This window comes from Mytilus galloprovincialis, chromosome 8, assembly GCF_965363235.1.
Source record: "Mytilus galloprovincialis chromosome 8, xbMytGall1.hap1.1, whole genome shotgun sequence".
Classification (NCBI taxonomy): Eukaryota; Metazoa; Mollusca; class Bivalvia; order Mytilida; family Mytilidae; genus Mytilus; species Mytilus galloprovincialis.
The window spans coordinates 91,859,025-91,931,113 of NC_134845.1; the positions used below are offsets into that span (position 1 = coordinate 91,859,025).

Consider the following 72,089-nt stretch of genomic DNA (forward strand, 5'->3'; position numbering starts at 1 on the left):
ATTATAATTACATTATAAACCGATTTTGTTAGTCATGTTTACACACATGCTCCTGACGCAACTCTGCAAAAAAATAGTTCATTTTACAAAATTTCCCGTCGCGATCACTCTCCCTTTTCTTTAACTAATGACAAAGTATGATGTTATATTTGCCGAATAGACTTTCGGTAACATAAGAAAATATTTGTTAAAAATGCGTTATTTGTTAAAAATCCACATACACGGATTTAAATAATAACCATAATGCATACTATGGCTCTTCAACTATTTCCGATCGGTTCTTGTACATCCGTGGCTTTTAAATGTTCGGCCTTTAGTGTTCTATATCAAGGTTAATCCAGAAAAGCGTTTCGGAAGCTTGAAATTTAAAACGTGTTGATTTCATTTAAATTTCAGAATTTTTTTAGGCCGTAATGAGGTTAAAAAGAAGGACTCCCTAATACATTTTAACAAAATAGAAAAGATCAGAGTGTTTGGTATAACTTCTCGTCGCAGATATTTCATACATATTCAAGATGAAAACATACACCTGATATGATACTTTTGAGATCGACTCACCTAGTGCAATTACGACAGGAACATACCCAGTACTGTTATACAATAACATTGTGTATAGGGAAATGCTTTAGCAATGTATATAGTGTAATGCTTTTAATTAACTGGTGTAAAATTAATGATATAGAAGAAAGTACCAAAGGCGACCTTATGAGAATGTATCATGTTCGATGCTTTAAAAATTTACCTAATAAAATTTTATAAGAATTTACTCAGTGTAATGCACGGCGATTATTCATAATGTGCTACACGGGTTTACCTATAGTGTAATGCCGTACGAATATTGTCTCTGCATAATGCAAATGCATAACTTCTTTATATTTATATAATATAAAAAAAAATAAGGAGATGTGGTATGACTTTCAATGAGACAACTATCCGCCACTGGTTAAATCAAGTCGATGTAAGCAAACACTATAAACAACCATACTGTTTTCAACAATTGAAGGAAAAAACATATTTGTGTAGGCCACAAAAGACTCAGCTGACAAAATCAACCGCCTTATATAAAAATATTTACAGAAAACAAATACCATGTTGCGAAGTAACAGAATTAAACCAAAGTGAATTACAACCAGCGCGATGCTTTCACTTAGTTCATGATCATAATTGAAAAGCCTGTGGTTTACTAGTCTTATAATCTAAGACTTTGGAGTTCATATCATTTACATTCAACTTTTTTTTATCGATTATTTTTTTTTTTTGGGGGGGGGGGGGGTTCAACATTGAAATTAAAAAAGAAATATTCGATAGAAAACGTTGAATGTAGATGGTATGAACTCCAAAGTTTTATATTATAAGACTAGTAATCCACAGGCTTCTCAATTCTTGTATGATGAGGAACTAGGTAAAAGTTTAGAGCTGACGTCCGAGTGCGAGATCCTCATGGATAATCATCGAAATCGTTAAACACCCCTTGCAGTAAACTTTGGTTAAATAAATAAATTTAAATCCCGACTACCCAAAATTCAGAAATAGAATTCCCGGATCCCGAAAGGATCAATCCCGAAATCCCGAGCTTAAAAACACCCGATTCTGGAGTTCCGATAAAGGTCCTACCCCCATCGTAATTTACTATATTATATTCATTCATAATCTTGAATTGAGACTTGTTACTTAAAAATTACATTCTCTAATTTTGAATGATGCACACAGGCACAATAAAAGAAAACAGATTTCGCTATATATCTCTTCGAAATTGGAATTTGAGAAAGAAGAAATGACATGTTATATTTTATCTTACATGTGTACTTTCAATTTCAATTTGGTTCTAAATTTAGATTTAGTTTTCCCATAAATTGTGGACGGAATAGAAGACACCTGTTTATTTTCTAAAAATGTAGAAAAAGTTGAAAACTGGGAGTTGAATGGCATAATTTTTACTTATTCTCAGATAAATGTTAGAGTGAGACAACTTTTAAGTTACTGAGTAATTTTTTGGGCCTAATTGGTTATTTTTTGTTATTGTTTTCCGTCTTTGTTCTTCCGACTTGTATGTGTTTTAGTGCACTAGTGGTCAAATTATTCTCTTGGTATCGTCTTATTTCTTATATGAATATAAATCATGTCCTTAAATTTTTAATTGCACAAAATCCGAACATGTCAACGTCTTTTTAATTCAACAATTAAATTCACACGTCTTTCATTAATTCTTTGTAACCCATTATAAAACTTTACGTTGAGTACTGCGTTTTTTGTTCAAGACTACAGCTTTTTAAAACGATATAGTTGGGTCAATTCAGGTTTCATTTTAATTAATTTGAAATCAATAAAAGTAAAATTGTTACATGTTTATTTGTTTATTTGTGTATAATTTTGTTGTGATGCGTTTTTTCTTTCTATTGATATCATAAACACGAAATGCTTTCTCCTACGCGTCTACAACAAAAAAAAACAGTGTTTTAAGTCAGACTGAACACAGAACAACGTACAGAATGCTCTGATTTCTAATGGATTATTTAGATAATTTCTATGAGGTTTTACGACAGCACATGCGTGCTTGTTGGATTCATTATAGACCGCAAAAGGTAGTTTCTCTTTCGTGTGTTCTTTCTTGGAGTAAGAGAGATAACTTGCGTAACTAACAACGAACGTTTTAATCCCGTATTCCGCTAGAGGCGTGTAATTACGTACACTTCGCCTTAAACTGTACTTATATCAATGTTTTTGTTAAAGATGTGGAAACTACGCCAAATGAAGTCCACAACCAGAGTGACCACTTTTCTTAATCATTTTCAGATTCAGTGCTATCATAGCATCTTCATCTAGTTTTCGTTACATAGGGAGTTATGAAAAAAAGAATATGTGACGCTTTTGACGGAGAACAACTAATGTAAGGTTACAATCTAAATGTCATAGTACAACATTTACAGCAAGCATACACATATACAAACCAAAACACGGTCAAAACACGAAAAATAAATATGATATACAGCAGCAAACCACAACCACTGAAATAAAAGACCCTAACTAAGTGCAAACACATACAGAATGAAAAGGGTTAATAAATGAAGACGTGACATGATTGCAAATGAGACAACTGTCGACAAGAGACCAAAATGGCACAGACATTAACAACTATAGGTCACCGTACGGCCTTCAACAATGAGCAAAGCCCATACCTCATAGTCAGCTATAAAAGGCGCGTCTGGCGGAAATATAAAAATTTAATCCTGGTATCAATGATTGGTTTAGTTGCAACCACTAGGTCGATGCCACTGCTTATGGAGATTTATTTCCTGAGGGTATCACCAGCCCAGTAGTCAGCACTTCTTCGTTGACTTGAGTTATCATTGATATGTTCATAATTAGAGATTAACTGTTAAGAAAACTTTAAAATTTTTGAAACACTAAGGATTTTCTACCTCAATATTACCCTTAATAGCTGTATTTGACAAAACTTTTAGAAATTTTGATCATCAATGCTCTTCAACTTCCTTTATAACTTTTTTGGAGTCGCCCGTCACTTATGAGTCTGGTATCTATGAATAGTATATATGACAATGTAAAACAATCCAAACGAGAAAACGAACGGCCTCATTTATTAAACATGTTTTCGAGCATCATCTATTTGCTAAAACGTGGAACACTTTCGTGTTTGCGTAATAGCGGTACATAAGAACAAATTATAAAACATAGTTGAAAAGGCTATACTCATCATATTTAAACAATGGAGACAAGAACATAGCATAACATAAAACTAAAATATACGCAATACCGATTTGTCATACAGAAACGTTACTCATGATTAATAACCATATTTCGTAGGTACCAACACTGTTTTATTTCCGTATTCCTTGTTGAAAGCTGATATAACTCTTCATAACACACTTTTCAGATTGGATTTTGTTATAAAAACTATGAATATGACTGAGGTATTTTTATATGCATTTTTATCGCAGCTTTCATAAAAATATCAGAAATTAAGTAGATCTGTGAAATTGTATACAGATTTTGTTTGACACTCAATGAGTTTTCTAAATTTAACGCTTACGAGAAGATAACTGTCCTCATAAAAACCTGCTATTTATATAACTTCTTTGAACTAAATCAAGGTTATCGTTAAATTTTCAAGTTCGGCAATATTATTTCTTTTAAAAAAACAGTGTGTTTAATGACAAAAAAAAAATATTGTGCAAAAATTCTTTTGATGTGACATATGCAAAGGCTTTAACAATATAGAACAAGCTATGTAGTATGTCATTTCTCTCAAAAAATGTATTGTTTTCTTACATTTAAAACAAATAACTTTTTGGCTGGAAATTTGACGCTAGTTCGGCCAATAAACATTTATGATGTATATCATCTAAAGTTCGGCAAATATGTTAATCTTAAATATTAATTTCAAAAGAAAAGTCATGTGATCTTCATTGTTTCATTCCAAGTATTGACATGTATTCATTGTTTTAATATTAAAATTCAACAAGATAAGATTGAATGTCTTTTTGAGGAGCAATTTAAATTTGTCAATGTTTTAATTGTTAAAACACATCCTTGTCAAACGTTATACATGAAGTATGACTCAGACTGTATTCATTAAACTCACATACGAAATATCAAAATCAATTCGCAGAATCAAAAGATCGTCGTACAGGCTGTGTTCATTAAATCATGTGTGCTTAGGTCTCAAAGAATATTGTATACGTAGCAAAACCTTAAACAGATAATTTGAATAGTCTCAAAAATACTCGTTTTTAAGCCTTGTTTAGCAAATACTATAATTGTGAAATGAAAATCATAATAGAGCATACTGTTTTTTTTTAAATATTATACATGTGGACTCTATTATCAGTAGCTGACTGTGATCTATATATATATATTCAAAGTAAAGGTGTGCAATGGCAATAGATAGTACAAGTCTGTATAAGGATGTGTTAACTCATTCTTGTAGTTAATGGTCGAATACATTTATTATAAGCCCTAGGTTTAATATCAGATAAAGATAAATTTATTGATCAGAAACTGAGCCATTAGCTTATCATATTCATCTATATACATGGAAAAAAGTATTGCAAATTGAAATGGAAATTTAAGAAAACACTCTTTATTTTTTTGTGATATAATTTGGTAAAATAGAACTGGTTAGACATTATTTAAGTATCACCTGAGTTTAATCAATAATAATCGACTCGATAAGTTCTTATCTGTACAAAAACACTTTATTTTGTTATTAAAATTGTGGTTATATAAATCATTTTTTTCAAACATTTTTTGTTCGTTTAAACGTCAATGTTATCATAAACTATGTTTCAATAATATTATACAAATATTTTATTATATTTCATCCACAAAAAGAAGCTGATTTTTCAATTTTTAAAAAATCAAGGTGTTGCAATACTTTTTTTCCATGTGTATAGTTTTTGTTATATAGGGAAATTTAAGCAAAATTAACAATGTGTGAAATTTTCAACTGAGACCAACTGACGTAGAAGTTACCAACTACATCAATGTTATAACTGCAACCAAAACCCATCCTTTGCAATAGTTAGACAAAGCATAGGCATAATACATGCAAAATTATTTAAGCAAAAAACAAACGGTTAATATACAAGGGAAAAAATCAATAGAAAGAAAGAGGAAAATGCAACACAAACAAAATACACAGCAACACACGACAACCATAAAATTTCAGGTCATATCATATACTGCATACAGAAGTAGGGTTATGATTTGATTTCGAGCATCCTTTATGTCTAATATGTGACAATTACTCAATAACAAAATAAATAGAAGAAATTATAAAGCATAGTGTCAATAGTGGAGTGACAAATCAGGAAAAGTCGCTTAGTTAAGGAGTTTAATGAACCGAAATACCTCACCGTTGAAAATGTACATAAAAATAGAGTTAATATTATACTTTCATTTTAGCCCTGTCGTAGAGTTTTCCCACGGTACAGTTTTTTGTAAAATTGCAATAAAGTGTGACTTTCCGTTTATTTTCTTTTTCATTTTCAAAAACGGGAACGTTTATAACTAATTCCCGAATGAAGATATCATCACAAAAGTTGTTTTCAGATGAAAGAGTAATGTATCAGCTTTATTTTGATTTCAAACGTTCTGATTATATGAACATATAAATTAAGTGAATTCGACGATTTTCAAATGTTTATGTCATTTTTTACAATGTTACCGTCTGACAAAGTATAAAACATTTCTTATATATATCACCAGTGGTACATTTTCACAAAATATAGTATAATAATCAATATGCAAGAAGTTTTAATACCTAAAATTTCGAAAAAGCATGCAAATTACGTTTTCGGTCCATTTTATAATACTCATCATATAGCAGTTTTACTATTCGATTTCCAGCTCAATAAGTCTTGTTGCTTTCCCTTTTCTTATTTTCCTCTGACTTGTGATTTGCTGTGGTTTTACAGAAAATAAAACTCTATTTTCATATTTAATAAGACATAATTATATCAATGTCTGTGTCTAGTTTTAATTTGACTGAGTATACTGATTTCACGTGTTAGTGTTTTTAGGTGTTTTATTCCTTGTTGATTTTGTTGAATAAACTAATTTTTAACCACATCGGTAAACCCCCGAAATAATCCGGAAAATAATGGACACGAGTTTGCTCACTCAGTTCTAAAAAAAAAGAGTAGGCTTCAGAGTAATTGGGAATTATGCGTTATTTGCTAAATATCTACTAATGAAAATTTTTTAAATGCAACAGAAACAGGAAAAACTATTCTTTAAGACGCAATAGATGTAAGACAGGTTACATGGTTGAGGGTTGGACCTATGCGGTCGTATACTTCTGCGCTTGGAGAACAAGATAATTATATATATAAGACCAATAGTGTAGTATTCATAATAGTGTAGTATTCATTCCTATGGAAATAATATTCCAGAATTTTGTTTTCCTTTTGGAACTTATATTATGAAGGAATTTCCATTCCGTGACATGTTTATCGCCGCCTTTATGATGAATTTGAGTCAACGAAAGTGATTCCATTAGAACAAATAAAATATCATAGGTCGTGTTATAAAGCCTATACAAGTAGAAAAAACTTGAAAAAAATTCAAATAGGAAAAGATCAATGATCAACATCCAGTGCAAACCATACTGTGTTTGAATCGACTTGCGTTAAAACACACTCAACGTTATTACTATTAGACTGGTCCAAATGTTTATTCTGTAGACAAAAGTCTTACAAGCGAGATAAGCAATTACGGCGATTCAAGTCTTTTGAACGAGCTGATAATATATATTAAATGCCGCAAAAGACAAGTATCCAATTGTAAGATTACTTTCTATGAAGAACTTCAAGGACAAAGCACTGTATCATTCAACATGCATCGCTAACTATATGCTGAACTGGAAAAGGGAACCTGTTGATGATGCTTCAAATGAGTCGGAGCATGACATTGCTTTCAAGAACCAGTAGTTTAAAAGCGGAATAAAAAATGATAAATAAAAAAGATGAAGAACAGTTTTGTAAATGATTCCATACATCAAGAAGATCAGACCCTACATGATGCGGCAAAAAATTTGAGACGCAGTTTACAATCGTTCAAAATTTTGGCTGAAGTTTCTATTCCTCCGGCTTTGCAATTCATACATACCACTTTTATAAACTTTCTTGCCAGATTAATAGATGACAACTATTTTCATATGGAGAAGGATTACAATTCATTCCCAGGTGATACAGTACGAAAATGTATTGCTTTTGTCGAGTTTGTGATATCTCGGCATAAACACTTTACATTCACATGGCTTTTGTGCGTCTTACACTGAGGTTAGACAATTTCTGACTTATTCAGCAAACCATGAAATTATAAGATTCCAAAATTGAACATTCTGTTACGGCCAGAAATTACCGTTTAAATTGTAGCCAATAAAAGACACAAATCAATACTAAAATTTAACAATATTTATCATACAAAAGTTTACAAGAAGTATTACACAATATTACTGTCAACTTAACTGTCTAAATATGAGTCCAATCTTTTATCTTTATCTGTATCCGGATATCTTTCGGAATCCAATCTGAATATTACGTTCACTACTACGGTCACAGTCCAGTATGATGTTGTTTGTAGAATTAAAGTGTCAATCCAAATGTGGAGAATACTAATGTCTATCGATGTCTAAGTCTAAGTGTGTTTAACTTTAGTGTCTATATATAAATAGTTGTCACGGAAAATTCTAGAAGACTCTAAGAATGGAATGTCCTAGAAAGTTACAACGGAAGTTTTTGGTAAGATGTAGAAGTTTATATAATGCATCTTTTATTAGAATCATTCTGGAAAGTTCCAATCATTCTGTAATTGTTCCAGTGATTTCTAAACTGCAAAGTTCTAAGATTATTCTGTAAACAACTATTAGGCCACATAAATGTATACAATAATTACAATATCATAACAATACATCCCCAATGACATATGTCCTAAAATTTCAGATAGAGACTTCATTCAAGAAGGATCTGATAATGTGGATATCAATGCAGAAACTATTAATGATAAAAACACATTCCATTCTATGGCTCGCGCAGCTTTTCAAGTTGTGAATAATCCGACTTTTCAGACAGACTTAGCTAACGTTAAAATAACCCGAGTTCAAGAAAGATCCCTTGCTGTTGATGAAAAGACTTCTGCTCCCATGTCATGGTTGTCTTTCTTTAAGCCCAAAGAAAGATGCGGCCCACCTGGATGTACTGAGCCATACAGCCAAATTAAATCATGTACAGCCAAAAGTCTGACGTGTCTGATATGGCTTGGGTATTGCTCCGATCACTTACACGCGACATTGTTGAAATACCTTGGTTTCAAAATGATAAAAAAAAATAATAATACTTTTTGGGACAGGCATCAACAGAAGACTTTCCGACCGAAAAGCAGTTCATGTCGTCGTTGCATATCCCCTAATCATAGACGCAAAACCTGCTAACATGGCGACAGTGTATACGACAATGCTGAAATGCCTAGAAATGTCAAAGGTCGCAGGTCAGAATAAGCCAGTACAGACATTCGACCAACAGCTTTATGCCATAGCCCAACAATTAAAGTGGTATATGCCTTAGATTTTTCACCCGCACGTTGTGTGATTAGGTGGATTCCACATGGTTTCGTGTTATATTTCAGCAATATACTAAATATGGGCATCAGCTGGGATTCGGGATTGATTATTCAATTCAGGTGCATATTCAGGATGTACTGTAGATCAGATTCTCCAAGGCAAGCAGTTTAATCGCGGAGTTAGAACTTACACATTAGCGTATGAAACAGTGATGGCACGATGGTTCAAGAAATTTTGTCAATGGTGTTCAAGCCAACGAAAAAATGCTAACATAGACAAAAAGTGCTGGCAAACAAAGTTTTCTTGTCATGATACATTCAGTGACCTTAATACAAACGTAGTAGATCTCTCTGAATGTATGTTTGTTTTTTCTTCAAATCATCGGACGTGAATAATAATATCAAATGTTACTGATATCATACACAAATATCTTCATTTTTATCCAAATGTCTGTGAATCGGTATTCTAGATATATATTGTGCTTTAAAATAGTTAAAGTCAAAAGTCTACTACTTTTTTGTATTGTTTTATAAAAAGGGGGACGCACATCGTCATGCATTTTCAAATGGTATTACTCTTGCACTGGTTGACCTATTATCATAAATAAAACTTCCTATGCTATCGTATCTATGCTGACATTTATTCATCAAGACTATTTTAATAGTTTCAACATTATTTTTGATTTAAAAAAAGTAATGATGAATTTCATCATTTTTTCATTGAATCATGGACCGGGTGTAAACTTTACAGTACTAACTTCTCCTTTATTCCTTATGTTATCTTAACAAAACTTTCCCCAAAATATCTTTATATATTGTAATACATTATTGCAAAGCTAAATATTAAATATGAATATTTTTTATCGATATTTTTTGTAAATAAAGATAAACTTTATTATTTTCTTCCATGTTGGCTGTGGAGGTTAACAGCACTAATCTTTGTCAATCTGGCATAAATATTACAAGCTGAATTTGTACAGCATCCCCAGTGCTTGCTTCCATTGCATTTTTTTCTCAGTTATCATGAGGGACTACGGAGAAATTGTCCAAAATGTCAAAAAGTTTCGATTTTTTAAAATCCCCCCTTTTTACCTTTGATCGCATTTATCACAAATCTGCACCAGTTGGCATTATACGACATGCCTTAATCGAAGGGTATTATATTTATCTTCAAATTAAGACCAAAATTAGCCGTGAGGTATTTCGGTCCATTAAATGTACCTTACTTGTCACCGTACTACAAAGGTAAGATTCAATAAACTTAAAGTATAAAAGACAAAAAAAAAAAAACACCCTCAATTACAAGGAGAAACGTCAAGGAACAAAATATCGATATGAGAGTCGTCGAGTCGTCATACAGACATGTGTTGATTTAAATGTATTTCTTATGTAAGACGTACTCATAGCGATATCTTATCCGAACTTTTTTTACACAGTTGTAAGATTTATAAGTATAAGGCATGTTACAGAATTTATCATTTAATGGTTATGACTGATATCTAAAGCATGCATGGTTATTACAGGTGTCATGAAAATTCTAGAGATCAAGTTATTATGTCAATGTATTCACCGATTACACTTAGGGAAATGTCTAAGAAAATGCTTCAGAGAAGACTGTACTTAAATGCACTGGCTATTCATATGATTACTTGAAAAAAAATAGTAACCGAAAATATATTCAAGTTCGGCAATATATTTATTATGCCAAAAAAAAGTGTGTTTAGTGATAAAAAGTATTGTACGCACTTAAATTTGATGTAAAGCCTGTAATAATATCGAAAAACCGATTTAGAACTTTTTTTTTCTGTCAAATATTGCATTGCTTGTTTACATTTTAAGCTGTTTACTTTTTGGCGTAAAATTTGACACTAGTTTCATGAGTTTGGCTACTGAATTTTACATTGTACATCATATAAAGTTTTGGCAAGTTTATAAATCTTTAGCGACCATTCCAGAATTTAACGTCATCTGCTCAACATTGTTTCATATCACGTATTGACATGTAATCATTGTTCTGATATTTATATGTCAGGCTATCTGATTGGACAACCTTTTTAGGACCAGTTCCAACAGGGTTCAAAGTTTTGATTTTTAAAACATATCATTGACAAACGCACAAATTAACAGTTTTCACTAAAATTACATATGATATATAAAAATCAATACTATGTTGAGTTACAATATATTTCTACTGGCTGTGTTTAATCACTTATGTGTAGTTACAATTCAAAGTAAATGTTATCTGAACAAGACCTAAAAAATGAAAAGTATTAACAATTATCGTTCTTAAACACTGTAATTGTCAAATGAAGATCACCAATACCCATTTTGTCTTATTTTCATTTCAATTCCATTATGTCTAGCTAAATCTGATCAATCAACATTCAAATTAAAAGCTGCACTTGCAAGAGATATCGCATGCCAGTTTAATGTTGTGTATACTTGTTATTTCATTTGATTCCTATCGGGGCCTTTAATAGCTGACTATGCGGTATGGGCTTTGCTCGTTGTTGAAGGCCGTACGGTGACCTTTAGTTGTTTTAATATCTGTGTCATTTTGGTCTTTTGTGGATAGTTGTCTCATTGGCAATCATATTACATCTTCTTTTTATATGAATACATTCAACACTTAGACATGTTAGATGAAAGTGTTATTTTCAAACATAAAAAAAACCATTCGACTGAAGTTAAACGAAGCACGTTATCGAATTAAACAACCAGAAAGGAAGACATAATACATGTTTTCCTTTCTGGTTGTTTTATTTTCCCGTTTGAATGGTTTTACACTAGTAATTGTGGGGCACTTAATAGCTTGTTGTTCGGTGTGAGCCAAGGCTACATGTTAATATTAATCCAAAATACAAGGACATGTATCAAGTTAATTAAACATGGAAGGTAAAACAGTAATACAAAGATGATGCTTAGTAACACCGAACCGCTTAGGCAACAAGTAGAAATTTAAATATCTCTGTCTACTGTATTTTGATATTTATTTAAATAATTAAAGTCTGCAGAAATAGCGTGAATGTCAATTGCGTTTTGCAAATATTCATCATCATCACCATTATTATTATTCTCCTTCACCTTCGTCATCTAGAAACTGTTTGTATTTACATGTATTTAAATACTATATACATCGGATAATTTAATGTAAAACAGTTGAACACTAAAACCTCCATGTACAAGACAAAGTGTCATCCAATTATATGTATACCACACTATTGTGCGAAGCAGGTACAACATATATATGTCCGTTTCCTTGGGTTATACTACATAAAAGTTTAAATATACATAGAGAAACACATTGTCTAACATATAGCCCAAGTTTAAAGCTAACAAGATTCCTCTTTCATATTTTGTACAGTTAAAACGTTAGTTTTACGTGCAGATCATCATAAAATATAATTATATTTATAAGGACAATTTAAGTTTCTCCATGTGCGTACGGGTCATGTACGTAGAAAATGGTTTGAAAAATCAATTTCGTGCAGGCTCATGCAACATTCACAACATAAGGTAAGAATATATTCCTACATTTAACAGATTTTTTGAAAGTGGTACCTCTAAAATCGAAGAATGATAAATGTTTGTTGGTTTTTAATCTGTTATGATGGATTGCATCGCACATTTAACCTGTAGGTTTTGTTATATGTGCTAAATATTTGGCTGTAAAAGCAGGAATCAACTATTAGCTGTGTTATTGGTTTTTTTTTTATATATAACAAAAATGACATTCCATTGTCTTAGTCCAATGTTTACAATAATGGTGTCTTCCAATCTTAACAGATGTGTTTTTCTGACATAATGTAACAGTATGCAGCTTGTGAAATGTGCATAATATTTTCTTATTCCAGACCACATATAACAGTTTCTTTAGTATTACTGAATTTTGCTACGTTAGTTTGTAGTTGGTATGTTCCTGTTAGTTTCCGTCAGTGATTGATAAGTATTTTCACCTCAGTGACTGATGACCCAAAATATTGCTAAATTTGATGTGGTTTTCCAATTTCCATATGTTCCAATCAGAGGTGTTTTATCGTTGATTTATTAGCTGATTACTCTTGATAAGTTTTTGACCAGTAGTTATTAATTGCTGCCATATGTTAATGTTTCCACTGAAAATTAATTCATTAGATTAAGTAGGTTTTATTGTTTTACAGTTTTGCATACTACTGATATATTTCTATTGTACATTTTGTAACTATAACAAAATGATAACATGTAAAAACGAAAATCAAGGACATCCCCTTCCATTAGGGGTTAAGTATCATACCATCATAAAGTATACGAGAGGAACATAGCCCGTGGTATGCCAACAACTGGTTTTGGAATAAGCATTATTATGTTCAATGAAAAGACTCTATGAAAGAAAGACAGTCAAACTCATCGATCGAAAATAAATTGACAACGCCATGGCTAAAAAATGAAAAGACAAATTGGGTTAATCAATATATATAGTATTACAACATAATGTCATCTTTAATGACCTGCCAACAGTATCATAACTATATTATTTCTGAGTAAGTTTTTTGAAAAGTTGCTTAAATTTCAGGTGAATGCCGGCACATTTGTGCTTTATTGCCACAAAAGATTGGATGTGAAATACCTAAAACAAAAGGTCGTGTTCACATCAAACGCCCTGCACTGAACATATTTGCAATTAGTCTAGAGTAGTGTATAAATCAAATCTATTCACATTAATACACCTTGTTTAATCGCTTGCAAACTATATGTCATTTAAATGCTCATTACATAGAATTGAATTCAAATTTATCGGACAACTTAGCTAGCAGTTATGAAAGCCATTTTGATGATTTTCTGATCTTTTAAGCTACAAGGATATCTTAATTACGCAATTTAAACGTAGGCTGTAGCAGCCTGTTTACAGAGGAAAAAGAAGGATTAAAATGTTTTAGATATAGCAGCAACAAAGGATTACTGTTTTTTTTTTTTTTTCGTTTTTGTTGGTTTCCAATGATATTTCTGCTCCAAGAAGTATATTGGAGAGACAAATGAGTGCAACTAGTGGGAACAATTGAATATGTTGCTTTTCTTTAGGTATTTTCATTAGTTTTCTATTTTTTGTCTTCTGTACTATTATTTGTCTGTTTGTCTTAATATTTTTAGCCATGGCATTGTCAGTTTATTTTCAGTCTATGAGTTTGACTGTCCCTCTGGTATATTTTGTCCCTCTTTCAGGGGAAACATTCAATTTCTTGTGCAAGGAACTAGACATACATATTGAGGAAAGAAACACGAACTTCAGAAAATACACAACTGTTAAGAAAAGAACTGTATGGCGACTAGCCACAAATGCTGAATATAGAACAATCTCACAACTGTTTGTTTTTGGGTGGTCGACGTGTTGCTCATTTACAAATGAAACTTGTAGAGTTATAACAGACCATTTAATGGCGAAGTATATACGTATACCTACAGGTTGTATTTCTATAAATACTGACAATGCAATTTCCTATAGGAATTCCTTTTACAGCTAAAACTGTACCATTTTTATCATGAACTTTTGAAAAAAACTTATCCTAGAATTGAAAGTACATATGCACGACAATTTTTCTTAAAGGTCAAAATATAGGGCTGTGCGGCATATTTTCAACGTTTATATGCCCTACACTTTACAGAGTCTAAACTAACACTAATTTTCCTACCTACCCCTACTTCGAATGAAGGGTTACCATAAATTTCAATGTAAACAATATGCACATGTATATTTACTGGTAACATTCCCAAGTTATGTATCTATGAGATGGAACACAGATAACATAACTGGGAACCAGTATGTAAACAACATTTATTTCTATGAATATTCTATATATCTCCAAAAGAGGCGTGGTTTGAGAAGCAGTTGTATTTACAAAGTGCAATCTACATGTCAAAGACTAAAACATGTAAAAGAGAATATAAGAGATTGTTGACGAATCAACGGTTTTCCGCAAGTTGGCGGGACTATATATGAAACCCATATTCCAATAGTTGCACCACGTGATAATCCGGTTGATTATTACAACAGAAAAGGGTGGTATTCAATGGTATGTCAAGTAGTTGTAGATGAAAATTATTGCTTTACCAACGTCTATATCTAATGGCCAGGTCGAGTGCATAATGCGCGCATATTCAGTAATTCAGACATTTATCGGCAAGGAAAAAACTGAAATACCAGTATTTTTATTGGGTGCTGCTGCATATCCTTTGCAATCTTGGCTAGTGAGACCCTTTCTCATTTTGGAAATTTAACTTATGAACAAATAACTTTTAATTATAAGCATTAAAGTACACGTATGGTTGAAGAAGGATCGTTTGTTAGATTCCTGAAAAGACGTGATGTTGCTACTGTACGTGTGCCTTTTGATGTTTGTTCTTCTTGTACATTACGTTACATTTTTAAGTGCATGGTGATGGTTTACATGAGCAGTGGCTAAATGGCGTTGTTGTTAGAGTTCAGTCTGAGATTCTGTTTATCTTAAAATGAGGAATGGCTAATTCAATTACTAGCAATAATGTCAAAGAAGTCTTCGATCGTTGTATTCTTAAATACACAGTTCCATGTAACTGTATAGATGTCTCACTAGAAATGTTTTACATATATCATTGGGGGTCTTTTATATCTGACTATGCGTTATTGGTTGATGTCAAACTTAAAATATTTACACGCCATTTTTTCTTCATAATATCCAGCTTTCAAAGAATTTTTCGAATTAGCAGCATGTATGTCGTACCGCTAAATTGTAATTAGATTTTCTATTAAAAAATCATTCTGTATTGCAAATCATGACAGAGCGTTAGTAAATACTTTCCTCTCAGTTAAATATTAACAGTTTACAACCCATCAATGTTTTTTTAGTATCAGATTTAGATACCGACGGCAATTCCACTAATTACAAAGAGAAATGCAGATGCTATCGTTTGTTAGCGTGGCGATGATACTTATACGGATAAATCCCTACCATCCCCCGCAATAAATGCATTCAGAATAAAAGAAAGATTAAAAGTATAACAAACCTTTATAGAAAAGCGACATTCGATGTGCATCAACTGCCGTAACGGTTGTCAAAGTTTTTCTTTGATATCAATACTTTCCAAAATGTGACAATACAAATTATTGAAATAGCTAAACTGTTTTGATATCTAAATATTCAGTTATATGATAAAAGAGGGACGGACGATACCAGAGGAACAGCCAAACTCATCAATCGAGAACAAACTGACAACGCCATGCTAAAAATGAAAAGAACAAACAGACAAACAATAGTACACATGACACAACAATAGAAAACTAAAAAATTAAACTATTAGAACAATAAATCTCTTTATTCTGTTTGTTTGTACGATTATTTAGTATGTTTTTCTCATTGTTGCAGACCGCGGAAGGTGTCAGACATAAAATCTGGTGATCGTTATCTCATTGACAATCATTCCGCATCTCCTTATATTTTCTCAATCCATTACATTAAATAAAAACTATAAGAGTACAGACTGCATGTAATGAAGAAACATATTTGACATTTGAAAGTTCATGAACTTGACTGCAACACAATTGATAGGCTTACATTCGAAAAGAAAACCATATAAGAAAATTCATTATTTAGGGTTATGATAGTTATCTTGGTGCTGGATTGTACTTTATATTTTCCTGAAATGAGATTCGTATTAGTGCTACCAGACTGTTTACAATTGTGACGTCGCATATTCACTGACACAAGTATCGTTTTGTCTAACTCAGCAATAATTCGTTTTTCCAAATATTTTTTTTCAGTTTTGCGCTCATTATTTACTGAAATCAGACTGTGTTACATTTGTCAGTTAGGACCTTTAATAACTGACTGTGTGTTATGGGTTTTGCACATTGTTAAATCCGTACGATGATCTATAATTGTTATCCTCTGTATTATGTGGTCTCTGGTTGGGAGTTGCGAGTTGACTCATTGACGATTATACTACATCTCCCTATTTGAACATTGTCACTGGCAATTGATTGGTTTCATACGTTTATAATATATATAAAAAAGCAGATGTGGTGCGATTGACAATGAGACAACTATCCACAGGAGTCAACAATGACACAGACTTAAACAACTGTAGGACAACGTACGACCTTCAACAATGAGTAAAGCCCATACCGTATAGTCATCTATACAAGGCCCCGATATGAAAATATGTAAAACAATTCAAACGAGAAAACTAAATGTTAAGATTTAACAACAACAGAACGTATATAGTGCACGTCGTTACATATATGTTAGATTTCAATTACATCAGACTTAGAATAGTTAGTGCGTTTATAAGTGTGTAGAATAGGAAATCAATTTCTTAATGAATATGAAACGAAAATAACGAAAAAACTATAAAATGCTCTATACTATACGATACAATTTTCTATTTTCTTGATAGGGCTTCCATTTTGCTAGGACGCTGTGTTACCAAGCGGTACGTCTAGAACCCGCCCAGGACCGTTTGCGTGGACTCGGGACATACACAGTGCATTCAGAACATGTAATAGATGTTTTAGTGAGCGTTGAGGGTATATATTTGATAGACAATTTGGTATTTCATCTTATACTTTTTGTCCAAATGAAATCAACTCAATATTGAAGAAGTTATTGAGGTTTTAATCGGCAAGTGCCGTTATTGGGATATGCCATGCATGACCGATGATGATGGCAATAACCACAACTATCCTTTGCAAATAAATAAAAAAAAGCTTCCTATGGAAAACAAAAATAGTAAAGATTTAATGTTTTAGCTAAATATGTTCAACATACGTTTAGGTTTTTTTGTAACAGTTGCAGCCAGTTGAAATTTAAAAAAGTTGCACACATGGCTTGTCTTGTCAATAGTCCTGAAAGTTCCATTCAATTATTAAACTTTAAACAATTAATGGGTCTGTTTCCTTGCCAACAGTGGCCTCCTTTGGAATACAAACCCTGTTTCAAGTCCTATAATATAAAACTTCGAAGGTAAAGTTTACCATTTATTAAATTACAGTGTAAAGTGCGGTTTATTTTTTTTCTTGGGAGAGGGGGGGGGGGGGGGGGGGTCCGTAAAGGCGCGGAATCATGATTCATGTAGACGAATGTAGGCATTTGGCGTTTTGGGGTTTTGATTGATAATTCTCGGCTTTCGTTTAAATGATGTCAAGACAGTGCGTTTCAAAGTTGATATAAAACATGAACCTGTAAACATTTATTACTAAAGATAATTAGAGAACACATATTAATCAATACATTAATTAAATTCCGTTTGTTTGTTTTAGAATGAGGATAAAAGGGTTCATTTGAATTTTCTTTTCTGCTGGATTAATGTGCCTTTCATGAAGCTTAAGGTGGACGCTTCAAAGTTAAAAAGGAGGTAACATCAGTTGGAACTGTTTAACGGGGGCGTGGCTTATTAGTTGACGGAGGTTAACCGGCTCTTACAATAACTTGAATGACTGCAATGTAATCTTTTTGACTAGTAATAAGGTAGTTTAAAAAGAATTGAAAAAGATAGAAAACCGTTTTTAAATTTTGTTTATAAGTTTCAATATTCCAGTAATCTAATTAAAGATGGTTAATACCTATTTGGCCGTTTAAGCTAAATTATGGTTACTTGTTTAGTAATACACTTGTTTTATAATTTGGAAAACGGAGGAAAACATGTATCAGTTTCTTTTGCATTTTTAGAATGAGGATAAAAGGGTTCCTTTGAATTTATGGACAAACTTATTAATGAGACACCTTTGTTTACTTTTGCCAATTTAGACATATTATAGTCAACAACTAGGTCAAGGTAGCAATTTTGCTCTTTGCATGCCATAATTTAAAAGCTGTTTTTTTAACCAATCATGTCTTAATGGATCTGTTTATAAAAACCAAGCTAGTCTTCGTACTTGCTAAACACTACAGTGTGTTTCGTTTCTTATAATCTGATGTTGATTGCAGACATTTGTGAAAGGGGGACGAACGATACAAGAGGGAGAGTCAAACTCGTAGTTTGAAATTAAACTGACAACGCCATGGCTAAAAATGAAAAGACTAGCAAACAAATAATAGTACAGAAGACACAACATATAAAATTAAATACTAAGCAACACAAACCCTACTAAAACTGGGGGTGATATTAGATGCTTCCGAATGGTAAGCAGATCTTGCTCCGCATGTGACACCCATTGTTTTGCTCATGTTATTTCAAATCCGGTAAACAGTCTAATTTGGTAGGTCACATTCGTGAAAAGGGAAGGAGATTGTAGTAACGACATAAGGAACATATCCGATATCATCTGTGAAACGGTAATTCCATAATAGCCAACTAAATCGTGATGGCGTCCGTAAAATTTTCGAAGGGATGATTTCAACTTCACCATTTGGAACTCTTGGTCCAATAGCTTCCTTGTGAGAAGCAATCCTCTGTCAATGAAATAGGAAATACAAGCTTGAAATTATCGTATCAATAGGGGGATATATACTCCGTATGCAGGCGCTTCTGAAATGTTGCTACCTAGAAATGGAAAGTTCACAATTGGGAAGCTGAATCATCTCTTTTGTTGTGAAGTTTTGTTTTCAACCCACCCTCATTGTCAATTTCTATGTGTAAGTCAAGATATGAGGCAGACTTAACTGTATTTTTAGTATCCTTTATATCAATTTCGATGTGATGGATTCGTTCAACATAGTCACCAACGTTTTTGTAATATTTAGTGAGAGAACATCATCTTTATAGTGGAACGTAAAGTTGAAGGATATTGCTAACTTCTTATCGTGTTAACCATCTTAACATTATTCAATAAATAAGTAACCTAGACACTAAAAAAATGTTTTATTCAGTTTAAATATTTAAAAAAATGAAACTGGAGAACAATTAGTATTTTGTTATTCAAGAAACACATGTATAGATTGGATTTATAGAAAGAACACATATCAATCAAGTTATTTTGTAGAAAATCAAAGGCTCATATATATTGCAATGGATTTTTGTTTTTTCAGCCAATGGATTTTGTTCTTGACATTTTCAGCCCGTAAAATGCAATTGTCAGTTAAATGTGATTGCTTTTTGAAAAATTCCACGAGCGGATTCTATAATTACATCTCGTGCGGTACTTGCCACTTTTACTGCTAAATCGCGAAAAAAATCCTTTGATTTATTGACGAGGGTTTTCTCAACCCACCTGTAATCTATGCCGTTAGCATCAAAGCGAATAACCAACTTGTTATAACACTCGCCATTCTGTACAACAATGGGTATATCTCCATCGTCTATATAAATGAAGACCTCCAAATCATTTATGTTCGACACGATGTCGTGGATCTTTGTTCGTAGTTCTCCTAATCCATTTTTTTCAAATTCCAGTAAGACAGCCTTGTGGTCCGTCAAAATTGTGTGAATAATCTTATGGTTGCAGTGTCCCTTGTATTCCCTCTGAAAATGTAAATCAAATTCATGTAATCTTTTGTACTAATACTTTTTTGAAATCAAATATGAAAACATAGAAATAACACATGTGCAATCCAAACATTTGCTTTCAAATATCACTCTGAATAGATAAACTTATTTATTTTTTTGTTTTAAAAAGTTTTGTTCATCATACACATTAATATTTACTTAGTGTCCATACATAAATACCCAATATAGCATTTGTAAAGAACAGAAGCCCATCATTGTTTATTCTGTATTGTAAAAAAGGTGAATAGCATGGAAAACAATGTCAAAGTAGTGGTCTAGGTGAAAAACTTTGAAATAATCGCCTTCTAGGATAGACTCTTGATTTTAAAAATCTGAAATAGGTAACAGATACAACAGAACAAGGAAGACGAGCATATCATTTTTTTGTACTGAAACGATAAGAAATTAAAATGGAAATGTATTCTTCTGGATAAACTAATATATGGTCTTGAATTTAAACTTGAGTATAGTATTTTAAAATTACCATAGTTCGGTTCTTAAATTGATCTATAAAATCAGCCTAATTACCAAGTTTATAAATATCTTCATTCTTGTTTATTCTAAGGCAACAAAGTCGGCAGTTTTTGAATATATATTTTAGAAACTGATGTTTTTTTAGCATTTTTGAATATATAAGTTTGAGGGAATATAATTCTACATAGCATTTATATTTATTTATATAAATAAAGAAGCAAGAACATCAAACTGGCTGCACTGACGATCAAGTAATCAGTAGACTTGACAATATATTTGCTGCATTTTTGGGGTAAAAAGTATTAGACTTCCACTTTTTGAATTAACATTTGGGTTCAGTATTTTATTACATGACTCTTATACTCACCGGAGCGTCAGACATTTTGTATTTTAATCTGCAAAAAAGAAAGTAAAACAATAAGATTATACGAAAAAATTCAGCACTAATGTGTTGATTTTTACAATGAAAAATATGGATTATTTGGGGGAAATTCATTTTCTAAATTTGTAAATATAAATCTATGTTTACAAGTACTAGCATGACGGACCTCTTCTAATATATTTAAGATGTATTTTACTGTGGTTATTTCTGGATTCATATGCCTGTATAATTCAGGAATGTTTTTCCCTTTTTAGTTTTGTTCTTTTTTCTGTTTTTTTTTTTTAGTTCATTTAATGTTTTTGAGTTAAGTGTGATGTGTCCATTTGACTAAACTATTGTACATTATTGTTTATGATTCAGCTGTAGCCAACCTTTCTGTGAGGGATATTCGCCCATGGGTAGCCTGGGCTGCTTTTGTGCTGTTAAGCTATTTTGTTGCGCTATTATATTTTTGACACATCCCCCTTACCTTTTTCAATTCAAAACTGCATTACATAACTGAATAAAATGTACGCCTAAAACGTGTCTACGAAATATTAATTATTAAGAAAAAAATAAATGATTTTTTAGTTCGAATCCTGCCCCTGTCAAAACCATTTCATATTGAAATATTTTTGTAAAATTGTGAAAATCACTCTAATTCAAACATAATTTTTTATGAAACTGAATATATCAAGATTTTCAATTTCATGAGTAACAACATATTTGTTACATTTGGAGGACGTGTTTTGCTACAAACTATCGACATTTCGACTGAAACCAACTGCACTGTTTTACTTCTTGTCTTATTTCTTTAATAATTTAATTAGGCTGACCTTATACATATGACTTAACCAATTCGTCTTGTAAACATGTTAAAGTTTGAGCATTTGTACACAGATGTATTTAATCAAGAGTTGTATAAACCCACCAATATTTATGTCTTCCCTTCACAAAAGGAATGATATAGAATAAAGTTAACCAAAAATAATCTTCAAAAATAATCACAGAACTTACTGTTAGGCTAATGTTTCTGTCAGAATCTATTTCAGTCTGATTTGTCTATCTGATTATCTGTATCTGATTTGAAACAAGGGAACATGTTCTTTATAATGTGGCACACAAAGCACCTTGGGAGTAAGCATTAAAGTAGTACCAGTTTTTTATTGGCTTTTATTTCTCATATCATATTGAAATAAATCACGTGTTTAATGTTCATTAATCGTTTAGTGGGCGTGTTTAAAACACAAGTGAATTAAGCTAATATAATTGTTTCCTGCTTGTGTATATCATCCAATTTATTCATGTTTATATTGGACATATAACGGATCGTACCGAGTCAGGTATGCATTTCTATATGACATTATTTGATGAATGCAGATAACTAATGTGAATTTTTATTTAAAAAATTACATGTATAAAGCATTCTAAAAAAGTAATTTTAGAAATTCCAACAAAATATGCATCTTGTTGGATAAAAACAACTTATATTGATGAACAAAAGTACTTTTACGAAATAAAGAATCTTGATTTTCATTAACACGACGAAATAATCTCCGCTTACAAGTTTAACCCCGCCATATTATTTATGTATGTGCCTGTCCCAAGTCAAGAGCCTGTAATTCAGTCGTTGTTGTTTGTTTATGTGTTACATATTTGTTTTTCGTTCATTTTTTTTTATAAATAAACTCATCATAGATACCAGGACTAAATTTAGTATATACGCCAGACGCGCGTTTCGTCTACAAAAGACTCATCAGTGACGCTCGAATCCAAAAGAGTAAAAAAGGCCAAATAAGGCCGTTAATTTTCTCGTTTGAATTGTTTTACATTGTCTTATCGGGCCTTTTATAGCTGACTATTCGGTATGGGCTTTGCTCATTGTTGAGGGCCGTACGGAGACCTATATTTGTTAATGTCTGTGTCATTTTGGTCTCTTGTTTATTAATAGGCAAATGACGACACGTTAATTTTAATTTTCTGAAATTGTATAAGCATATGCATTAACAACTTATTTGGAAAACATAATAATATATTCATTTAATTCTTAGATTTTAAATAATAACAATAAAAACAAAATATAACAACTATCCAACAATGGAATAAAACTTTAAGTCTCAACACAACCTTTTCATATATTGATCAGATATGATTGAGAGAGAAAACAACATGAGTGCACAAAGTTCAGATAAGTGCATTTCTTACCTTTACAAGCAGAGATTTTGATAAACTTTAAGCAGACAAACATTTTTAAAAGTTCGGAGGAAAGGTCTGTTCCATACCAGACGTCTGCACAAGTCTACTCCCGACATAAAATTTGGACAGGTTTGTGTTTGTCAGATTACCGTACTTGATACTGTTAATATTATACCTAAGCTTTAATCATGTAAGAAAAAAAATCGTTTTGTCATTTTTTTTTCAGTTACCAATTTACTATACTCCTTACTGACTCTGATACATATTATACTGATTAAACGTTTTCTTTTTCTTTTATATTCGTGTATAAAATACTTGAGCACTATCATTAATTTGCAAAAGAATATATATTAACATCTGTTTTTATATATATATGTAATAAACTAATTAGCTTTTATTTTAGGGACCCAAAAGAATTGAAGGCTATTGAAAAGAAAATGAATACCGGGGTATGTGTAACCAGATACAGGAAAGTTTAAACACACACAACGTGACGTTGATTCATGTTAAATGATAATAAACGTGTATATATATGTCCGTTTTAATATTAATGTATTTATTTATATATAAATAGACTCCTTGAACAATATCAAAAGATATATATATATATATACAATGTATGTGTGTAGATGATATTGCAAAAGAAAAGAAAATGCACCAGCAAACAATGAAAGAAAACAAAATCAATTACCGTCACAAATCACGAACTTTTAAAAAGGTTTTATATAACAACATTTTTTTTATTTATTTATTTGCTATTTCAAATATTATCAGTTTTTCTTATAGTTTGAATTCATTCTCAAGTTATTATTTCACATTTTTTTTTTAATTTGAAAAACCAGAGACCATCAACATTTGTCGAGCAATAAATTCATGTTACAACCAGACAATAACAATATTGAAACAAGTTGCTTTCTTTAAAAAAAGAAATGCAATCGTAAACCCAAATGCTTGTTTGGCATTATATATATATTAGATAATTGTTTAATAAAGATGTATTGTCTTATCTTACTTTTGTTGTGCATAAGAATTAGAAACTGACATTGCCTGTTTAGTGGTTTAAATAATGTAATACCGGCTTCACACATCAACGTATAGATCCGACGTACGTCGGCCGAGGTAAAAAAAATCATGCACGCTACCAAAACGCTAGTAATTTTGATGCATTCAACCTGTCAATCATATCTGTATCGTGTGCACAACGAGCTTAAAGCGTGTATTGGGTGTGCGTAAAGCGTACCTTAGCGTTTCTCCTGGTCTTCCTACATTCCCAACTGCAGGTCTGTCTATATGTGAATGTTTGTCAATAAGTCTGTCACATTCGCCCGTCTGTTTACATGTTTACCAGTCCGTCTATGTCCACTGGTTCGTCTACATGTTCACTAGCTTTGAAATAGCTTTCGGTAAGTGCGATTATTTCAGTGATTTGTGTCTATTGTTTTTATGTAAGTGATTATTGTGCACCGTACCCATAATTTTAGGGACGCGAATTGCAACTGATATTTTACAGTTTTTCTTGCGATGTGTTGTCCTTAAGGTTCGGTTCTTTTGGGAGGGTTGGGTTTATGACCACCACATTGTTTATGTGCCAATGTCCATTCTAAAGCCAGGAACATGTAGTACAGTGGTTGTTGTTCATAATTCATGTCGGTCAAGTTGTTTTCGTAAATTATTTTGTTATCAATAAGGCTGTTTAGTTTTGTTTGATTTTTGTTTTTAAATCTTAATGGTCGGGGCATTTAATAGCCGACTAAATAGTAGTTTTTTTTTCATTTTTGGAGGCCGCTCGGTGGCCTTTAAAGACTTACTACCACGTCATTGTAACTCTGGTTGGTATTTGTATCATTAGTGCTGGACCATGGTCGATCCTATATGCACCTTTGAGGCAGGCGGGATATTTTTGTAGATCTTGTACAGCTCAAACTAATGTGAGTAGTTCCTGTACTTCTATGTCTAGTTCCATGTTGCATGGTTAGAGAGGGTGTAATATCTTCTGTAGGTTTGATGAAGTTTCACCCGTATCGGACTTCTTTTCCTAAATGAAAGCTTTAAGGCGACGAGTATTTTTGTATGCAATGTGCCCTTAACGTGTCTAAAACTTATCTGTAGCGTTTTCAACGCTCGTGTAGCGTGTATATTATGTGCGTGCAGATTACAGGTACATGTATATACGTTTGACAAACGCTAGAGCTGAATGATTTTTTTTATGTTCCATTAAAATTTTCCTGAAGTAAAAGCGTTCACCAAGCGTATATCTTTGCATTTCGACGTACTTCAAACTTATGGAACGCGTGTTGAAACGCTTGCGTAAAGTTCCTCTGGTGAGCAACTAAGTTACGCATACGATCGATGATACGGACTTTGTTAATTTTCTTTTTTGACTGATTGTTTTACATTGTCATTTCGGGGCCTTTTATAGCCGACTATGCGGTACGTGCTTTGCCTGTTGTTGAAGGCCGTACGGTGACCCATAGTTTGTATTTCTGTGTTATTTTGGTTTCTTGCAGATAGTTGTCTCATTGACACCAAACCCGATATCTTCTTTTTTTATATTCGATATCTTATCGCCGACCTGGTTAAGTCTGCTAAAAATGCATGCATGATTCATTTTTAGGTTATCAGTCGTAATTAAAGTGGCACATTTAATTCGTTGTTTCATTGCTTGAAGTATCATTTCTTACATCTGCATGGTCAAATGTGTATTTTTTTAAAATAAATTTAGATTTCAGTCACGGTTATTTTTTCTCCCTTCATATTGAATATCTATACTTATCAGTCGCATTTTAATGACGAAAAGGATTCAGAGGTTATTAAAAAAAGTAAATAATGTTGCAATATTTAAACAAAGAAAATAACTTTAAATTTGCAATATTAATGAAAATAAATACGGACATAACTTTCATAATAATTTTAACGTTATTTTCAATAAACGATTTTTTTTTAAATCCTCGTTTTTACACCTATTTGAGGCACGTATTTATGACTATATTTCCATATTTCCATGTCCTTGGTCTATCCTAGACGTAAAATTTCAAAAAGTGCTAATACTTTTTTTAAAGATATTATTTTTAATTGTTCTCGTTCAAAATATTTTATTTTTTCATATTCAATATCTATTTAATTTTATTTTTAATAACCATTTTTTTTTTTTTATTAAAGTTGCAATATTTAACAAAAAAAAATAACTGTAATTTAATCATATGCAAGAAAGACTTCCCTTTAATTTCAGTATAAAAAAATAAATAGCTTGCTTTTTACAACATGTACATCTTCACTAGTGACTAAACGTAAAATCTAAAATAAAATGCTACTAAAACTCTTTCTAAAGATTTTATTTTTAATTATTCTCGTTCAGAATATAAAGCGCATTGTTTACATGAAATCTTATCTCATATCTAAACACAGCTGGTTACATCGTTTGACTAATTAAAATACTACGCATGTAGGTTAATATTAGCAGCTTGTAATCGTGTGCAAGAAAATATTATATCATAATAAATTTCAGATCATACGTAAAATATCTCTATAGCAACTTAAGATGCTAATGCATATTCAACAGATTTGTAAGCTATTGCGCATGCATTTGAAAGGTGGTCATAGCTATTGCGCATGTATTTGAAAGGTGGTCATAGAAAGACCAGAAGTGTTCCGACTAACATCCGGTGTTCCGAAAGACTACATCACTCGTCCAATATATACTGCGTAAACCCTCAGGGGTTTACGCAATAAAACGTGTCCATAAATGAGTTTCTCTGTAGTTTATCTGACGTATATATAAAACTTAGTCCTGGTATCTATAATGAGTTTATTTACAACCACTGGGTCGATGCCACTGCTGATGGAGATTTATTTCCCCGAGGGCATCACAAGCCCAGTTGTCAGCACTGTTTGTGCTGACATGAATTATCATTGATATTGTTATATTTATCAATTAACTGTTTACACAATTTTGAATTTTTTGAAATACTAAGGCTTTTCTACCTCAGGCATAGATTACCTTCTCTGTATTTGGCAAAACTTTTAGGAATTTTGGTCCTCAATAGTCTTCAACTTCGTACTTTATTTGGCCTTTTTAACTTTTTTGGATTCGAGCGTTACTGATGAGTCTTTTGTAGACGAAACGCGTATATATACAATTTAGTCCTGTTATCTATGATGATTTTATTTATATGTAGCTAAATACATTAAGCTTTAGATTTTTAATGGTTCGATGTGTAACAACAGAATTATAATATAACTTAAATCTTTTAAAGGACGTGAGCAAAACCACTAGAGTAGACAAAGTAGAAGAGATAAACAAGAGGTCATTGGCCAAACTTATCATCAAATATTGTGGAAATGAAGGAAACATGACTGAAGAACGAAACACGTCACTTAGGAAACTTCTTCAAGAAATTATACGTTTCTTAGATACTGAAAACAATTGGAGATGGAAAAATGCTGAAATTAATGTATACGATAACGAGTACAACTCATTTACAATCATCAGTGGAAATGGAGACAACAAATATATTGTACAATTCAAAGGGCAGACAGAAAATGTTGAAATTATCAATATAGAAAGACCATACAGTTGTGTTCTTCTATAACTGAAATTGAAATATTTTTTGTGACATAAAATGTTACTGATTGCATATAGTTTGATAAACTATTTTCACTTAAAAGATTGTTTTGTAAAATTATCAGTCCCATCAAATAGAAACTTTTATACATACAAGCAATTCGTAAGTGTTGTGGAACTAAACCGAGGAAATATCTGTAAAGCATTGAATTTAATTCTTTTAAATGTTACTACTATCTTCATTAAATCATTTGTCTGCTGCTTCAACTATCAAACATATACATGTACAGCTTTCTGTCAACAAACACCAAAATACAGTACATCGATGTATTCAACCTTTTCGAATATATAGTGCTTGAACAAGATTTACTTTAATTTGATGCCAAATAGGCGGATCGAAAGTCATTTTGAAAAGAAAACTTAATCATGTTAATGTGCAACATTCATATGGCCTTTCAAAGAAATTAAAAGATGTTTCTTTTTTTTACAGGCATGTTTTAGTGATAATGTTGGTTATACATAGAGATGTGTGCATATGTTGTTACATTTGGAAAGTTTATGGGTGTTTCAGTACTTTAACGCATTTAATAATGATTTTCTATGGGACTTTATACATAACTGATTAAAAGTCTTTCATTTTTTTTCATAAACAAAATCGATGGAAACACTAAATTCTTTGAATGTTTTGATTTTGACAAGACGCTATTTTGTGAAAAGATTTTAAACTGGTCCTTCGATTAATTTCCTTGTAATGCATTCCAAAATAGTAAACCAGTAAACTGGAAGTAAACTTATTTTTCTTAGTATAAGCATCCTTTAATTAGGAGCACCTCCTTATGAAGTTAAACCTGAACTTAAAAAAAAATATCCAATATATGTACACGTTACAGTATATATGCATCAAAGATAATAGTGCCATGAATGGCAAATTTACAGGGACCTTAAATAAAAATAGAGGCGGGAAATTTAAAAACTTAAAATGTTTTGAAACAGTACACTTTTATTGATTGCTGTCTTGAGCTCTGATTCCATCAACAACTGTTAGTCCATACTTTGCCAATGCAATATAACCATGCATTTCCTTTCTTTGATTCTTAGCATAATGTATGTGTCCTTTTGTTAATCTTTTGCATGTTCCAGGTGCCCTTTTCCATTGGAGTTACCATTCCCACTGTGTGATAGGGAAAACACTAATTTTTGTACTCTTTATTCTGACAAAACACAAGCATCACAGATAGATGTCATCAAATAAAACAGTCAGATATGTTTTAGTTTAATTTCTATATTAAACTAAAATATAATAAACAGGATCTTCTTTTTATTAAGAATGATTGATTCCTCTCTTGAAATCTGAAAATAGTTGATGTACACTTTTTGAGGGAGGGTGGGGGATCTGAAAAAGTGTATGTTTGGTACACTTTGGAAAATGGTTGACAATTATGGATGACCCCTTATTAACATTAGATATGACGTCACAACTAAATACCTAACAACAAAACCAATATCGGAAACGTTACGGTATTTCCGTTTCTTTTATCAACATGTTCGAATTAAAAAAAAATACAGACTTCATCCCCATTCACAGGTAATGCCTGACTCATATTAATTAAAAATAATCAGCTGCTGGCCATAAAAAAATCCATTTTTAAGATGGCCACCGCTTATTTTGCAAATGGCGTAATATTCAATTGGCTAGATTTCGTAAATCCTGGAAAGCTGTTTTATTGGTTTAATCCAATGTAAGTTTTGATACAAAGTAAATTACAATTCCTAAAGTACCACAAAACAACACATAAATGAAGAAAAAGTGTGACATCCGGTTCCAAAATGGCGGCAAAAATGTAGACAATGTATTTTGTTATAATTTCCATCAACCTAACGAATGATATCACTTTCTTTGTTAAGTTTAAATGCCTAGTTTAGTTAGAAAGACAGGTTGTTTATAATTATCAGACAGTTGCCAATACACAAATCCGTACAAGGAAGGCAACAACGGTAGCATTTACAGTTACCAACACAGCTGGAAGTTTTGCCTCCGTATTTCCAAAGTTCCTGACACGAGGTTGCAGTGGCAGCCAAAGAAGTCCATTTTGGTTTCCAACTTTTATTGATTTTTTCATTCGTTCAACCTCAATGTTCATGACTTGGTACATGTAGCTGTCGAATACATGAATCAGACTGAGCCCAAACATGTCCTCTGTGATACGCTTCCCTTTTGATGTGCTCCGGAAAAGAACCTCTTGTAGGCAGAATTACATCACAGTGCCGCTGTTTCCTGGAAAACAATTCACATCGTGCCTCGTTAACAGCAACTGTTGATGTTGTTATGTGATATACATGATGCAAACAAATGCTTCTATGATGTCCATGTCTCTGTCTTCATACATCAGCGAAAACAAATCGTCCGTTCTATCTGGAATTACTGTCCAGATCATCCTAGCTGACCTCTTCTCTTTCCCACCAAAATCAGCTGAATGCATGGAAGAAAGGAAAATCAGCTACACGAGGACCAAACGCATTTGATTTGTGACGTACAGGAAGCCATCAAAAGTCTTTATTCCTTTCAAAACCTATCAACAATTTGTTACATATAAGTGTGCGAGTGCTGCAATTCATAATATTACTTCATCTGTGTCAGTACTACCTAACATTAATTTTAGCAACATTTTTGATAATCATACCGACCATGGACAAACATTCATGTATCTGCTTCTTCATGCTTACAAGGGTATAGCTTGGAAGTATCCTTATTGAAAATGCAAAGAATATTTTCACCATGAGTAACTTACACATTTGAATTAGTCTCTTATTCTGTCGACAAGAAACTTGAAAAATTTCGTTTCGTTGTCACTTCACAAAGAAAACTACTCAGAATCCTTAATGTTCTACCATAACCAACACCTATCCGTTTAGCACAAGAACCTTGCCTTTACATTATTCATTTATTAAATATCAAATACAAAGTCTACTCTTGAATACTTATCGATGCAAGATTTTATTTAAGGCAGTATGATATCATTTCATGATCATCAAATAATAATGCCCAATTTGGTGGCTTGGAATTAACCATTGCTGCCAAACAAACGATAAATGCGTCAGAATTTGGATCAGCAAATTGTAGAATGTTTCAAATATACCTATATGCAGTGATTTAATACCACTGTTTAACGTGACATTCTGAGAAAAAGACGGAGGAGCAGTTCGGTTTTTAATGGATTTCTAGTCAAACTGTCTACTGTGACCAGAAATATAAAGTCTACAAAAGAAATTGCAATCACTTTTAAGGTTATCTTGCGTTGTTTTTAACAATGACGTTTCCAGTTTCAATTTTCGGCCAGACTAGGAAGTTTTTTTTTTTTATCTTGTTATAAAAAGCAGGTTCTCCTTCGATTTGCAGTTGCTTCAAAAGATCTTCGTATTGTTTTGACCAATATCTTGGAGTTTAGATTCATATCTTACCTGCTTGCAAATCAACAATTTCTTTAATAGAATATTTTTTTTTTCAAATCTGACGACATCTTCTAGAAATGGATTTCCAAACTCGTTCATCACGTTACAAAGCCTTTGAAGCTTTTTTAGCATAGTTTACACGTTTATCATTTTATTCAACGGTATCATGCTTTACATGGACTGTTTGAATACAAATAAATGTGACTCATGAAATGATCATCTTACCAATAGCCCAAAAAATTCTTATTTTATAATTGAACGCCAGGAATTAAACTGTGGTCGAGATGACTCTATTTCCTTACACTAGTCTATCAAATTATTGAACGTCACATATAGTCATGATACTATTATATTTTCTACGTTTAGCTTTCCTATGCTGACAAGAAAAATGCAAGCAAAACACATCTGATGCACGCGTCTAGTCCTTGGTACATTTGAACATACATAAAAAGAATATTCTATTATATGAGTTGTAATATCGGCTTCAGTGAAGGCACATTCACTATCACGCATTATATGACCCACAATTTTATAACTCATTTTAATATGGGCTCTTATTCAAACAGTGGCATCATAGAAGTAACACTTACTTGCACAGCTTTAAAATAGCCTCGATTTTTAGAGTAAAGAGATAAACTACGATTTATACCAGTGCACCCTGGTAGTGCATAGAAATCGCTCTCAATGTCTATAGTTAGTTTGCATATGCGCATAAACGTTAAACGAATGTGTATCATAACCTTGAAAAATGGTATCAATCCAATTTATGATATCATAAAAAATCCAAAAACACTAAATATATAGCTAATCAGTTCAAATGTTTTTCAATGAATTTGTTACATTTTTGCGCATGCGCAAACCCTGGATATGTCAAATATTCATTTCTATTAAATACCTTACATGTAGGGAATGTAGTCACCAAACCTGATAACTGTTTTTAACTTAAAATAAGTAAAAAAAAAGTTTTACAGAAAAATCAGTAATTTCAAACCAGCCATTTTAGAAAACGACCTTTCATGCTTGCATGTATCATCATTTACACAATTACTTCGATTTTGCTTGCTAATATCTTTCACTATGTGATTTAAAATCTTAACCACTTAAATGTGTAAACCGTTGTTTTATTTTATTTAAAAAGTTAAGATGAAAATTTTTGGCATTGAAGAAGAAAATCAAGCTCAGTACCACACAATTTACAAATATGTATTCGTTTGATGTGTTTTATAATTTGAATTTGCTTTTGATTGGGAACTTTTCGTTTTGAATTTTCCTGGGAGTTCAGTATTTTTGAGATTTTACTTTAATATTTATTGCACTTTTTTGGAAGTTGAATAATTGACATTTGAATGTATTATGCGGTATTAATTTATTAAATTATAACTAACCGTTTTGATTTTTTAACTTTCGCCGCTCAACTATTGTCATTGTCAAATTTTTCATTATGATGAGACTAATCGATGAGTTTAAATCTGTAAAATTAATCCATTTTTACAGAATTTTATATGGTTATCTAGGTATATCATTAGATTACTAAAACCATTTGATATCACCTTAAATCGTGTTATAATTTGTCAGGTACCTTTTTCAATGCAATGCAACTTCATTTATAGTATAGAACCACTTATGAATGCCCAGTCAGAAAGAACACACATGAAAAAAATACATGCTTTAAACAAAATAGTTCCTACGCATAGCTGTATCATTGTCAAAAGCGGGTAGATCCCTTGTTGAAAGATTTATTTTAATAATAAAGAAGTATATGGAATTTTGATAGCAGGCACATTCAGATCAAAGTTCCTGTGTTTGTACTATCACACTTCCGGGAACCGGTACGCTATAATATACAATTACATGTAAAGGTATGTTGATTTTTATAGCACAAATCAGGTTTAGGTATAGTTTTGACATGAAATAACTGCCACTTTATTTGAACTTAAGACGAAGTAGGCATAAATTCTCGAAATTGAAGAATTTAACATAAAAAGCAAAGGGGCTATGAATTAGTGGTTAGATACATTATCACCAATTTTATACCCGTACGCATTAATATAATATACATGATATAAACATTCGTTTTATTATTATCTGTGCTATCAAACAAGCGTAAGGCGACATCAAAATTGAAAGTAATGTATTCCTTCATGATAAATTAATGTAAGGAAATTTTCTAAAGCATAATTTTTATATTTTTAGTCACTAAAATACTTTTTATTTATTTTCATGTAAAACGTTGCCTTTCCTAGAAAATGAAATATAAATTAACAAAATTATTTCAAAGACATAATGTCATTGTGTTAATACATGTATAAGTATATCCTTGACATAAACAAACTATTGTAGTCTACGTGTTTTTTCCGATCATTTGAAATCCATTTTAAAAATCACTTGAAATCTAGACATAACTAATTTGATATTTTTCGTATTGGTACAATATTTGGTTTCATAATATTTTTATTTTTATCTTAAATATGTAAGGTGTTTTATACTCTAACAATGCAATTATGTCATATTTATTTATTGTTTCTTAATTGTTTTTTTCCTTCGATTAAGTGGCCCATTCAATTAAACCTGAAATATTGATGTATTATTTGTAGAATGACCTTCGACATGAAATTGCAGTTATTATGCAATTAGTATTTGTGTCATACAACAGTCTGTATAATTATTTTTTTTTGTTAGGTTATGTATATATAGGGAATATCAATCTTGATAAATTATGTATTCTAAATAGTAAACGATATAAAACAAGTTATATAACATATTGTATTGGTAACAAAACAAAAAGGACACGTCGGTGCAAAACATCACTTAATCTCTCACTATCATGTTCAATATATTTCTAGACACAAGAATCTCAACAATCAATGCATTCCGTGTAGATGTGTCTGTCCCAAGTCAAGAGCCTGTAAATCAGTGGTTGTCGTTTGTAGTTGTGTTACATATTTGATTTTCGTTCATTTTTTGTACTAAATTAAGGTCATCACTTAAGAAATTTTACGGTCGCCATCATGACCTTATTGACCGTTATGACAAAAGGTAATTTCAACTGATTATTTAGTGTGTTCATATGTTGTACTATTACACACCTTCTCGCATTCGGGAAGCTTTGTAGCGTTCAAACGTGTAATCACCGCCACATATTTATATGTCTGTCTCTATTCAGACGCCATCATTTTAGTGGTTGTAGTTGGTTCACTTTGTTTTCTTAAATTGTTTTTTCTTTTTTTTTTATTGTTTGCATGCCTTAAAAAAAATATTTTCAGGTCCCTTGCATACATAATTCAGGGTAAAGTATAGTTTGAAACCAGTCTGGAACAGATATTATTATCAAACTAATGTTGACTCATACTAGACCATTTGGAAAATTAAATGTTAGCCAGTCCTCTCCAAGCTTTTTAATATTTTACCAGCACCAATAATGAATTATTGCCGAATGTACTTGTTTATCGATATTATCATACTGCTAAAAAAACATGCTCACGTATAAATCATAATGTAAAATTTAAAATAAAGCTTATATTTGTTTAGGCAGTCATTCATTCGCTTATATAAATGGTTACGTTATGATCATTTATAACGTTGCACGCCGTAGAGACGTAGACACTTTCTACTCGTTTTATGTCTAGTATTATCAAATCTAATGATGACAATGTTAAAAATTACATATGAGTATTACAATTAAGCAATTACAAAATTGTTTGTTAGAATAAAGCTAATTGTCTGTTTATAAATATGTCATTGTCATTGAAGAGTAAATCTAGCGTTAAGAACATCATATATTTTTGGTATAACAACATGTTCTTATCCATTACTATTAAACAAGAAGACCTCATTTTGTGTGTCGCTTCTCTTCCTTCCAGGATAAATTAATCATCATGCTTCTGTGTTCTAAAGGTAACATGCAAAGTCGCATTTGTCATCCATTTTTATGATTATTCAGATTGGGTTTTTTTGGAGAAAAACGACAAAAATGGAGTGCGGAAATTGATTCCGTCATCAGACTGACTTTTAGTCATAGATTAGATTGGGCATTGATAAGAAAATCAATTAAGCAATTACAAAATTGTTTGTTAGAATAGGGTTTATTGTCTGTTTATAAATATGTCATTGTCATTAAACAGTAAATCTAGCGTTAAGAACATCATATATTTTTGGTAAAACAACATGTTCTTATCCATTACTATTAAACAAGAAGACCTCATTTTGTGTGTCGCTTCTCTTCCTTCCAGGATAAATTAATCATCATGCTTCTGTGTTCTAAAGGTAACATGCAAAGTCACATTTGTCATCCATTTTTATGATTATTCAGATTGGGTTATTTTTGGAGAAAAACGACAAAAAAGGAGTCCGGAAATTGATTCCGTCATCAGACTGACTTTTAGTCATACATTATATTTCCGGTTTGAAACATGCAAAGTACAACCAATCGTATGATAGATAACAAAAATGAAAAATAAATAAGCCAATCAGAGCATTCTCCATATCATGGTGTTTAGATCGCAAGAACCACAACTATTATACCTCCTTAGAGTGGACAATTATTTTTCGCGTTTATCTACATGTAAACTACGGTTATACTACTTTAATATATAGAGACTCTCTGTATTCTGTCTACTGTTTACTTTGAAATGTTTACTATTTAAGGAGTCATACCCGTTGCATATTTATTAAAATAAGTAAAACATGTGGAAAAAAGAATGTGTCCATAGTACACGGATGTCACATCGACAATATATTTACTAAGTTTCGAGTTGATTGGACTTCAACTTCATCAAAAACTACTCGATCAAAACCTTTTACCTGAAGCGGTACAGACGGACGAACGAACGGACGGACGAATGAATGGCGGACGGACTTGTTTGAAAACGGACGAACGAACGAACGGACGCACATACCAGAAAACATAATGCCCCTCTACTATCGTAGGTGGGTGGGGCATAAAAGTCAAGTATCAATATGAACTGCAACAGTTGTAAAAACTGGAGTAAACATAAACTTATTATTGTCGGAACAGATGGACGAATGAACGAACGAAAACACGGATGTACCTGTAGACTAGAAAACATAACGCCCATAAATGGGGCATAACAATTTATCGTCGAAAGTGAAAGTAGTGATTTTGCAAAAATGAAAGTAGGGTGGAGATTAGAGGGAGGCAGGACCTTTTTCGGGACGTCTGGATCGGTTGTTTTTAAGCTTGGAATTACGGGATCCGGGAATATCTTTTTCGATTTCGGGATAAGAAATTCTTTAAATACTGCATCTCGTGATTTCATGTTTTGAAACCCGGGATTTCGGGATCACAACCCCTCCGACTACCCCTCAAATTAGCAGTAGTCGGTTTAAGTCATTTATACTAGATTCATATCCTACCATTGGCATGTTAATAAGGCTCTCAAAAGAAAAAGCACTGATAGATTGTCCTAGAAGCATATTTTATTAGACTAATAATGGTCTATCTATAAGCAGTTACATTTATTTCATATTTGAAGCGGTGCAAATTTTTAATTTAATTTGACTTTTACCTAAATATGCAAAGGAGAGGAATAATTGTGTTCTGCGGCCAGAAACACGAAAATTATTGAATTTAACAGAAAAGAATCAAATATCGGACTTTGGAAAAAGGGAGAAGGCTTTTGATACTTTTTTATGAAACTCTCCATACATAATATATCTTTTACAAAAATTCATCCTACAACAGTTCACAAGCTGAAATGCCCGCGATTTCGCGGGTGTGTTCTAGTATTATATAAGTCTGTTTTACATTTTCAAACACTCTAGCGAATTAGTTTCCTGCTTTTATTGAATATAATTTGAGGTTATTTGCCTGTGTAACCCAAAAGTAAAAGTAAAATATGAGGATTATTATTTAAAAACAAATAACAAAAATACCAAACTCAAAGTATAACTCTAAACGCAAAAACAAATGAATATGTAACAACTGTCATAATCCTGATATAATACACGCATTTCTTGAATAAGAAAAAAAGGTAAATTAAGCAACACCTCTCACTTGTATGACCGTGGCCTAAATTTTCATTTTATTGACAAAATGAACTAGAAGTTAACTAGTTTGTCTTTAATCAAGACTGTCAATATTTCTTATTTTTATTCAAAATACTGAATATATAATTCAGTACCCTTGTATATCCTGCATTAACTAACAGTAGTCATATTTGTACTTGATATTGAAAATTTAATAGCGGTATTGTAGATCAATAAATGTGAAAACTAAGGGGTTGATTGTATCATATAAATGACAGTAATATTGATTTCATTTTCAAGGTTGATTAAGATAATTTGTTCTTTTTAAGATGTATTAGAATCAATAGTCTAGGATTCCCCAAATGGTTTGTATCTTCTATTCAGATTATAAATCTTAATTCTGTCAAACACATCAACAATTTTCGATGTCAATTCAACTTGAAAGTCAGTAAACCTGTACTCTTGTTTATTTTAAAGTGCGCTAATGAAATATAGTTGTTTATTTGTTAGTTATCCCATCGAACTTGAGATAAAGGATACAACAGATACAGTTAAGTCTACCTTAAATCTCGGCTTACAGCTACAAATTGACACAGAGGGTCGACTGAAAGCAAAATTTTACGACAAAAGAGATGATTTCAGCTTCCCAATTGAAATCTTTTTATTTCTTTGTAGTAACATTCCAGCAGCGCCTGCATACGTAATACATATCAAGTTGTTACGATATTCCATTGTGTGTATTTCCTATCATAAGTTGCTTGAAACAGGGTTGCTGCTCACAGGTCAAGTGTTGTTAGTGGTGAAGTTGAAATCATGCCTTCGTACATTTTACGGAAGGCATCATAAGTTGGCTAATCGTTGTAAAGTATCTGTTTCACAGATGACAAAGGAGATATTCCAATTTTCGTAACGTGAATCCCGTCCCCTTTCCTCTGAATGTTTCCTACCAAATAAAACTAGGTCTGTACTAACATTTATGTAAGGGTAGTTTTCTCCCATGTACACACAGCAAGCAATTACTGTAGTAGGTGGTTTACAATACTAAGGAATAATACCAATGAGAGCTTAAGGTTCTGATGCTTTATTGTACCAGTAGATAAAACAAGTCACTTGTGGAGTGAGTTTTACTGATAAGGTTAACGGCACATCATATACACATCACACAATCATGTGTTCTATATAATTACATAACATGGAGTCAGTATTCTATAAATATGTTGTCCAAAATTAATAAGGTTTACAGATAAACTATGTGGTCAATATAAACAGATATAAATTCAATGGACTGTCATGGCTATCGTCCCGTGGAAATGTACAGGTATAAAACAAAGGAAATTAAACTTGACCGCGAAATATTAACAGCCAATCAAATACAACAATTCAAATAAATCCCTAAAGAATATTCATAGAAAATCACGTGAATATTACTATACATAAAAGTAAGGTTTGTAAGTAATAATTTAAACTAAATATACAATATATAAAATATGGAATTAAGCTTTTATAATAAATATAGTAATTAAATAGATGATTTTTACAATATAGAAAATAATCATAAAAATCACTCTGCTACATTCTCCCCGCTGTAGGAAAATGACTTCCACGTCATTCCAGTCTGTTTCCTCCTTCCCTGAAGGTTGAAGTCCTCGGCAAGCCATTTACCATTAGTTGTTGCTTTGCATGATGTCGAGGATGGTTCTGGACAACTCCATCTCCAAGCCTTTAAATCTCCCTTTTCTTGCTTCAAAGATCTCATGGTATATTCACACAAAATGTTTTGTCATCTCCCTATGTATATGTAATATTTTATGCAACATACATCTTCGTATGCTTCTTCTACGGATGAATGGAGTCGACATTTTTTTACTTATACTGAAATTTTGGGATTGAATAAAAACGCGGATAGTTTTGTTTGGACTAGTAATCCTCATTCCATTTAAAACCAATTGTTCGTAACAATTTGGTATAGTTTGCTCTCCACCAGAGTTTCCGGAACTTTCAGATACAGTATAGAAACATATATAACATATATTATTCATGAAAGGGTGCAACATAACTAACCAAATTGCAATGATCACGTTTCTGAATCTAAAAGCAAATGTGTGCAAACTAGTTATACTACATAGCAATTGTATAAAGTTTCAAAAGCCTGCTTATTAAGAAATTCTAAATTTAAATGAATTATTGTTAAGTCTGTGTCACAAATTATCAAATTCGCTGTTTCCTTTTTTTCAAACAAAGTCATGATTATATAAATGATTAAACTTGCGGATTATTACAGTGTAGGATAACAATATTCAACTGTTGACTCCCTTATATAATATAAGCTGTATTTGGCACAACAATTTCTGGAATTTGTTTCCTCAATGCTCTTCAAATTTGCATTTGTTTTGGCTTTGTTACTATTTTGATCTCAGCGTCACTGATGAGTCTTATGCAGACGAAACGCGCGTCTGACTTATCAAACTATAAGCCTGCTACCTTTGATTTTTTTGTATGCTGCAGTCAAATCAACTGATTATTTTACAAGTGCTTTGAACAGCAATAAAAATGTAAAAGGCATGCACAATAATGAAAAAAAAACTCTAACTTGAAGATAAATTATCATTTGAGAAAACAGTAAATAAAAAGAAATTGAAAAATAACGAACTTGTTGTGTGTTGCATTTGAATGTTGTGTCGTTGTTCTCCTCTTGTATTTAATGCGTTTTCCTCGGTTTTGGTTAGTTTTCCCCGATTTAGTTTTTTGTCCATGGATTTACGATTTTATGAACAGCGGTATACTACTGTTGCCTTTATTTGTTTATATTTTATTTACGTTTTAATCTTTTGTGTGAAGGTATCATTTTAAGGAAACGATTTTACTTATTGTAAGTTAGACTAGATGTTTTTTTTTTAGATTTTACACCATATAAGAAGAAACGTTTATACAGCTACCATATAGCGTTGCAAAAAAACTGGCAACAATTTCAATAACATTCATGTTTTAAAGTGACACATTTAAATATTCATGAGTTTAAACTGACGTATGTGGTCACAGTGCATAGGGGACTTCCTTAAAAAGTTAAAATTAAAAAAGAATTACTAAGATTGAAAAATATATTTTAACCAAATATTATATTCAATTATGAATTACACAACAAAATATACCAAATTTTGACAATGTAAATGCAATTTGAAATGTAAACGCTCAAAAAGACTGCATTTGTGTACATGTATATGTAAGCGTCAGATATTTATATATTGTAATTTAACAGAACAAAGCAACGTTTTGCACTGAAATGGTAAAGGGATTAATTAATTATTAAAGTTACACTTAATGATTTATTGAAGCGCTGCTAGTTGCATACAGGACCACAAATAATAAGGATCTTCTATTTCTCAGTAAAATAGACTTAATATAATTGTATTGTTTTATTTTTCTATTGCTTAAATGTTTGATTTGGTTTTCTGGTCTTATAATCATTTAGTCAGAATAACTACACCTGTTATCATTACAACTTAATTGGATCAGGCTGTTGAATGGTATATGTAATTGAGCATTTTGTTCGTTGGAAGTAATTGAAAGTAATTGAAAGTAATGAAGAACATAGCCGAGATTTTCTATAATTGATGATACATGTTCAATTACAACTCAATTACATTAACGTTGTTGACCAGAAAGATTGAATTTTGTGATTTCGCTAACAAATAATGTAAAGCCATAACCTTGGTAAATATAGTTAATTGACAAAGCAGTTCAACCATAATATAATCTGTAATTGAAAACCCTTAGACAATTTTTTTTTGTATTGGATTTGACAACAAAATTTGATTAAAAAGAAGATCTAGCAGACTGTAGAAATTATCTTTAAAATTATATTGCTACATATACCATATACTTTAAGTCTTATCTCATAGGAATGACTAAGTACAGCCTATGCGACAATATGTATCTCGACAATTTAAATTTAATAATGTGTGTTCATCAACTTATATGTTTGTCAAGGATATGTTAAACTCTTTACACAAGTATTCCACATTCCAAACTAAAAGACAAATTGAAAGAGTTGGTATTGCTTTGCTTCATAAAAAAGAATGGCCAACGTAGATACAAGTATCTTGTCTTAGGGAGGGATAAATCATACTTTGTAAAGAATCACTCTGATCCAAACAAAAAATTCTCTGAAACCGATATTATCAAGACGCTTGATTTCTTGATTGACAACATATTTGAAACGTTTGGAGGACGTGTTTTTCAACAGACTGTCGGCATCCCAATGGGAACAAACTGTGCCCCTCTACTTGCCGACTTGTTTCTTTATTATTATGAGGCTGACTTCATGAAGGAACTTCTTAGGAAGAAAGATAAGAAGTTAGCAATATCCTTTAACTCTACTTTCCGCTATATAGATGACGTTCTTTCACTAAACAATTCAAAATTTGGTGACTATGTGGAACGCATCTATCCCATCGAATTGGAGATAAAGGATACTACAGATACAGTTAAGTCGGCTTCATATCTTGACTTATATCTAGAAATTGACAATGAAGGTCGGTTGAAAACAAAACTTTACGACAAAAGAGATGATTTCATCTTTCCAATTGTGAACTTTCCATTTCTAAGTAGCAACATTCCAGCAGCACCTGCATACGGGGTATATATCTCCCAATTGATACGATATTCCCGTGCTTGCATTTCCTATCATGATTTTCTTGATAGAGGGTTACTGCTCACAAGGAAGTTATTAAACCAAGAGTTCCAAATGGTGAAGTTGAAATCATCCCTTCGTAAATTTTACGGACGCCATCACGAGTTGGTTGACCGTTATGGAATAACCGTTTCACAAATGATATCGGATATGTTCCTTACGTCGTAACTACAATCCCCTTCCCTTTCATGAATGTGACCTACCGAATTAGACTATTTACCGGATTTGTAATCACATAATCACATAAGCAACACGACGGGTGCCACATGTGGAGCAGGATCTGCTTACCCTTCCGGAGCACCTGAGATCACCCCTAGTTTTTGGTGGGGTTCGTGTTGTTTATTCTTTAGTTTTCTATGTTCTGTCATGTGTACTATTGTTTTTCTGTTTGTCTTTTTCATTTTTAGCCATGGCGTTGTCAGTTTGTATTAGATTTATGAGTTTGACTGTCCCTTTGGTATCTTTCGTCCCTCTTTTAAACAATTAAACCTTTGACCAATGTTAGATGTTTATCAAAAGGTTGTTCTTTTACACTTTACAATTAAAGTTTTAAGATGTATGTATTTGCCGATCTTCATATGCTATACAACATAAATTTCATTGGCCGAAGTAATATTAAAACTCCCGCAAAAAAGTAAAATGATTGAAATGTAAGCAAGCAATGCAATTTTTGACAGAAAATAAAATACTACATCGGCTGTTTGATATTGTGAAAGCATAAAAACTATGTTTGTAATTACTTTTTTGTCATTTAATGGACAGTTTTGTTTCAAAAGGAAAATATTGCCGAACTTAAATACATGTATGTATTGGTACCTTTAATTTATTTAAAAGTTTATATAAATAACAAGTGCATTTGATTACCGTAAGCGTTCAATTCCCTTAGTGATAAACACTTTCTGTATACAAATTGATAAAATTACTTAATCTATAAAATTTTGATGAAAACTGCAAAAAAGAGAATGCTTGAATATCATTGATATATATTAAATCATAGCTTTTATAATAATATTTATAAAACTAAATTAGTTCTTATAAAAGTATCTTTAAAAAAAAGTTCAGAAAGGAGATTGCTAGGAGTACAAAAAAATAAAACAGTTTGTTGTCTGAGACTAGCCTTTTTTACTACGTTTTATAGTTTGTTTTCACACTGTGCTTTTACGCTACGCACGTACATGTCACAGGTTACTGCTGGGAAACTAAAAATGTTTATTTAAGTTGATAATGTATTCAACAATGTGTACACCAATAAGTATACATTTCATTATAACGACATACAATAATATTTTCAAGTGTACTATTATGACTTGAGAATGGAATATAATAATAAAAAAGACAAATGCTCAGTGTTAATATCATTTGACAATTAAAGTCTAAAGTTACGAACCAGCATTTAAAGATTATACAATGTAGTTTGTTAAAAGGTGTTGCTTCCGATAATTTGAAAAGAATTAAAATGTAATCATTCTGGTGACGTATGTGTCATTTTTGACATGGTTTCTACAGCTTTCACAAACAACATTAATATCAGAAAATTATAAAGTAATATGTTTATAAATAAATAAAAACTAGCTGATATCTATATTAAGTCTTCCTTCTCGGGTTGTATTCGATAACAAGTACCTTAACTTTAGTTTAAGTTTCTTTTCCCCTGATTAAAACTTACACGTTTATCTGAGGGTAGAAATTATTTGCCAATTATACGCATTAATAAAAGATACACTTCATTTAAACAGCATGCGATAGCTTTATAAGTGTAGCAGTTTGTCTAAATAATGATTGATCAAAGTAAGCTAGTAATATATGTAAAAACAAATGTTCATTAGTGATTTTCATTTGACAATGATAGTGTTTGCTTACGAACGATCAGTTTAAAGACTATACACATTATATTTTAAATGGGTATATTTTGGGTGTTTGGCTACAGATGCTACATACTTTGAAGTATAATACCATAATTATGACTAATAACAGCCTTTAGTCATATAGTGAAACATTTTAATTCAACGTACTGATTTTGATATTTCATATGTAATTTTAGTGAAAACTGTTGTCAAGGATATGTTTTAAAAATTAAAACTTTGACCCATGTTGCAACTGTTCCTAAAAAGGTTGGCCAATCAGATCAGACATTTAAATATCAATACAATGCATACGTGGTATGACACAATGTTGAGCACATGACGTTTACTTCTGGAATGTACAATTGAAATTTACAAATTTGACGAACTTTAAATGATTAACAACGTAAATTTAGTTGGCCGAACTAACGTCAAATTTCCCGCCTAAAGTAAATGGCTTACAATACAAACAAGCAATGCAATATTTGATAGAAAAAGAAATACTACATCGACAGTGCGATATTATCATAGCCTTTCCATACAAAAAATAAATCGTGTATCTTACTTTTTTAACATTAATATAACTTTTTTATGAAAGATTTCTGCCGAACTTGAATATTTATCGGTAACCTAAATTTACTTCAAAGTAGGTATATAAATAGCAAGTACATTTAAGTGCAGTTCTCTTCTTGGAAGCGTTTAATTTGGAAAATTGCCATGTGACAACCACACTATGTGAACATATTGACACATTTACTTGATTTATAATATTTTGATGAAAACTGCGATAACAATGCATGCTTTTAATATCAGTCATATCGCTTAAATGATAAATATTAAACATGACGATTACAAATGTATACAACTGTATTTGAAGAGTTTGGATAAGATATAGCTATGAAAATAAAACAGTTGTACTATCTAAGAAATGCGGTTTGATAAACATGAGACCCGTTTTTGTATGAAAACGTTAAGATCGTTTTGTGTGATTTGAAGTTTTTTGTAATTTTTTGTTATTTTGGTTTGTTTGTTTTTTTGGTGGTCTCCTTTGTAAAAACGTCTGAGTCTAGCCTTTTAAACTATGTTTAATAATTTGTTCTTACATTGCGTTACTAAGCAATTGTCACAAGTTAAAAATTAAATGTGATATCAGAATGTTATAAAATATAATGTTTATGAATAAATAAAAACATTTGATGTTTTTGTAAAGTCTTCCTTGTTTCGGTTATATTTCATAACCTACCTATGTTTAACAAATGTTAAAAGTTTCTTTTAGTTAAAAATTTCACAATTATATCTTCCGTACAAAGTTATAAGATATATTTTGCAAATGCATCCTTTTAATTTGAAAATTAATTGAGCACTTTTAAATAGTTACAATGACATATAAATAAAAACGAAAACATGAAATTCGGTTTATCTTCCTTGGCCCGATCGTAGCCCGGATTTGAACCATATCGAGCATATATATTACACTATTAGGCGTAAAAAAACTCGAAAAGACAACCCAAGATCAAACACTTCATGAATTAAATAATGTCCTTTATCAGGATAGGTTGCGGTTACCTCGGCAACAAATAAGTCGACTAGTGGCAGGAATCAGAAGACATTAAGAGAAGTTTATCCGTTTGAATGGAGGCTACACCAAGTACTAATTGTTTGGCCTTAAACGATCAACCATGATGTCAACAATTATCTTAAGATTAGTTTTGAAATGTCTGACATTGCAAAGTTCAACAGATTAAAAGTTGTAAAATGCTTTTTTTTTGTGCCAAAAATACTTCATTTTGTTATCAAAATTGTGGTTAGATAAAACATTTTTTCATACATTTATTTATTCGTTTTAATGCCAATGTTATCATTAACTATGTTTCAATATTATTTTACAAATATTTTATCATATTCTATCAAACATAAGAGGCTGATTTTTTCAAGATTTAAAATGTCAAAGTGTAGCAATACTTTTTTGATATGTATATAAGGTTTAATCACACATGACGACTACACCAAAATATTTTAATTTGACTGATTTTTAAAATTGCATATGTGATTTACAGTAAAAACTGTCGATGTATGTGTTTGTCAAGGATATGTTTTAACAATCAAAATTTTTACTCATGTTGCAACTGCAAATAATTTGTCCAATCAAATCGTCTGACATTTAAATATCAATACAATGCATACATGTCAATACGTGATATAAATAATGTTGAGCACATGACGTTTACTTCTGTAATGTTCAAGTGAGATTCATGCATTTGTCGAACTTTATATGATATACACTGTAAAATAGCCGAACTAACGTCAAAAAGTTAATCTCAAAAATATTGAACTTAGAGGAAAATCAATTCGGAGAGTCCAGAATCACGAAATTTTCAGCCAAAAAGTGAATTGCTTTAAATATGAACAAACAATGCAAAATTGTGATAAAATAATTACTACATATTGTTAAAGCCTTTGCATAAAAGTAGGAGTGTACATTACTTTTTCTAATCATTAAACACACGTCTTTTTGCAAGAAAGAGTTTTGTCGAACTTGAATATTTCTAGGTACCCTACATTTATTTTAAAGTAGTTACATAAATAGCAAAGCCATTTCACTTCTCTGGAGCGTTCAATTTAGACCATTTCAATTATAAACACACACTCTGTTAACAAATTGACAGACTTACTTCAGATATAAAATGTTGATGAAAACTGCGAGAAAAATACATGTTTTTAATATGCCAATGTAGCAGTCATTTCCGTTAATGGATAGTTTATAAAACATGTAAAAAACCAATTTAAATCTTAAAAGTGTGTTAAAAATACTTCTGTCAATAAATTAAATTGAGGTGAGGTGGAGGGTTGAGATCTAGAAAAAGCACGTTTAACATGTTTAACCCCGCCTCATTTTTGTGCCTATTGACTTTGTTAGTTTTTTGTGACTTCTTTTATATATTTCGGCATCCATTTTCACTGAGCTAGTAAAATTTCAACTTAGAGACCAGTCGAAGCACGTCTTTGGGTCCGGGATATTCTTGCTGCATGTAAGACCTATTAGTGGCCTTTGGCTGCTATTTGCTCTTTGGTCAGGTTGTTGTCCTTTTGACACATGTCCCATTTCTATTATATTTTAAATAGATAGAATATCGCTATGAGTACGAAAACAAAACAGTTTCCTTATCTTATAAAGACAGTTAAATAAACAAAGGAAACGTTTTGAAATGACGACGCTCAGATCGGTATTGTGTGTATTTTAGTTGATACTTTTATTATGTAGGTTAAACTAATTGTACGTTTATTATGTTGGGACCTTTTCTAAATTACTATTCACGATGGATTTTTATTGCAGCTAAAGGCCGAACTTTGACATTTAGTTGGTAATTTATACGTCAATTGTTCTTAGTCGAAAAAGTAACAAATACTTATTTTTGCGTACATCCCCTTTTATAAAAAAATAGATGGCACGGCAACTCACTTACAATTTGACAGGATTAAACAATGGTAATTTAGATGATGAATTTATCGTCTTTTGACGTGGTTTCTACAGTTTTCACACACGCAAGACATATTAGAATATTATTAAGTAGTATGTTTATAAAATTAAAAAAAAGGCTGATATTTGTTTAAAAATTTTCCTTGTTTTTGTTAAATTTCGGACGTATTAGTTTCACGAAATCTAAACAGATGATAAAGGTTTCTTTTGATTAACAGATTAAAAATCTGATGTTCGTTATAGAGTAGAATGGGTTTGTCCATGAAATACAAGAATCAGTAAACACTTCCTTACATTGTCATGCGATAGATTTTGCAAATGTACCCTTATAAAAAGAAAATTGATTGAGCACTTTTAGCTAGTAACAATGAAATATAAATAAAAACAAATAAACGCTCATTAATTATTTCATTTGTATTTTCATTTGAAAATTATAGTCTTTGCTTAACAAGGAAAATTTTTTAAGACTATTCAAATTATCTTTGTGGTTACATTCGATAACGTAAGTCGTTATAATAGTTTTTTTGTGATTGAAAATCACATGCTCATTTTAGTGTAGAATGTATTGGCCTATTAAACAGAATAATAAACATACCCTTCATTATAACGGCATGACATATTTTTGGCCAGTGCATCCATACAGTTTAAATATTGAATACAGTTAGATTAGAATGTTATAAACAAAAGGACGAAATGTTTATTTTGGATTTCAATTTGACTATTGAAGTGTTTGAGAACAAGCATTTCTAAAAATATCGAAAATGTGTTTGTTTTTTTTTTAATTTTACTACAAATACCATATATTTTGAGGTATAAACATCAAGTGCACTCCTATAATTTGAATATTGAAAACAGCAAGCTAGGAATTACAGAATAAAATAAATTAAAAGATTGAATATTCATTTAAGAGATTTCAATTTGACAATTAAAGTGTAAGTGTTAGTTTGAGAACGAACATTTTTTATAACTATCAAAACTATCTTTGTTTGAAGTTTTGCTTCAAATACCATTTACTTTGAAGTCTCATTAAAAAATATATATATATATATATATAAGAATTTGTTGAACAAAACCTGTATATCATTTGTTTTTAATTCGACGTATCAATTTTTAACATTTTATATATAACTTATGTGAAAACTGTATTATATGATATACAATGTAAAATGTATTGGCCGAACTAACGCCAAATGTCCCGCCAAAAAGTAAATGGCTAAAAATGTAAACAAGCAATGCAGTAATTGACAGAAACTAAATTTCACTTTTTGATATTTTTGAAGCTTTTGCATGCAAATTAAGTGTGTTCATTACTTATTTTTAAATCGTTTAACACATTTTTTTTCAAAAGAAAGAGTATTTGCGAACTTTAATTTTTCTCGGTAACCTAAATTTATTTGAAAGTAGTTATATAAATACCAAGTTCATTTAAGTACAGTTCTCTTCTCGGAAGCGTTGACTTTAGAAAATTAACATATTATACACATATTCTGTAAACAAATTGACCGGCTTACTTAATTTATAACATTTTGGTGAATACTGCGTTAAATATGTATGTTTTTAATATCTCATTGTATGAGTCAGTTTTTTCAAACGTGTATAAAACAAATTGAATCTTATAAGTGTGTTAAAATGAGATAAGATAGAATATCGCTATGAGTACGAAAACAAATCAGTTTCCTTGAAAGACATACAGTTATATAAACAAGGGACCGTTTTCTAAAATCAAAAGTCTCAGATCGGTAATGTGTGTCTTTAAGTACATGTTTCTTTATTTTTAGTTGCTGTCGGCTTTGTTTAACTCTAGTGAGTGCAGTCTATTGAAGAAAGTTTTAAAGTTAGTATGTTCTTTGTGCTATTACACAATAGTCACAGGTTAGAGCATATAGAACATGCCCGAAAACATATTGAGCTCCAATAGTATGTATATGTTTGCCCTTAGTCAAGGACCTGTAATTTAGATGTTGTAGTTTGTTGCTGTGTATCATATTTGTTTTTCTTCATGTGTTTTTTTTTGTATATTAACCGTTAATTTCCTGGATAAATTATTGTACGTTGATCATGTTGGGACCCTTTCTTATGTAATATACAAGATAGATTTGTTTCGCAGTAAAAGGCCGTACTGTGACTTATAGTTTGTAACTTCTACATCAGTTATTTTCAGTAAAACGTGACACATATTATTTCTTTCCATACATCCCCTTTTTAACGAAAATGATAAGAAGATGACATGAAAATGGCACGGCAACTCAATAGCAATTTTGATAAGGATTGACAAAAATGGTCATTCTGGTGACGGATTTATCATCTTTTGATGTTTTAAACAGCTTTCACAAAGAAAATGTATGTCAGAATATGATAAAGTATTATGTTTGTAAAAAAATCAAAAGAAGAGGATATTTGTATTTAGTCTTCCTTCTTGATGTTATATTCGATAACGTAATGTTTTACAGCAGTTTAAGGCTTTTTTATGATTGCAATGTACACATTTAAAAGAGGGACGAAAGATACCAAAGGGACTGTCAAACTCATAAATCTAAAACAAACTGACAACGCCATGGCTAAAAATGAAAAAGACAAACACACAACAGCACACATGACACAACATAGAAAACTAAGAAGCTGCTCCGGAAGGGTAAGCAGATCTTGCTCCACATGTGGCACCCGTTGTTTTGCTTATGTGATAACAAATCCGGTAAATAGTCTAATTCGGTAGGTCACATTCATGAAAGGGAGTGGGGATTGTAGTTACGACGTGAGGAACATATCCGATACCATTTGTGAAACGGTTATTCCATAACGGTCAACCAACTCGTGATGATATCAACGTCACCATTTGGAACTCTTGGTTTAATAACTTCCTTGTGAGCAGCAACCCTCTATCAAGAAAATCACGATAGGAAATGCAAGCACGGGAATATCGTATCAAGTGGGGGATATATACCCCGTATACAGGTGCTACTGGAATGTTGCTACTTAGAAACGGAAAGTTCACAATTGGAAAGCTGAAATCATCTCTTTTGTCGTAAAGTTTTGTTTTCAACCGACCTTCATTGTCAATTTCTAGATGTAAGTCAAGATGTTAGGCCGCCTTAACTGTTTCTGTAGTATCCTTTATTTCGATGGGATAGATGCGTTCCATATAGTCACCAAAGTTTGAATTATTTAGTGAAAGAACAGCATCTATATAGCGGAAAATAGAGTTAAAGGATATTGCTAACTTCTTATCTTTCTTCCTAAGAAGCTCCTGCATGAAGCCAGCCTCATAATAATGAAGAAACAAGTCGGCAAGAAGAGGGACACAGTTCATTCCCATTGGAATGCCGACAGTTCGTTTAAAAGCACCTTCTCCGAACGTTACAAATATGTTGTCAATAAAGAAATCAAGCATCTTGATAATATCAGTTTCAGAGATTTTTGTGTTGGAATCCGAGTGATCCTTTACAAAGTAGGATTTATCCCTCCTTAAGACAAGATATTTGTATCTACGTTGGCCATTCTTTTTTATGAAGCAAAGCAATACCAACTCTTTCAATTTGTCTCTTAGTTTGGAATGTGAAATACTTGTGTAAAGAGTAGAAAAGTCAAATGTTTTAATACTGTTACAAGATGAAAGAGAGTTAGATTGTATGTACTTTAAGAAATCTTTGGAATTTTTAAGTATCCACATCTGATTCACACCCCCTCTAGAATAGGCAGTTTTACAATAACTTTGAAGACCGTCTATGATTGCTGCCATTCAAGCAAAAACTGATTATCTATGATTTTGCCAACAAATAAAACTTGAACCACAATGCAACTGTTAATCAAAAGGTTGTCCAATTATATCGTCTGACATTTAAATATCAATATAATGTATACATGTTAATACGTCATATGAGACAATGTTGAGAGCATGACGTTTACTTCTGGAATGTGCAATTAAAATTATTAAATCTGCCGAACTTCAAATGATATACAACGCAAAATTCATTGGCCAAACTAACGTCAAATTTCCCGCCAAAGGTTAATTGCTAAAAATGTACGCCAACAATGCAATATTTAACAAAAAATGAAATTCTACATAGGCTGTTCTAAATATTTAAAGCCTTTGCATGAAGAGTATGTATATACGTTACATTTTAATCATCAAACACGCAGTTCATTAAAAGAAAGGAATATTGCCGAAAATTCCTCGATAACCTCAATTTATTAAAGTTGTTATATAAATAGAAAGTGCATTTGAGTACAGTTCAATTCTCGGAAGCGTTCAGTTTAGAAAATTCCCTACGTGACACACACTCTCTATATACTACATGTAATTGGCAAAATTACTTTATTTGAAAATTGGATGAAAAATTCGATATTCTGCGAACTAAGTCAGAAAAAATATTCTCATAGAGATGTATAAAGTAAAGAACTTACAAAAATAGTGCACGGAATGGCGATACATGTACATATTAAACATTTCTAAAACAGTGTGAATCAATACGTTTTTCAAATCATACACACGATTGAGTTAAATCTGGCAAAAATGATATGAAAATATTTCAGTAGTTTACCTCTCGGAACAGTTATATTTTGAAAATTACTTAAGTGACAAGCAAATTGACGAAACTACTTAATTTATAACATTCTGATGAAAACTTCGATACAAACGCATAATTTTAATAGAAGGCTTTTCCATTACATGTATGATACATAAGACATTATCTGTTTGTTGTTGTATATTACTGTTTTATATATTTACCAGGCCGTTACTTTTTTTCTATCAAACAGTTTTACATTTATCAATTCGTTTTTTCTGTCTTTCTTTTCAGGTTGGTTGTGCTTCGCTCACAGTTAAATGCCTTCATATGACCCTTACTTGAAAACTTCTAAGTCGTTTGGTATGTGGTAGAAAATGCCCATATTCTGATCATTTTCTTATAAAAAAAGTAAAATCACAAAAATACTGAACTCAGCGGAAAATCAAATCGGAAAGTTCCTAATCACACAGCAAAATCAAATGACAAAACACATAAAAAACGAATGGACAACAACTGTCATATTCTTGACTTCGTACAGGCATTTTCAAATGTAGAAAATGGTGGATTCAACCTGGTTTTATAGCGCTAAACCTCTCACTTTGTACGCGAGTCTCATCAAATTCCGTTATATTAGTCTCCTAAAATAACGAAAACGAGACGCAGAGAATGTGAAAATGAGATATAAACTCAGGTAAAATTTGAACCGAATACAAAAGGTGTAATTTCTAATGGATTTTGCATCTTTTGACGGTGTTTTCTAAATATGTTCCACAAATTTAAAAACTCAATTTGAAATATTCATTATCAGTTAATTTAAAAACTCAATTTAAAATATTCATTATCCGTTAATTTAAAAACTCAATTTAAAATATTTATTATCAGTTAATTTAAAAACTCAATTTAAAATGGATTATATAAAATGATTTACAAAAATATAACTCTATAAAAATTATTAATTTTTATTAAGAGGTCCAACATGTTGTCTTTTTGAACAAGTCTTGATATATATAGTCTGTTAATATCTCAAGAAGGATTGCTAATCGCACAGTGTTAGCTGCATCAATAAACATTCAGGGGCATTACTTAAACAAATAATTTTTTAAAGTTACTTTTATAAGTAGTTTTTGTTTTTGAAAATAAAAAAAATACTTAATAGAGTTATTTTAAATTTCAATAAAACATAGACTAAATGTAGTTGTGATGAGTTTTTACATAATTTCATATCATAAAGTTAAGAATTTATTATATTTGAGAGGATTATAGAGGTGAAGGGTTACTTTAAAAATTATGACAAAAATATTACTTGAATAAGTTATTTGAATTTTTTTTAATAAAATCAGTATTACAACTTATTTAAGGAACATGTGTACTTTGTTTGGGTTACAAATTATAAATAACTTCAAGTCTTAATCAATTCACAAGTATCTATCTATTTATATCAGTCTACCTTCAAGATTTTGGAGGAAAATGAGAATTTAATTGTCCCAAGATACCAATCTTTGACCAAGAAGCGTCGGTATGAAAGATAAGTGGGTCAGAAAGTTAATTAGTGTTTCAGAAGGATTAGATTTAATATGTCAGGGGAAAAATAACCAGATGACTGTGAAAAATTGTTAAACCTAGTAAAATCTGTATTATTGGACACCTATAAAAATAATATTCAGAAAAGTTACTTATATAAGTAATATTTAAAATAGCCTCGTTTTCAACATTACTTGAATAGGTAATTTTAATTGTTACTTGTTTAAGTAATGCCCCTGACTGATAAACAGTGATCATATAGTTTGTTCATCATGGAATTATTTATTCTATATCCTTACATCGTAAATCAGTCGATCTAGTCTTACTAGATGGAATGTATTATCTTATTTGTTTAATCTTATGGAAAGGGGAATAAGCCAAATTAAAATTGAATACTTTAAGATAGATTCTAAATTGTTTAAATTTATTAAGTGTGTTTGCAGAGGTGAAGCTCCAATGCCTAAACGACAATTATAACTAGTTGTAAATTGCAATGTTTGTCTTCAACTAGGACTTTGGTATGAATTTATATAAAACAGTTTAACCAAATAAGATTGTATGATCAGCATAATGTTGAAGTAAAATCAATATAAGTTAAATAAAAAAAAAATCAGCAATGAAAACAACCAAAAAGACATGTCATGTTTAGTTTAAGGTAAATGTTTATTTATGTTAAACGTATATAGTTTAACTAAAAATCTACAAGAAAATGAATAATATAATTTCCATTTTGCACCTGATACAAGTTTGTGTTTTGTGTAGGAACGGATTACATAGATAATCAACAGCTTTTTTCTATTGCGTTTTAAAAAACAAAAACATTTTGTAATTTTCGCACTAACTTTTATATCTTATATCAGTTTGTTTACATATAGGTGAAATATTCCTGAAAAAAACCTGTGCGTTTTATGAATCTCTCCTACATACAGACGATCAGTTTGTGTAAGCATGGGCAAACCATTCTAGCAGATTCTAGCTTACTGTGGATTCATTTATTTTCATGGGTATCAATTGTCGTGGATTTCAGAAAACCTCCATATTCGTTGATATTTGATTTCGTGGTTTTGCCAACCCTTGTATTCAAATCCAATTGTAAATATGATATTCGTTTAAGATTTGAATTCGTGGTTCAACTGTACCCACAAAGTCCATGAAAATTGGTATCCAACGATTAATAATGATTTCACAGTGTTCTATCATACAATTATTACAACCCTCATGATCAGTTGCATATTCAAAAGTTGGTCGGATGAATACTAAATATTGTTTTCTAAATATTTCCTGCATAGTTTGTACTGTAAAGATTAAATGTTTTGTAACACTGGTAATGAAATTGTCAATATGGATATTCCATCGTATTTCATGGTGCATCTGGCGCAATACATTGGTGCTGATTTTTTTTACCGTCAATGTTGTTATATTATACTCTGAATCAACGAGTCCTTAGATTAGCAGCAACACTTACATGTATATCCTGTTCATTTTGTTACTCAAGACACGCGTAATATATATGTTTTTCAGATAAAGAAGGATCCGACATAATTTTCTTTAGTTCACATACCTGTTAAAGAGTCCAAGAAAGTCCTGATTTAGTAATAATAAAACAACATAAGTAATATCAGAGTTTCACATAAGACAGCTGTGGTGTTACATAGGTATGCGTCGTTTTTCTGTGAACTACATTTATTTCAAAAGTTCTCTTCTTCATTTACAAAAGAAATAAAAACAAAAAACAAGAAATAAATTGCAAATAATTAGAAAACCAAAATGTTACTATAAAGGGCACCGAAAATATAGCAAATAAAAACGATGATAATGTTGTAGAAGGACTTCAGATTGTTAAAAAACATTATCGAAAAGTTGTCTACACGCACACTTATACCGACACCGGTACGTACAAGGACTCAAAAATAGAGGGACTGTATACAAATTTTGCAATGTACTAAATGAATAACCTCGTAAACTTGGTTGGACTCAACAAAGGTCATACATATAAATGCTCGCATTTGTTTTTGGTTTGTTTATTGATATATTTGTGGTTTTGTGATATTTTATCTATGTTTCTTTCTAATTGTCGAATCATACTTTCGATTAACTTGTTTTAGCCGAGGTTTTACCATCGCATCCATGTTTGAAGACTTTTTTGCTGATATGGACGATTTAGTTACCCTTCCCCAATAAATAATTGATTGGGAAAGGTAGCAATTTTTACACAGTTAGGAGTTTAGTCTCGCATTTGGCCAAGGTGGATTTTTCAACATGGAAAGTTATTGTGTAATACAAATTTATTTTTAGACAGCTGAGTGCTAATTTAGACTTCAAAAATGGTTAATAAGACAATCAAGATTATTTTTTACATGTTTAATGGGCTGTTTTTGTTTGACAATCCGTATTTTCATAGCTAGACCAGCCATCGGTCCAGAAATTAATTTAATGTTTACAAACACTTGTTTTCTACACGACGTTTTTGACGCAATTTTACAAAAAAATGAGATGAAAGACATATGATTTTCATTGGATTTGCTGAATGATATATGTACACAGTTTCAGAAAAGGTATTACTTCAAGCGGTTGAAATTCTACTTTTAGCCACATTCTGGGGAAATATGTGACATCTCTCCCCTCCCCTTTTTGCAATATTTTATAACAAATAAATGCAGATTGTTGCCATGGATACACTCAAAAGAAATTGTATTTTACCATTTTATATATTGGATATAAAATCTATGGAAGATTCTAATTACATACATATGCCCATATATAACACAAACAGTTAGCTTGATATTGCAAGAAAGCAATGAAAAGGGGATGGTGAAATTTATAAGGGCAAATTTTAATATGTTTTCCTAACTGTTTACCAAAGGGTAACATTAATCTCTGGTGGCGGAGATGGATCGGCAGATCGTCATTGGAAAGATTAGCGACGACTTTATTTTTTCTCATATTTTTTTTAATTGTTGTTAAGGTGGTACCTAACACTGCAGGGAGATAACTCTGTAAAATCAACAGAGTGTTTGTCAAACTGCTATATAACCAGTGTAATTTTTCTGATCAAACGGGTGGTTCAATTTTTTTGATTTTTTTGATATTTTTGTCAAAGGGTCAAAGTAAATACTTTGTCAAAATGTTAAGAAAATTAAACGAGCCAAATTAATTTCAGTTCAGGTGTTAGGTACCACCTTAACCATTAATTAGGTGATATATCTTTAAACAATCTGGACAGCAGAACGACTACCAACAGTTAATAATTAATAGGTAGATTAACGACTTTTCTGATGACTGATTTTTTTCAGGAGACAACAATTTATCCCAATCGGTAGCTTATTTAATATAATTACTTCATATACACGGCACTAAATTGCTCGTCAACCTGTTATATTTAGGGGAAAATGTAGGACATTCAATAAACATACAATTAGCAAATTGGAGTGCTGTAAAGAATTGTTGACACTCTGGAGACTATAATAAAAAAGTTATCTGCCATTACTAATTCATATGTAGACTATGTTTATCGTCTACGTCACTAACTGAATACAATGTCAACTCATATATAAATCTATAGGTCATCAATACATGTTCTTTTTTCTGCATAAAGTTCTAATAATTTACACAAAGTCCACTTTTCTTTTACAAAATGCAATTTAAAAACCGGTCAATTGCCACCTACTCAACTGAGCGAATGAAGTATCAAATTATTGAAAATACATTTATAATGTATATAGAAAGAGAACGAAATCGACAAAAATTATAATTTCAATTTTTCATTTATCGATCACGGCTTGTTTAATTTTTACAATGTCTAAGTGTCTTAACTGATGAATGATATGTTGTCTCGATGGCGTCAACCTAGGCAATATCCGTCATCATAAATTAGTGCAATCGAAAATACCTCCTTATTTCAAAGACCAGTCTGTACCAATAATTTCTTATACCTATACCAAACATATTGCAACTAAAATTTTCAATTACAAACGCGTTTTGCAGGATCTCGATATTGACGACTTCAAGTCTAAACCTCCTGATTGCACTTGTGCTAGTTCCAAATTCATATATAGTCCTGCTGGCCACGTTATTACCGGTGACCTTAACATTGTTAATAACACTTCTCTACGAAATGTGTTATCGAAAGGTCCCAAATATCGTGAGCCTAAATCCATCAATTGGAAATACAACTTTAAAATTTTGATGGATTCAGTCGAGGATTATGCCAGGCAATGGGCTAAGCGCGAGAAGGAAGACGTAGACACTCTTTCCGAATGGATTAAGGCAGTGGGGTCGTTGATACAAATCAGAATTAAGAAACTGAATGGGTCCATCAATGCCCATGCTACGTCAATCTTTAAAGACCCAAATGTTGCAAAACACCTATCCGACCTCCATGACAAATATGTTGTTGTCCCCGCAGATAAAGCCCCAAATAACATCGTTTGTGTGTGTAAAAGTCACTACATCAACTGCTTGATAAACGAATTAGGTATTGACAATTCACTTGGAAACTCAACATATACCTTCACGACACTTACCAAAGAGGAAATCCTGGATAATCATAGGTCTGTTCTATGTTCCTTTGGAATTTCAACCAAAGATGAAGAACTGGATCTTCCATCACTGTATTGGATACCTAAACTACATAAGTGTCCTTACAAACAACGGTATATTGCTGGGTCTTCCAAGTGCTCCACGAAATCTCTTTCGAAATTATTAACATCTATTTTATCAGCAATCAAAGACGGGCTTCAAAGTTATTGTGAAACTGCCTATTCTAGAGGTGGCGTGAAATAGGTGTGGATACTTAAAAATTCAAAAGATCTTTTAGAGTACATACAATCTAACTCTCTTTCATCTTGTAACAGTATTAAAACATTTGACTTTTCTACTCTGTACACAAGTATTCCACATTCCAAACTAAAAGACAAATTGAAAGAGTTGGTATTACTTTGCTTCATAAAAAATAATGGCCAACGTAGATACAAGTATCTTGTCTTAGGGAGGGATAAATCCTACTTTGTAAAGAATCACTCTGATTCTAACAAAAAATTCTCTGAAACTCATATTATCAAGATGCTTGATTTCTTGATTGACAACATATTTGTTACGTTCGGAGGACGTGTTTTTCAACAGACTGTCGGTATTCCAATGGGAACAAACTGTGCCCCTCTACTCGCCGACTTGTTTCTTTATTATTATGAGGCTGACTTCATGCAGGAACTTCCTAGGAAGAAAGATAAGAAGTTAGCAATATCCTATAACTTTACTTTCCGCTATATAGATGATGTTCTTTCACTAAACAATTCAAAATTTGGTGACTATGTGGAACGCATCTACCCAATCGAACTAGAGATAAAGTATACTACAGATACAGTTAAGTCGGCTTCATATCTTGACTTACATCTAGAAATTGACAATGAGGGTCGGTTGAAAACAAAACTTTACGGCAAAAGAGATGATTTCAGCTTTCCTATTGTGAACTTTCCATTTCTAAGTAGCAACATTCCAGCAGCACCTGCATACTGGGTATATATCTCCCAATTGATACGATATTCCCGTGCTTGCATTTCCTATCATGATTTTCTTGATAGAGGTTTACTGCTCACAAGGAAGCTATTAAACCAAGAGTTCCAAATGGTGAAGTTGAAATCATCCCTTCGCAAATTTTACGGACGCCATCACGAGTTGGTTGACCGTTATGGAATAACCGTTTCACAAATGATATCGGATATGTTCCTTACGTCGTAACTACAATCCCCTTCCTTTTCATGAATATGACCTACCGAATTAGACTATTTACCGGATTTGTAATCACATAAGCAACACGACGGGTGCCACATGTGGAGCAGAATCTGCTTACCCTTCCGGAGCAGCTGAGATCACCCCTAGTTTTTGGTGGGGTTCGTGTTGTTTATTCTTTAGTTTTCTATGTTGTGTCGTGTGTACTATTGTTTTTCTGTTTGTCTTTTTCATTTTTAGCCATGGCGTTGTCAGTTTGTTTTAGATTTATGAGTTTGACTGTCCCTTTGGTATCTTTCGTCCCTCTTTTAAAGATCCAACAATGGCAATCGGACATTTTCGTTTGTTTTGCTTAACTGCATTTTTCGTTTAAGTTAATGCAGTTTCGTTTGTCTGCACACCCAATTCTATTTTTTAACTGGATTTTTGAAAAGAAGTGAATATCGTTTTACTCAGATTTTACATTTCACATATTTTCCGTTGAAAAATTTTGAAATAATGAGAACTGTAGTTCCAACTTATTCAGGCAAAGTTGACATTAACCATGTTTATTGTGTATTGCTTTTCCTTAACCGTTGTCTGGGTTATATAGTTCCATGAAAAGCTTTCTTCAGGTCAATAATTTAAATGTATTTTCTAGATAGAAATAATTAATCATCTACATATAATATATTAGAGCTGGATTTAATTTGAAATATTTCTTGAATTATTTTTACACTATTTAATAAACTTTGCCTGTTTGTCTATCAGTTGATGATTTATTAATTTTGGATCTTCATTTCATTATTGACTATATATACATTTTAAGTTACATTCGTTTAATGTGTTTAAGATTTTGCCATTTGATAAGGATCTTTCCGTTTTGAATTTTCCTTGAATTTGGTATTGTTGTTATTTTACTTTTCATTACAATTTATACAGTTTCAACGAAGATGGGATAGTTTTAACAACTCATAACCAGTCGTGCAATCACAATTCTATAAACAGTATACGATAGGGAATAGGAAACATACGATGAATTAACAAATCAAAATTTTTTCTGCTATTTGTAAATCTTAGACTGTGAAAACATGTCCCTATTTAGCCTAGACACACACACACACACACACATATATAATATATTAACCAATTCATGGTAGTGGCTGTCATACTGATGTAGTGCCGATATACGTTGGTTTTCCATTTCACATAACCGGAGATTTCGTGTCAGGGGCGAACCCTTTTAATTTTACTTGGAAATATGATATGATAAAACATGTCATTTTCTATATTGAAGTGGACGTTCTTACACATGCATTTCCTACTTATCTAAAAATTTGCACATTCTATTAAAGATCCAGACCATGTTTTCTGGTATTTTCAATTATAGCTACGAATTGATTTTCCTCTAAGTTCAGTATTTTTTTTATTTTACTTTTTACAATGTAATAATCGAACTTGAAAAAAACATGGCCAAACCAGGACAAAAACTTCTAAAAGGAGTCAAATGACGAGTTCGGTAGTATTGACATTAGTAGATCTTCCCGTGCTGATCATTTGTACTGTATAGAGTTTCTCTCTAAATATTATAACAGGCTCAATTGCAAAAATGTTTAACAATTATTATGACAATAATAGTTTACTCATGTTCAAATCTCGTATCTCGATAAGAATAGATAAATAAAGGAAAAAATAGAAATACTGGAAGGCATGTATTCGAAGAGGGTGTGGTACTGCTGAGAAATTGAAGTTAACTAGCTGAAAGTTGAAATAATCGCGTTTTATACATGTTCTAGCTTGATGTCGAGGAAAAGAGATGGATACTTCTACTTTATGGTGTATCCTAAATCGTAATTTTACTTGGAAATATGATATGTAAACACTAATTGAAATGTTTGTTAATGAGGGACAGAATAGTATCCCTATAAGAAATAAAGAAATAAAGGAATAATCAAAAATCATGATGCTTTTTCTTTTGACCTTATGGCCAGGTTAGCTTATAGGTGCGACGTGGTATCATTCAAAATCTGACAACTGTCATTTAGAGCAGAAGAGACGTGACGTTAGTAACTATAAATGTTTTAATCTAATTTCTTACATCGTATTAAAAAAGATAGCGCGGCAGCAAATATTTAATATTTGTGTGCGAAAACAAAAGAACTATATGATCATCTGATCTATAAAATTCTATAAACGATCTGGTTTGAAATGAAAACCTTGTTGTAGGAATCACAAACGTAGTTGTTAAATAATTTTAAAGGTAACTTATACAAATAACTACAAATGGTGTACGTGTTTGTCAAAATGTTATATAAGTCCCATACATTTATATTTGTTTTACTTCAAAAAAGCAGTGACTGGAACTACAAGGTAGGTTTTAATTGTGCTTTTATCAATAATATCCTTTGAAAGTTTTGTTAAAGAAATAAACATCATGAGGAACATTAAACTTCAATTAACCTTGTTATTTTATTATTATTTTAATATGAGGCGTCCAGTTGCATACATTACATGCATAAATAAAGATGATATCACGAAAGTCATACAATCTGCTTTTACTAGAGATATGCGTTAGTTAAACGTTTTCCAATAAATTTTAAACATATTTAACAAGGTGATGGTCCGCAAAAATAAATATATTATGTTTTATGATTGGCAATGAGCAGTAAGATGTAAACAAATGAAGGTCACAACATGGCCCTGAACAATGAGTAAAACACATATCAAATGTCACCTTTACGGATGAATGCTTGCCTTATGTGTTATATATTGCCTAAGCGTTCACTTCTACATACATCTTGATTGCAAAATAAAAGGAAACAAATAGCTTCAAGTCTTAGATTTGATTCGGCATGTGATTAGATAATTGTTTATCTACCAATCGTCATCATACTTGATATTAACGATATTGAAGAAAACAAATATCATTTCGAGGAACGTTATACATATAGACATATAATTAAATGTCTACCCAATCCTTTTCTAAGGTTAGTACTTTGTTCCAAAAATAGTCAGGGAAAACCTTTTAACTGTGATTTGATTCACTGCAATATCCATTAGATGAGGGTTCCTACAGATTTGAAAACATATACATGTTATATGACAGAAACTTCAAGGCAAACGTCTTTTCACTGCTTTTGATGCGCATTTCTTTATAATCCTCATGCCGAATATCCGAATGAGGTGCAGAATTTTAGATTATCTAGTGATTATAATGTTTAACTTTTTCGTCGATGAAATATGCCATTTGAATCTACTAGTATTTGAAACGTAAATTGATAACTTGATGTTTAGTCATACACATTCTATCAACCAAATAGGTATTTACATATATGTGTAGTTTCAATTGAGAATTAAAAATATATTCCGATTACAGGAATTCAGACAGCTAATTATGAGTGAAACAACCGATATTGAGACACAGGTAAATAAATCTGTCATTACAAAGTAAGATAAATAGATAAAATATAACCAAACAAAATTAGATGAAACATCAAACAAGACAAATAACAAGAAGATACTGTTTTGCCGTTTTCTCCATTGAGGTAAAGTGCCAAAAGTACATGAAGTATATGAAAAAAAAAATCGTTTATTATTAAAGCGGAATCATAATTTCGAAATGATTGTGTTTGCGAACGCTGAACTTGAGGCAAATAAAAAGTAAGCCAAGCAAATATTTTCTTTATTCATAAAGTGTTAAAGGGATATTGAAAAGGTATGCATTACATGAGTCAGTAATACGTATAAATTGTCAATTATTTTATTGCTTATTCATGAAAGAGAGAGACGAAAAATGTGTCATGTAGAATATAGGTAAGACATCTGATTCGGTTATTGATCCTCTCGGTTGTTGTGTATACATATTATTAATATGATTACTATTCTATAAGTTATTGGTGTACAACACGCTTAAGAAATACAAATGGTTTCGGTTAATAAAATCAGGACTTTTGACGTATACAGGATGCAAGAAAATCATATTTGACAAACACTTATATTTGAGATTTGACATGATTTATAACATATAACTTTGATTATTACCTGATAAATGCAGAAATTATTAAAAAGGTTCCGATCCTCTGAGTCAATGATGACCTTAGATACAGTTGGTTATTACATTCAGGTCCCTTTTGGTTATATAGTTCCTTACATTTACATGTACGTAAACAGTCATAGCTTTAAAATTTTGGGTTTCACAATTTCCGCAGAATCGATGAAGGTATATCAAGAAAATCGCTTCGGACGCAGCACATAAATAAGTGTTATTTTCATTGACCCTTAAAGTTCAAATAAAAAAAAAACCTCAATTATAACAATCGACACCTTCCCGAAGTGCTATAGCCTTACTATTCAGACTGTAACAAGAAATGCACAATGAGTTCTGTACTTTTATTTCAGACGACTAACATCATTTTATCTGACCTGTATTTGACAACGACTTCACTAGTTAACACAAAACATTTTATTTGGTTTTCAGTGTCTGTTATGCTATGAAAATGTAATTATTATGATTATTGGCCTAATTTGTTTTGTGCTTCTTATAAGATGTTTACATACTTTGATTGTGACCTATTTGTAAAATAATGTTATTGTGCAGTTGAGATATCACTTGAACACTCGTAGATACTGATGGAATGATTAGAACTTTCTATTTTACCTGCATAATAATTATAGAATCATTATAATCTATCATGCGTAATTTAGACTTCCACAATGTTCTTAAAGTTTCCGTGGAAAGTTTAAAGACAGACACTGAATTTCACCTATATTCAGAAATAAAGAAATATTCCAAGAAGATTTTTAAGTTGTTGGAGTGACACTTATTTACGTTAACAGCGTCATACTAGTTTGTGAATCTATTGTTTGTATATCTATTACATTGGATTCCGGTACCGTTAAGAGAAAAGACTATAATTTTGGACATTCAGATATTGTTAACAGTTTAGTTGACATTTAAATTTGTATACTATTTCTTGTTAAATTCTTTAATACCACTTAATATTTTTCTATAATTAATCTTTGACTTTTTTGTGTACAAAGTCAGGAATATGGCCATTGTTATATTATAGTTCGTTTCGTTGTGTTTCCGTTGTGTTGTTTGTTTTCTCTTTATTTATCTATCCCAAATTCATGTATTTGGTTTTGATCTTATATTTGTTATTCTCATTGGATTTGTCTAATGCTTAGTCCGTTTCTGTGTGTGTTACATTTTAATGTTGTGTCGTTGTTCTCCCCTTATATTTAATGCGTTTCCCTCAGTTTTAGTTTTAGTTTGTTACCCCGATTTTTTTTTATGAGTTTTGAACAGCGGTACACTACTGTTGCCTTTATTGGGCTTAAATATAAAGGTGATTTCTTGCAAAACTGAAATTGGGGTTCGCCCGGGATAACGTAAGTATGAGATTAAAAACATAATAAAACCACCTGGTAACAAGTATGTAAGTATGCCATGGCCAGACGTCAACAGTCATTCATTAGACAGAAAAAAAGTATGCGAAAGAGCAAAATAAAGACCACGAGGTTCTTTGGCTCTGCAGGAGGAAGCAGACAAAGTGGTCGAATGTTACTCCCGTCATGACGGAAGTTAATTAGGAAATGGAGACCCCCTGATTCTTTCAAAGAAGAGGGATGGAGAGTGGCATACTAAGTACTGCTGCCTTATGTATGAAGCCGGAAATACATTATTGGTGTTGCCCATGACACCCCCTTGGTCGGACATTTAGGTATAAGAAAAACTTTTCTTAAGATCTTGCAACATTTCTACTGGCCCAGAATTAAGAGCAAAATACCCTTTTAGTTGGCCTTTTCACATCTTCCAATAATCATTTACCTGTATTATTTCAGAGTTCTAACCCACCTTATCATTCTCTTGGAAAAAATATTGCAATTCTCATATGCTTCTATAATTATCGAATTCAGGTTTATGTGTGATAAGATTTCTATTGACAATCGACATTTTGCGATATACATTTATCGTGACAATTAAGGTATAGTGATAATTTCAGGAAAATTCTTACAATGGAAAGCAGAAAAAACAGAAGAAAAGATGGCAAAATCAAGGAAACCCTCAGGTTTTTATATTCTTTTATATTAAAGACCCGACTGAAGGAAAAATCAGTACCCCCAAACAGTTATGAAAACCTTTTTTTTCAAATTAATTTATTTACCACAAACATGACAAAACTATTGATCTATTTTTCTCTCTTTCTTTTTTCCGAAGGATCAAGAGAGCTATTCTCATCATTTAATTGGTGTTCGTTGTCGGTCGTCTCCGTTGTCGGTAAACTTTTAAGTTTTACACAAATCTTCTCTTCTGAAAAATACTGGGCCAATTGAAACAACACTTGGACACAATTATTAATGGGCTACACATGTCTAGTTTAAAAGTGTGTACACTGATTCTGCTTGACAACCAACATGACCGACATAGCTAAAATAGAACATAAGGGTAAAATGCAATATTTGTCTTATAGGTGTAATACCACCATTGATTTTTCCCTATTAGTCTTTGTTAAATTGGCACTTTTAAAAAAATCGTACAGTATTTACCTTTATTTCAACCAAAGAAATACTTTGCATGGGTAAAGTTCAATCCTTTCCAGTGATACAGTGAAAATTTCACACTACATTTCATTGCATATAAGAAAGTAACCACCGCCGAGGGTAGACAACCCAATTTTTACATTGTTATTTACTGGTTACCTGCTTTGGTAACTATGTAACCTTAACGTTCCAAAATATTTTATAAGACCATCAAATAAAAAAAGAATGATGCTTTCAGACACCCACCATACATATTTACGACTCAGAAAAATTTAAGTGCATTGAAATGCAGGGTTAATTTTCTACAACTGTCAAATTCAAGGGAATATTTTTTTAGGCCTACTTTCGTATGCAACCGGATGTGACGTACCATGATTTGGTGGTATTACACCTATATGTATTCAATTTCATTTTGCCTATTTCCTTGAAATTTTTAATAGATCTTTAAGTAGATTGAAACTTTAAACATCAAAACTGATCAGCTGGTGAAGATCTCTAAATTGTTCAATTATAAGGGAAACAGTATGTCAACTACTTATAAGAGTTTTTGCCCTTTAAAGATAATTTTTCCCTATATTTCCATTTTTGGCAAAAACTTTTGTTGGTTAACAAAAAACAGTTAACATAATAAATTATCAGCAAAGCAAGACATTTCTTAATATATATATATGTATATATCTAAATCAGTCACACAAGATCATTAGACTGATCAAGCAACACATCTGTCATAGAACTGGGAGTCTCAGCTTGCTATAAATCTATGTTAAACCCTCATTTTTTTTCTCGAAAAAAGCCTATATAAAGTCAGGATATGACTATTGTTTTCTCACTCGTTCCGTTGGTTGAGAACGTTTGATTTTGTCAGTTTCCTTCTTTCTTAAAAAAATAAAATTTGACTATTTCTTGAAAAAAAATCAAATCAATATAAAACCGTACCCACCTCTTTTCCCTTTTTGAATTCAAATGGTTTATTCCATTACTTTTAATTTTTTCAGAGAAAGGTTATATCTCTAGATAAGTAGTTGCTCCAAGCCTTTGCTTGCAAATGTCTAAAAATACACACACCCGCACTGATGATTTCCATGATCGAAAAGCGAAAGAATGAACGTTGAACGCTAAATTTAAAAAAAAATAGAGTCGAAACATGATCAAAAGTAAAATCAAAATTTACATTTCATTAAGTTGATTATTGACGATTATTACAATGTTTGCAAATGCAATGAATAACATTGATTTCCCAGTTAAATAAAAACCCGATAGCTTCACATGTGAAATACACGTGGTTATTTCACTGTCTGACGTCATACAACAATAGGCGTTGTCAAGACGTCGATAACGGCGGATCAAAACAAATTGTGAATGCGTAGAAAAAATATATAATTCCTGACATGTTTTACATTAATTTCTTTACAGAAAGCCATTTGCCAATGTAATAAAAAGAATAAGTAATTAGAAAATTGAAATATCGAAAAATATTCAACGAGTGACCGAACAACACTGATAACTAACTCATGCACTACGCGCATTCGTGAATTAATATGTTGTTCGGTCACTCGTTGAATATTTTTCTCTATTTGAATTAGTTATTCTATAATCATGATAATTGATATTCTCATTTTAAACCTGTATCGTGATTCTATTTATATTATTTAAATGATAATGTTTGATCTTGTTTCAGTACCTATTTGCCATTTTAGGTTATGTTCTTCTCTCTGTGTCCTTCTTTCTTCTTGTCCCCCTTCATCCTACACTCACCCTAAGCTTGGTATCGGTCAACCAATTCTTGAAGAGGAACGTAAAACTGTGGTGGTGTCGATTTTAGCAGTTTTTCCTCATTACTCTATGAGATCATTTGTTTATTCAGGAGTGAACCCCTGTAAATGAATTCCGTATAGTGTGAACATGCATTGGTGCAGACTTCCAAGAATATGACCGTAACCTTTTGTTGTTAAGATTTGGCAATGAAATCATCATCTATAAATAATGAATTGAAGCATTTGTTTGATAGGACAAACATTGATAAACTGGCGTTTTGAGATATACGTTGTTCATAAAACATGTGTAAGTTTAATTGACTATTTAATACTTGTTAAAATTCAGGCATAGTAATAATTTCAGGTCGTCCCAGAAGATGACGAAAACGAAATAAAAAAAAGAGACCCTAAGGTAAAGTAGTTTACATTTGTGATTTACAAACGAAATAGTAGAATGTAGAAAAGACTTATAAACAGAAATAAAATAGGATAAACAAAGCAATAATTAGGAAACGTGATCTAAATCAAATCAAAGGCAGAAGACAGCTTTTTGTAAGGACTTTGTTGTCAATTTTGTTCATTTGATATGTCTGGTTTCTAGGTTGACAGTCACAAATAAAAAAATCGGTAATTTATTTGAAAATATACCTTCATATTCAAAATTAGTATTTTTAATCCCACCAGGGGCGAATCACTATCCACTTGGTGGATGGCAATTCGGTGTTGAAAGGTTTGTTTTTATTCTTATGCAAGTGATTGAACGTACATATACATGTATCAAGATTATGTAAGACATAAACAATAGGTTTTAATTAGCCTGTTAGTTTGTTTTCGGGAAAGAACTGTGCAAAAGTCTTATAAAAACGGGAAAAAATCGATTTCAGCAGGATATTTGTTAGTCAACCCGTTCATGTCTTGATTGTTTTACACAGTGAAGGCTCATTTCATTTATTGTTTTCCGTGAAACAACTAAACCACCTCTCATCTAACTTATATGCATCTTCTGTAAGTGTTGTGAGATATAATAGATACATGCTTTGTATATTGGTACACGATTTGTTTTCAGAAGAAGAAGAAGAATGGTAAAGGCGACCAGCAAAATTCCAACCGCTTTTCAGAAAGCAAAAATTTTATTCAAACCATAGCAGACGTCTCGCTTATGATGGCAAATATTTCACAGTTAAGAGCCGTTTTATGTTCAGGAAACAAAAATCGATTTTATGTTCACCTCCTAACACTAATCATCTTTTCGTTAGCGTCACACGTACTGTTCGTTTTATTCACTGTGATAAGAGCGCATTTTAATTACAAACACCGTATTGCAGTGAGCCGAGCAAAAACTAATATAATTAACAAGAAATCATTTAGATTCTGCTGTTGTTGTAAAACAAAGTATAGACGTAAAGAATTTATTGACAGCGATCTGTGTCAATGCCCACATTGCCGTACCGATCTTTATATGCACTACGTCTGTTACTTTCTAGTTTTCATAACAATTTGTGCGAACATTGGGATTACAGGAATTGGAATTTCTGGAGACTGCTAGTCTGAAGATTAAATTATTTTTAAAATGACAAGGTCGTGAATTGAACTGCTATATATGAGATGATTTACCTCAATCCTTAGAACCTGAATAGTGTTTTGTTTAAGTCTTCCTTATAAACTTTATAAAGTAGTCAAAAATCTGCGAAAAGATTTGTTTCCCAGGCAACTTTTCACTGATGTAAAACTTGATTCATTATCATAATATATTCAGATGACTAAAATCTTATTTAAAATAACCTGTATGTATTTGTTGTGTATGAATTGCTTTTCTTGTTTTTAAACCAAAACCATGGAAAGGCTTTGACTATATTTATAATTGTGCACCTCAGAAAATATGTTACCTCAATTGAATATTCATATCCACCTTATAGTAGGTCAAATATGACGGAGGTATTTTGAACTATAGATTCTCGATTATTTTAATTTATAGAGAATTCAAGAATGTCTGTATCACGTCGACACCGTAGCGCTTATTCCCGAAAACTAGAATTCTACTCAGTGCTAGAAAAAGAAAAAAAACACTGTATACAGTTCTCAGTACTAAATCTTGAAGTAGTCAGTATACTAGAATAAGATTATTACCTACATAAGGAGCACTCGTAATTATAGCCAAATCGTCAAATAGTGAATATATATACAGTAAGGCTTTGTATAAATGTAAATTTACATTTTATTTTATTTTTCAAATTATCAATTTTGTTTATAACTGTATTTAAATGTTTGTTTACTGCGGTGATATTATTTCTATATAATAATCTTTAGAAAAGTATTTCTATTCGTCAGTCATTTTGTGATATCGAATTCTCATTCATTATTTATTCTTTTGTATTTTATACTCTGTAGTGTTTTTACGTTTGTATTTCAAATAATTAAAAGTTTAAGAATTCTTTATGCTTTTTTAGGTTTAGGGTTACTAAACGAATCATGTTTTCTTTCTTAACAATGGGGACAGTTGAATCCGTGAAAGGTGAAAACCGAAAAATAGGGAAACACACTACAAAACTCTAAACAGAGCGAAACGTAACGAAATGGAACACAACAAAACGAGACGACACAAAACGAAAAATTAAATTAAAGTCACATACAAAAAGAGGCATGGAACGCGTTCGAACAAAACAAACATGTATTTAAAGAAACAACAAATATAAATATGACGAACGCTTGAACCATGTGTACTCTTCCGTTTTTATGTTCTTGTTCATATCAATACTATTGCATAGTGAACATGGTGAAAGCAGTTTAATTTAGACACTTTCTTTAATTTCTTTTATCCAAAAGAACAAAAAGATTTTTCAGTTTCTTCATGTCACCGTACCAAGCCAAGAAAGTAAAGCATAAAATAATGTCTGATAGTCTTGCAGATCGGTGACAAAATTCTATTGATGATAAAAGCACCAAATTTGGCATGGTAGTAGTTCTGGGTGTTTCCAGCAATATTAGCTATGTACCCACCTTGAAATCTTAATATGGCGGCTATTTCTAAGATGGCCGCCATAAAAACATCAAAATCAACATATATCACTTATATAAGGTCAAATTTAAGGTCAAATGTGGCATGGTAGTAATAAGTATAAGATAAAGTTCATTTATAGAAAAATATAGCGAAATCCTATATTAAATAAAAAATTTGATTTATACCCGCGAGCCCCCTTAACAGATATAAAACAAATGTCACGGTAGATGAAAATGCACGAGGACAATGATGTAGTGTACGGTGCTGTTTTATATTGAAAGTGGGACAAAGACTAAATCGGCTGTTCTTAAGAAACATTTTGAAAACTGCATTGAAAATATGTTGTTGTTTATGTCGTCATGAGTTACTGGAAACACTGGATTGTATTTTACATGTTTTTAAAAGATTTGGTTTGAATATCACTTGCTTTTAATTATCCATGGAAATTTGGACTGATTGACAGACATCTTGAAAATGTCAACCATTTTGGATTTATTTTTTTCAGAGTGGGTCCATAGCTTAAATTGACAACCAAACATCTATCTGCAATTGTGCAAAGTTTGATGTTTATGTTCCGGACCACATGAGTAATTGGACCATACGCGTATGGTCATGACCATGTGGGTATATACTCATATAGTCCGACCCTACTCGTACGGTCGGGGTAATTAACACTCTGTTACAGTTTCCTTTAAATCTTCTAAACTCGTCATATGACATGACCGTTTATTAAAAAGACACTACCATATAGTTAATTTTATAGGTATATCATAATAAAAAGATAAGTTAAATAAAAACTAGAAGTTATTTTTACTTATTTGTCAAAACTATAATAAACATATTTTATATCGATGGTCATTACCGATTTGTTATTACGAGTAAATGGCAATATACCGACTTTACCGAAAAAAATTCCAAAAATGTCTTAATGAACTGTTACACAAGAAGATACTGGAAAGTAACATACTCTATTTAAGGATGTTTGCTCCTCCATTTTTTTATTTTTTGCCAGATTTTTCGGAATCCTCTGGTTTTATCCATGTATTGTCATTAAAAAATTTTGCCCACTAACCCCTACTTTTCTTTTCATAATTTTATTACATACATGTAAAGTTTAAGAAGCCATTTTTCAAAATTTTATAAAATTCTTGTTATTTTTCATAGTTTGAAACAAATAAGGTGCCAATGTTAAATATATGAAAAATCTAGAGAGAATAATTTCCCGCCAAATTTTCAATGGCTTATATCTCGAAAATGAGCACACGGACCCTCCATTTTTTTCTACTTTTTGAGTTTCTTTATTAATATACTATCAATTCATAATAGTCTTTTAAAAAGCTTGTTATTCTTTAAGAGTAGCGAACATCCTTAAGTTGTCTTCTGAATATGGTGTATTGCGATTATGTTACGATATTTGAGATCTAGAGCTTCTTTAAAACACCATATAAATAGCGGAATGGTCCAAGACCTCGGTATCACTGTACGCAGCTATCTATGATAACATGTGGAAGTAAA

General features: G+C 31.6%; 3 long non-coding RNA genes across 3 annotated transcripts; 2 read left to right on the plus strand and 1 right to left on the minus strand.

Annotated features, from left to right (window-relative positions):
- Positions 1–19,873: 19,873 nt before the first annotated feature.
- Positions 19,874–22,477, minus strand: LOC143043675 (uncharacterized). Its single transcript, XR_012968541.1, has 3 exons — positions 22,364–22,477; positions 21,353–21,380; positions 19,874–20,487 (listed from the first exon to the last, which is right to left on the minus strand). It is a non-coding gene; the product is annotated as an uncharacterized LOC143043675 (long non-coding RNA).
- Positions 22,478–22,604: 127 nt separating this feature from the next.
- LOC143043676 (uncharacterized) lies at positions 22,605–28,596 on the plus strand. The gene is made up of 3 exons (XR_012968542.1): positions 22,605–22,689; positions 23,946–23,991; positions 27,796–28,596. It is a non-coding gene; the product is annotated as an uncharacterized LOC143043676 (long non-coding RNA).
- Positions 28,597–62,649: 34,053 nt separating this feature from the next.
- On the plus strand, positions 62,650–70,007 carry LOC143043678 (uncharacterized). The gene is made up of 4 exons (XR_012968543.1): positions 62,650–62,703; positions 65,285–65,350; positions 67,941–67,988; positions 68,643–70,007. It is a non-coding gene; the product is annotated as an uncharacterized LOC143043678 (long non-coding RNA).
- Positions 70,008–72,089: the final 2,082 nt, after the last annotated feature.